The 72,089-nt window shown below is 34.3% G+C and overlaps 3 protein-coding genes and 1 long non-coding RNA gene across 5 annotated transcripts; all 4 read left to right on the forward strand.

The window, feature by feature from the left end:
• The first annotated feature begins 2,445 nt into the window (after positions 1 to 2,445).
• On the forward strand, positions 2,446 to 5,579 carry LOC114730888 (uncharacterized). Of its 2 annotated transcripts, none has more exons than XR_003738865.1 (5): positions 2,446 to 2,570; positions 2,649 to 2,702; positions 2,837 to 3,441; positions 5,038 to 5,218; positions 5,322 to 5,579. It is a non-coding gene; the product is annotated as an uncharacterized LOC114730888 (long non-coding RNA). The 2 variants fall into 2 exon arrangements; XR_003738864.1 differs by having other exon boundaries at positions 5,502 to 5,579.
• A 7,070-nt stretch (positions 5,580 to 12,649) lies between these two features.
• Positions 12,650 to 22,078, forward strand: LOC114730877 (TMV resistance protein N-like). The gene is made up of 5 exons (XM_028917979.1): positions 12,650 to 12,743; positions 13,736 to 13,991; positions 18,584 to 19,108; positions 19,859 to 20,645; positions 21,440 to 22,078. Exons 1-5 carry the CDS (start codon positions 12,650 to 12,652, stop codon positions 22,076 to 22,078), a joined length of 2,301 nt encoding a protein of 766 aa, XP_028773812.1.
• Positions 22,079 to 32,092: 10,014 nt separating this feature from the next.
• Positions 32,093 to 54,131, forward strand: LOC114730878 (TMV resistance protein N-like). Its single transcript, XM_028917980.1, has 6 exons — positions 32,093 to 32,415; positions 45,952 to 46,171; positions 46,267 to 46,466; positions 51,850 to 52,968; positions 53,055 to 53,352; positions 53,466 to 54,131. Exons 1-6 carry the CDS (start codon positions 32,093 to 32,095, stop codon positions 54,129 to 54,131), a joined length of 2,826 nt encoding a protein of 941 aa, XP_028773813.1.
• A 13,761-nt stretch (positions 54,132 to 67,892) lies between these two features.
• LOC114730879 (uncharacterized) lies at positions 67,893 to 68,267 on the forward strand. Its single transcript, XM_028917982.1, has one exon. It carries the CDS (start codon positions 67,893 to 67,895, stop codon positions 68,265 to 68,267), a length of 375 nt encoding a protein of 124 aa, XP_028773815.1.
• Positions 68,268 to 72,089: the final 3,822 nt, after the last annotated feature.

Consider the following 72,089-nt stretch of genomic DNA (forward strand, 5'->3'; position numbering starts at 1 on the left):
GTGATGCTTTTCTATCTGCAGTGTTTCTGTTAAATAGATTGCCGACAGCTACCCTCCAAGGTGCTACTCCCTTTCAAACCCTCTATGGTGTGCTACCAGATTACTCAATTCTACGGGTTTTTGGGTGTGAATGTTTCCCACTGCTACGCCCTTATAACAAGCACAAGCTTGAATTCAGATCTGCTTCATGTATTTTTCTAGGGTATTGTGTGATGCAAAAATGATACAAGTGTTTAGATCGGGCCACAGGAAGACTGTACATTACTCGGCATGTTCAATTCCATGAACACATTTTTCCTGGGAAAGCACAGCTCAATATTCGCACTGCTGTTACCAATAATCCTACTATCAGTTTTCAGCCTCCTACATCACCAGTGTCCCCTACTGTACCATCATCTCCTCCTCCCTCAGATGGCCCACACCCACTGGTCTCACCAAATCCATCACTGTCTATCCCTTCCCCTCCATCCCACACACCCACTCCTTCTCTTCCTTCTTCCAATATACACTCCATGGTCACCAGGAGCAAAGCTGGAATTTTCAAACCAAAAATCTTCACTGTTGCAGAGGATGTTTCAGTTCCCAGGACAATTACTGAAGCCTTAGCAGATCCTAACTGGAAACAAGCGGTCCAGGAAGAATATGATGCTTTGGTCCGTTTCCAAACTTGGGATTTAGTTCCCATGCCCTATGACAGAAAGATTGTTGGTTGTAAATGGCTGTGTAAACTCAAAACCCGTGCTGATGGCTCTATTGCCAAATACAAAGGTCGCCTTGTGGCGAAAGGTTATTCTCAGGAGGCAGGCGCAGACTATCAAGACATTTTCAGTCCAGTGGTTAAGGCCACAACAGTGAGGGTACTGCTCACCTTGGCAGTAACAAAGGGCTGGACTCTGCATCAGATTGACTTCAACAATGCCTTCCTAAATGGTGATTTGTCTGAGGAAGTGTTTATGGAGCAACCACCAGGTTTTGTCCAGTATGATTCCACTGGCAAGCCATTAGTGTGTCGCCTGAAAAAGGCTATCTATGGGCTAAAACAAGCTCCACGTGCCTGGTTTACAAAACTTAGTACTTATCTCTGCTCTCTTGGTTTTACTGCATCAAAGGCTGACACGTGTTTATTCATTAGAGATGATCATTTGGGGCTTGTATACTTACTGGTTTATGTTGATGATTTGATTATTGCCGGTACTAACAAACTTGTTATTCAGCGTCTCATTACAGAAATGAGTAATGCTTTCTCCTTAAAGGATCTTGGTGACTTGTCTGCCTTCCTTGGGATTGAATTTCATAAGACATCAACTGGTCTTCAATTAACCCAAATGAAGTACATCCATAACCTGTTAGTCAAGGCGCAAATGCTCAACTCTCATTCAGTTGCCACTCCTATGGCGACCAACATTGAACTTCATGCTACTGACAGCCCATTGCTTCCTGATGCAAAACTCTATCGTAGCATTGTTGGTTCATTACAGTATGTGTGCTACACTCGCCCTGACATAACCTTCACTGTTAACAGGTTAAGTCAGTTCATGCACGCCCCAACTGAAAAACAATGGCAATGTGTTAAGCGTCTCCTTCGCTATCTCAACGGCACTAGTAGCTATGGGTTACTCATCAAGCCTACCACTCGGTTTGTAGTGCAAGCATATGCTGACTCTGACTGGGGGGGAAGCACAGAGAAGAAACATCCAGAAGAAGTAATCAAAGTCATACCTGAAAACAAAAGGTCCACTAGTGGATACTGTGTATTCCTGGGTGTTACACCAATCTCGTGGGTTTCAAGGAAACAACAAGTAGTCTCAAGGTCATCCACAGAAGCAGAATACAGAAGTGTTGCAGACTGTATTACTGAACTACTCTGGATAAGGTCACTGCTAAAAGAAATGAAAGTGGTGATTAATGATGCTCCTACTATATGGTGTGACAATTCAGGAACTGTTGCACTTGCAGCAAATCCTGTGCTCCATTCAAAAACAAAGCACGTTGAATTGGATGTGCACTTCATCAGAGAAAAGATTTCTGCAGGACTTTTCAGTGTTAGATATGTGCCAGCTTCACATCAAATAGCAGACATACTGACCAAACCATTATCTCATGCGATGTTTGCCTACTGCCGTGATAAGCTGAATATAGTTTCTCGAGAGGAAGTTCAGGGATCAGACCTGAGCAAGATTAACTCCAATCTCTGAAGTCATATAGCTCGTTTCATTACAGAAGGGGGAATATTAGTTGTCATCTATACTGATTAATACTTTTAGTTAAAACTGATTAGAAAGTTGTTTTAGAAGTCGTTCAGCTTACAGCTGTCGTTATGTGCACACGTGTCCATTATGCTGATGCCCACCGCTCACTATATATGATGTACTCTGCTATTGATCTAAATAAGATGACTTGATAATTCATTTTCTATCTCTGAACCATATCCTTTAATAGTGCCCAAGGCTTCAGTCTTGGCCACAATTTCCTTCAAATTTGTCATTTATAATTGCAAATGGTTGTTCATCAATGAAATATTGCAGAAGTTCACGGCATGATGGGATTTCATTGGATCATTTCAACCCCAGGTTTATTTTATTTGTCTTTATTTTCTTCTTACACCTTAGTCGTTTTACCTCTTTAACATGGAAAATTGTTTCTCACAGGTTCGCAACCATTTGAATATCAAGCCTGCAATTATACAATGGGACTCAAAAGTTGTAAGTTTTTAGAATCACTTGATTGTTTTTCCTTAAACTTGTACATACTACATACATATTACAATTTCTTACGTGTTAATTATCATACTTCTAACACAAACTATCTGTTTTTTTTTTTTTTTTTTGGGTCCCAGCGTGAGTTCTTCTTGGAACGTACTCGCGTATTGATGATTCATGGTACCGAAGTGCCATCATGGTTTTATAACCAAAACTACTTTTGTGAGAAAGAATTCAATCATCCAAATGTGTCATTTATAATAAGCTTGCCCACTGGTTACTGTGGTTCAAGTGAATGGCGGGGCATAGCCATATGCTTAATGTTAGAACATAATTTTGCAACTGGAGCAGAGGTGGATGCAGTTTGGTGGACGTTAAGATTTCCTATTGATGAATTTCCGAAGACGTATTGTCGCACTAAGGTTTATATAGATTCGTATGGTGGTCCTCAACTTTGTATGATATATATTCGTTGTTCCTCTTTGGTTGTAAACGGACTTCAAATGGTATTCTTTGCTAAGAATGCAATTGAAAACAAGTCACCAATGTTTAGAATAAGGAAGTGTGGGTGGCGAGCAGTGTGTAAAGAAGATGTTGAAGCTTGACCAAGAGCCCGTGGGACGAAGGTTGTAGTAGCATCAATAATTACATCATCGGTGACGTTAAGAAAAATGGAGGTTATAATCACTCCCTGAGACATTATGATCGATTCATTGTTGAAGAAGACGAGTCAACTTCCAAGGTAAATAGATCAACCCTTGTTTTGGATTAAATTTTATATTTTATATTAATGCATGCTTGATGGGTGTTTGGATTTCTCTTTGATACATTGACTTAATATAATCTTTCAATTCATTAAATATTATATTTCCCTAATTATTTCATTTCCATAGGCATTGATCAATTCATAGTATTGGGTTTGCTTTCTTGGGATTCTTTTTTTTTTTTTTTGACTTTTACTTGTATGACATAATTTAATTGCAACTGTCTGTCAAAGATCAAACTAGATCTTATGTATTCCCTAAATTTTTTTTTTAATATTTCCATTGATTTGTGGCAGATAGTCATGAGTTGAAGGAGGTTTTACATCATTTTTATGTTTTAGCACATAATTATGCGTGATAGTTAGTTTTTTTTTTACGCATTTATAAGAGAGAATTCCGATGTGAAGACATACATTATTACTTTTTTAGTATATACCCTTGTTCAAAAGAATGACTGGGCATAGCTGTGCTTAGTATTAGAAACTAATTTGGTATCACTTCGATGAAATTAATTTGCTGGACTAACATATCTCCTTAAGATGCATATTTTGTTGCATATTGTGACAATATGACTCTCTACGGTCTTTACTATAAAGACTTATGAACAATTTCATATAAATTTAAGAATTTAGTTAATATTAATTATTAATATTTTAAAAAAAATTTAAGATTATCCTCAATGACCAAGTTCATTATTGGAGGAGGTTGGTAGGTAAAGAAACATCAAGTTCATTAAGATAAGAAACTAACACTTAAAAGACAAGATTTTAAGATATAGATGATTTAATTGCCATCGGTATCCAAATATATATAAATATATATTATGCATATTATATTCGTTGTTCTTGTTTTGTTTCTAATCGAACCAACTTGAAATCTCATTTAACACTATGTATTAAGTCAGTACTGTTTAAGATAAGTGTGAGTGGTGCGTCTTGCGCAGAAATGTTGAAAGATGGCAAAAATCTAGAGATGAAGTTGATATTGATTCAACGTTCCCAGTGACATTGAGAATACAGAAGGCAGCTTTGGTCACCAAAAAAAAAAAAAAAAAGCAGAATACAAAAGGCTGCAGCTGTTGGGAGTGGATGTCAAAACTCTTGGCATTCTCTTGAGCATCTATTTTAGATTTGGTACTAAAGTGCATTTCAAGTTTCTTGTTTTTTTTTTTTATATCGAGCTGTATCTGTACTAGTTATAAAACTCTTATAGAAAACATTTTTTTCATCGCTGTAAGCAGTTTGTTTTTGCATTGTCGAGTCAGTTCTAGGTACATGCTTTGTTTCTTTTAGTCAGGATTTCTTGTCACTTAAACATGTGAATATGACCCTCCATACGAAAGGGGTGATTTGTCAATTTCTTTTGGGAAAACCCAATTTCCGGTCCTTAGAGTTGAGGTCAGCTTTGGTCAAGGTTCCTGGAGTTTGTTTTTAAAGGAATTGGTCCTTCAAATTTAAAACTGTTAAGCCGTTAGTCCTGCTTCTTGAGGGTGCTGATGTGCACTAACAGTGTTAATAGTGATCATGTGGCAAAAAATAATGAGTTGACAACTTGGCATTTTAATTTTAACTCAGACAACAATGTGATAAAGAAAAGAACGAAAGAAACGCAATCATGGAACGCAGAGTGGACGAGGGCCTGCAAGCAGAGGGGGTGGCTGGCAAAGAGAGGGTACAGATCGCGAAGGGCTTGGGATCGACAAAGGAGGTCGCGAGAAGGGTATAGATCTTCAAAGGAAAAGAAGGGTTGGCGATGGTAAAGAGATCCAGTACTCTTAACCTTCACCTCCTCCTCATTCATTTGTTCTCTATTCTCTCTTTTTCCATGTCAATTTTTTTTTTGTTATTTGTTTTTTCAGATTGTGTATTGCGTTTTTGTTCTCTCTCTCGTTGGGGAATTGGTTGTTGGGCATCATAGACTATGATTTTCTTGTTGATTTTAATTTCTGGGCATCATAGAGTACGATGTTGTTGGAATCAATTTTGCCTCTGGCTGTGAATAACTTTACCCATTCTGCTTATGGTTCTGCATACGACAGGAGGTCTTATTATCTGGCTTAAAAAATGGCTCGCTCACCCAGGTGTCAGGGATGAGTTGCAGGTCGATGCTTGTATATCATGTGGGAGAAGAGGAATAATGTTCTGTATGGTAAATGTCTATTAACTAATGAGGGCGTGTTGCATTGACGACTGAGACAGATGAATTGTTTGATTATATGGATTTTGATGGTAGAAGAATTAGGAACTATAAGAATGCAAGGTTGGTTCACAACAAGCAAGAATGGTTACGTCCAGTGAGGGAGGAAGACAATCTTTGCTTTCAAACCAGTTGGGTTATGAAGTAGCAGTGAAGATTTCACGTGACAAATGATCACGGGAGGATGATGCTTTGCATGAGAATATCAGGGAATTAATGACCATGTTAATTTTTTGATGCAGTTGGAGTTTTAATTTTTTTGATTGGTATGATATCCTTGTAATATAGAGGAGGGGCTAGTCTGAATTAGTGGGTTTTTTCAGTAGGCTATGATGTATGGCATTGGATATTAGTTTACCATTTGTTGTACTGCATTTGCCAATGCACCGATATTATTTTAATGGTAGAAATGCTATGATATGTCAGATCAGCATCAACTTTGATATATTGGTAAACATGGATTTTAATTTTCAATGCACTATCATCTAAGTCTGGATCATAATTTTTTTAAAAAAATAAAGGCAAAATAATATTAATGATAATAATAAGGTTCAAAGTACAATAATATAAGAACAAAAAAGCCGAATTATTAGGGCTAATAATAATATAGAGTTAAGCTATAAATTTGTTTAAAAAGTTTGCAATTTAAAGTGCTAAGTCTCTGGAAGTAGTTTTTGGTTTAATGTCATTCTAAAAGTTTTCAAATTGTAGTAATGTTATCCTGATCGTTATTTGGGTTAAGTTTGACCATTAGTTAACTAATTATATTGAGTTGGCATGTTCACGTGCTGTCCACATTATTTTTCTTTCTCGGTTAAGTGCAAATTTGCCCAGAAAGGTTTTACTTAGGAGCGCTTGGTATTCTAAAGTTTTCAAATTATAGTAATGTTACCCCGATTGTTATCCATGATAAATTTGATCATTAATTAATCAAATATGTTGAACTGGTAGATCCACGTGTGATCTATTTTATTTTTTCTTCAAGGTGAGGATTTAGCACTAACTTTGAAAAAATCAATGCTTCTGTGCTTTTTAAGCCTGTGGCTATTTTCGAAGTCGTCCTCATTATTTATATCTTTTAAGAATTCTTGTGAGCTTCTTCTTATATATGTTCTTGTAAAACGTATTAAACTAATAGCGAATGACAAAATAACAGATGTGGAAAGAGTTGTTTTTGTGTGGGAGAAATAGCATTAATGTATGATCTAGGAACGATGTGGATCACATGTAAACATACCAACTCAATATATTTGGTTAGTTAGTGATCAAATTTAACATTGATAACAGTTAGGACAATATTGCTACAATTTGAAATTTTAGAATACTCAGCGCTTATGAGTGAAAACTTTTGGGGTAAATTTGCACTTAACCTAAAAAAGAAAATGACATGGACACACATGGATCTGCTAGGTCAGCATAGTTGGTCAATTAACGGTCAAACTTAACCCTCAAGAAGTAGAAGGACTAACGGCTTAACAGTTTTAAATTTGAGGGACCAATAGCTTAAAAAACAAACTTTAGGGACCTTGACCAAAGTTGACCCAAACTACAAGGACTAGAAACTGGGTTTGCCCTTTTCTTTTTGAATTTTCCCACCACTATAGAAATGATATTTTACGTTGGTTACATAGGACTTTTCATGTCGGCCAATGGAGGGACGAAAATGTGAACGTTTTAGCTTGTGTTCAAAATTTACATCGGTTAAACAATGTGAAATTTTTTTAAAAAATGTAAGTCAAAATATAACCAATGTGAATGCTGTTTTTCTAAAAAACAAATCACAACTATTCAGTCTCTTATCTTCCATTATTATAAACACACACAAAAAAAAAAAGAATAACTCAATCATTAGAATTACAGAAGCACTATATATTTCATACTCATCAAAAAAGAGACTATAATTCCAATAAAGTATACTACATTTGATCCTTAATATAGAACTAGTCAACTAATTTGAGTAGATTGATGAAGTTTGTTAAATTAGTTATTTGTAATAAATATGTTATTTTTTCTAGAATACTCTTAATAATCATATGTATTAGCTAAAATTATCGTTTGATAGAACTTTTAACATACGCAACTATTACAATGACTACTCCGAAAAAAATAGATAAATATGAAAGATAAAATTGATAAGAAATCTTATATTTAAGACGAAATTAAATGTCAAACTAGTTTTTATATTAAAAATCAGAGACAGTAGTACCTATTAGTTCTTTCTTAAAGTCGTAGGTGCCTAGACAATCTAAGATATGAATCTTCAAAAGCATTTTTGATGGAGAAGATGGAAAAGGTATAGGAGTGTCGAACCTTGGAGCGAACCAGATTTGATGAAGAAACTCGTGAGGCATGAATATTTTGGGTCACTTTGATTTTTGTTAAGATTTAGGAGTGTCGCACCTCAAATTTGAAGCAAGAGTCAAACTTTGGGAATCTTTTAGCTTGACGACGGCAGTAACACTGGCGTAAGCTGAAAAGGATGATCTTGTATCCTAAGTGTGTGAGGCGGGACTGGTGATGCATGCAATGTTATTCTGGGTTCAGGGAACGAAGAAGAAAGGAAAGAAAATAGAATTGAGGCTGAGGTGGGAGAGTGAAGGGAGAAAATAAAACGTTAGATTAAAAATAACCAAGGATCGTGATAAAGGTCTGTACATATTAATGGTTTCATTTCTTTATTTTTTTTAAAAAAATTTCAAATAATTTTGTCCTCCTTTTCGTGTTCAGTTCCAGTGGCTCCATTCTTCTTCATGGTCAATGTCACTGTACCATTATCCGGTTTTTGAATTAGCTAATCTTATATTCTTCGACTCTTGATATAAAACCTAATTAATTATTTTGAGTAAATTAAATATATTAGTTAAATTAGTTAATATGATATGGTTTTTTTAAAATACTTTAATTATCTTCTTTAATTTATTTCCTCCATCTCTCATTTGATTATTATTGAAGGAATATTATTATGGTTAATTTAAAAAGCATTGATAAATATGTGAATGGGTCTTACATATAGGACCAATATTAACTCTCAAATTATATTCTATATTAAGGACTGGAGGAATATTATATTATTTGCTACTACCTCTGATCCTTAATATAAGATTTTGTTTGACTTTTATTTGGTCCTAAATATAAGATCTCAATCTATTTTGTCTTTCATATTTACATAATTTTTTAAAGATAGTCTTTCTAACAAAAGTAGTTCTAACCAATAAATTTGATTAGCAAATAGCAAAGATAATATCTATTTATTATAAATTACTAATTTATTATTATTTTTTTAATCTACTCAAATTCTTGTATATGTTTATGATCGGAGATGGTGTTTGTTAGTGTAGAGTTTAAAATGCGTGTTGGGAAGACTTGGCCAAGTAGAGAACCCCGCCGCGCAGTAGCAGCCACCTTTGTTTGTGGAGATTGTTCATCTTCACCACAAATGTCAGCATCCCTCCATTGATTCGACTGAAAAGGGTCGTCGCGTGAGAAGATTATCTTTCTTTTTGTTTTCATTTTTGATTCTCTGGTTTATTGTTTGTGGTTTTGTAGAGTAATTCGGAGCAGGACCAAAACACTGTAATTTGTTTGCAACGTTCGACCTTCGAAGTTACAAAAGGAAAAGTGCAAACTCTTGTAATGCTGCCACTGCCATCAGGAAAAGAAAACTTCAAAGCACTAACCACGAAGTTAAAATCGTAAAATGGTGAAGGGAACCCAACAAGATATCAGGTTATTCTTCATGAAATTAATAGAGGTTACGCTTCTAAAATTTAATTTAACAGTTAAAAATTATTTTGAACAAGTTTTAATCATGTAAATCACATGTCTTAATATACATACAGAATTGAGGGAAAAGCGCTGCGCCAAAATCAGCTTAATAGTAACAAATGAAGCCGCGTGGCCTAAATTAGGGCTTTTCGATTTTGAGCATAATATATATTGCCAAGCCTATAAACTTTTTTTTTTGCCCTAGGAAAATAAAATTATGGAAAATTACCGTTCTCTACAGGTGTTGCTGTCAACAGGGTTTGCCTAGCATTATAGAGGAGGTGGAAGATCTGCTAGATCTTGGAGAATTTTGGTGTTGCCGCCAACAATCTTAAGAGCTACTTGCATCAATCGTTTTCGCATTCATTGGCGGCAAAGTTACCGAAGAGGGAGGCGTCTGAGCTTTGTCCTATTTTAGTACTCCTATTTCTATTTTCTCTTGAATAAGAGGAATATTGAGTTGGTCTCACATTATTTGTGCCTTCTTTCAGGACATTTTTGAGACTGCATAACAGAGAAATTGGCTGAAATAAGCTGCTACTCTTCTTCTCTAATGAAGAATTGAGATGACAAGGGATGAACCTTTGGTAAATGTAGAGGCCAGGGATGATCTGTGGTTTGAGTTCTAACTCACATTAGTACCCGGGCACGGTTGCCTAGTGTGGTGATTTGTGAACCCGATGAAAGCATGTGTTGAGGCAGTGGGTCTGATCATATATTGATATTTATGAGTAGAGTTGGTTGATGAGGCATATGTTATATGCTCAGTTGGGTCATGGTGGTTATGAACACCAAGTGCCAATTTAGCCTTTTTGACCAGACTCACTTAGGACCTTGTAGACACTGTAGTCTGGATAGAAAGTCTTGGTATAAACGTTGTGATAATGGTGAAGGTGCTTGGAGAAAACTATATGGGATTGATCAGAACCTAAAAGGAAGTCTTGCTTCACATCGCACCGATCAGGTACTACTCCTCTTTAAGCAAGAACAACTTTTGTGAGTGTGATGTTGTTTCTTGTGTTCTATGAACTAGGAAAAACCTTAATAATTTTGTACCCGGCTTAACGTCTATGTGCAAATGTGCGTCTATATGCTAATGTGTGTTTCTTTCCTGATCCTAGTCAGTGATTATAGACAAGTAGGATGTTTATATTTTAATGGATTTTCCCTCTTCCAAAAGGGAAAGGAGATTTTACATGAATTGATGAAAATTCATTGCGTTGTGTGGAAACATTTATTTGAGGCTTATATACAAAATTCAATGTAGGACTAATTTGTAGAAGCTGCAATTTTGAATGGTGTTTGTATTTAGTATGTATCAATTGACTGATTGATGGAGTTCACGGGCTGTTTTCGTGAATTAGACAAGTGAATGACTTTCGGTTACATAGACATTCATAAAGAATGAATTTTGAAGTAATCACATAATAAGTTTCCATTTATAAATACTGAGGGTGGAATCAATGTGGAAACGGAAAACATTAACATGTGTGAACCAGTTGCATGAGTGCAATATGATTAGATTTTATGGGTTTTGAATATATATTATATTCCCTTGATCCGTTACTGCCTTTATTGGGTTCATTACTGTTATGCTTAGAATTAAAAAAAAGTTAAATATTCATTAATGTGAACAATGGCGTTCATGGCGTGATTTCATATATGGTCATCTTGTTGGAAATTCTGGAAGTTAATTGTTATATTAAGTTTCGTAACCTCCATATATATATATATATATATACTCTTAATGTTGGGGGTTTTATTGGGTTTAGTTAATGAGTATTCCGGTGAATTTAATTCCTTCCATTTGCTGAGGTTTTATTGCTTTCGGTTGATGAGCATATTAAATTGGTTTGAATAGCTGCTAACCTCCTATTGTTCCATCAACGTCTTCTCTCTTTAAATAATTATTTTAGTGTGCTGTTGGCTTTGTATATAAAAATGTATTGTAACATCAATGTGATGAGTTTCATAACCCCCTATATATAAATGCCATGTGAGTGATTTTTTGTGGGTCTTAATATATTGCCGTTATGTGTACAATTAAACCTGTTGGTGGAATTTAAAACACATTACGTAATGACAATTTTGATGAAAATATTTGATTATATGAATGGAACATTTTATATCCTATGTATTCATATTTTTATGTGGTGATTTTAATAGCTTGGCATTGGGAACAAACTTTAAATCTAATCTGTTGTGACTCCTTATGAAATCAGAATGGGGGGAGATATTGGTGTGAAATTCTAATTTAATTAGAATTATTATTGATAAGATATGTAAATAATTTTTCTATATTTGAAAGTGTGGGGGTGCCTAAAATATGAGGTACCTTACAGAAATAATATTGGTGGATAAAAATATGTTTTAGTTTATTTCAAATTGTGTTAGTCTCATCTTGGAAATTTCAATATGTGTGTTGAGATTAGGGGGGAGGAAAAAATAATTAGGAACCTTGTTATTTGCTATTGAGAGCAAATTTTGTGAATTATCAAATTTTTTGTGTTTCTTAAAACAAGCATTATCTGGATATGAAAATCTAGTAATTTATCTAGCACAAAGACAAATTTGCATTAATTTTTATAATATCATTATTTGTGGTTTTAAGTGTTGAAATCATAAAGGAATGAGATTATGAGAAAAGTGTTTTAAATTGGTTTTGAGAACCAGTATGTGAATATTCCTTATGATGCTAATACTTCATTTGAGATAGCTATGCAGCTTAATTTGTGTATACACAAATTTTTGAGAATTTGTTGTATTAAATTAATTATTGTGATGTAACTTTTGTTGTAAGGATGAATACATATTTAAATATGGAGTCCTATGAGGGAAATGAAATATTCAAGGGGTACCATAAATTTTGGTATCAAGTACAGTGGATTCCCATGATATAGAGATACACGGATGTTAACTGAATTTCAGTTTATATGAGAGAAATTCACTAGTGATCATTCACCTTTAGTGGTGATTAGAGGCTAAGATGCTGAAAATTTCTTAGCAGATGTTTTGGTGTAAAACTGACACTTGTTGATGAGTTGTGATTGCTAAATGGCAACAACCATTGTAGAGAGAACAATGGTGCAAATGGAAATCACTTGAGATACAATGTGAATAAGCATGCTTAAAAATTGTGGAGGTATCTCAATCAACTTTATGAGGTCAAAGTGGACCTAGCGAATCTGTTAATAACCCTATGAAGAAACAAATCAGTCGAGGGGAATGGGACTAAAGCCACTTGAAGTTGACAGCGATGGCAACCCAACCTTTGTGATTGGTGATCCCATGAAGAAGGTTCAATGGGTAAAAACAAGTCGTTTGTCAGTTTTGCTAGCACTAAAATAAATTATTAGTCCCTTCCTATGGCACGAGAAAGTGCTAGAATGCATTTTGGTGAGGCTGAGTGAAAGCTCTTAATGATTTCATAATCCTACGGGATGATGTGCTCATTGCAGGTACATTTAATGAAATCACCTCTACGAATGTGGAGTGAGGCCGCTCCTATGAGATCGTGGCAAAATCTCTAAAGCATTCATTCACCAGGCACGAGCATGGCCGTCTTAATGCGCAAAAACGCCGTTAACAGCGGAAATGTGGGGGTATAATCTGACTAATAATGCCTCTAGTAGTGTTGGTTTTAAGTTCATAGGACCACCAACATCTCTGTGTACTAAGTGTTATTGGTCTAGGTCTGGTTTTAAGTCCAAAGGACCACCAGATACAATGGTTATACTCATGTGTGTAACTCAACTAAAGGTACTTCCTTTGACACATGTGGGGGATTGTTGTAAATAATATGTGTGGGTGTGTCAAAGGAAGAGTCCCAGATTGCTTGGGATTGTGAGGGTCCAAGTAATAAGTGGTTTTGGGCTGCCAAATGAGCCAAGAGGAGGAGTGGACTTATGCGCACAATGGGCCACCGGAGACAAATCCGGCCATTTCCCCTCACCCCCTTGTGCATGAGTCAAATGCAGTACTGGGCACTTTATTGGAAATATCTATCTAAATTTTAATTATAATTATGCCTCTTTAATATTCGTAACCGAAGACTTTATTCTTCTTAAATAGTCATTAAACAAGTTAATTACTACTTGAAACCGCTCATTTAATTATGAGTTAATTATCATTAAACGCGTTTAAATGTGCCCAATGGTGTTGTGATCCGTAGCCTATAAAAGGGGCATGAGACGGAAGTTCAAAGTGGAACCGCCGTGCTCTGAGCTTTCTGGCAACTCTCTTCCCTCCTCTGGTGTTCTGCCTTACTGAGTTCTTTTATCTTTTGCTGTTCTGCTCACCCTGTTCTTACAGGAAGAATCCGTTTAATCCTGGGGAGTGCCGCTTCTTGCTTTGCCGGTAGTTGCAGAATAGCTCTTAAGGACAGTGTCTGTAAGACACGACTCGAATTTACCGTTCTCTACAGGTGTTACTGTCAACAGGGTTTGCCTAGCATTATAGAGGAGGTGGAAGATCTGCTAGATCTTGGAGAATTTTGGTGCTGCCGCCAACAATTCTGGGTTGAGGGAACCATGAAGAAAAAAGGAAAGAAAATAGAATTGAGGCTGAGGTGGGAGAGTGAAGGGAGAAAATAAAACGTTAGATTAAAAATAACCAAGGATCGTGACAAAGGTCTGTACATATTAATGGTTTCATTTCTTTATTTTTTTTTAAAAAAAATTCAAATAATTTTGTCCTCCTCTTCGTGTTCAGTTCCAATGGCTCCATTCTTCTTCATGGTCAATGTCACTGTACCATTATCCTGTTTTTGAATTAGCTAATCTTACATTTTTCGATTCTTAATATAAAACTTAATTAATTATTTTGAGTAAATTAAATATATTAGTTAAATTAGTTAATATGATATGTTTTTACAAAATACCTTAATCATCTTCTTTAATTTATTTCCTCCCTCTTTCATTTGATTATTATTGAAGGAATATTATTATGGTTAATTTAAAAAGCATTGATAAATATGTGAATGGGTCTTACATATAGGACCAATATTAACTCTCAAATTATATTCTATATGAAGGACTGGAGGAATATTATATTATTTGCTACTACCTCTGATCCTTAATATAAGATTTTGTTTGACTTTTATTTGGTCCTAAATATAAGATCTCAATTTATTTTGTCTTTCATATTTACATAATTTTTTAAAGATAGTCCTTCTAACGATAGTAATTCTAACCAATAAATTTAATTAGTAAATAGCAAAGATAATATCTATTTATTATAAATTACTAGTTTATTTATTTACTTTTAATCAACTCAAATTCTTGTACATGTTTATGATCGAAGATAGTGTTTGTTAGTGTAGAGTTTAAAATGCGTGTTGGGAAGACTTGGCCAAGCAGAGAACCCCGCCGCGCAGTAGCAGCCACCTTTGTTTGTGGAGATTGTTCATCTTCACCACAAATCTCGGCATCCCTCCATTGATTCGACTGAAAAGGGTCGTCGCGTGAGAAGATTATCTTTCTTTTTGTTTTCATTTTTGATTCTCTGGTTTATTGTTTGTGGTTTTGTAATTCGGAGCAGGACCAAAACACTGTAATTTGTTTGTAATGTTCGACCTTCGAAGTTACAAAAGGAAAAGTGCAAACTCTTGTAATGCTGCAACTGCCATCAGGAAAAGAAAACTTCAAAGCACTAACCACGAAGTTAAAATCGTAAAATGGTGAAGGGAACCCAACAAGATATCAGGTTATTCTTCATGAAATTAATAGAGGTTACGCTTCTGAAACTTAATTTAACAGTTAAAAATTATTTTGAACAAGTTTAATCATGTAAATCACATGTCTTGATATACATACAGAATTGAGGGAAAAGCGCTGCGCTAAAATGAGCTTAATAGTAACAAATGAAGCCGCGTGGCCTAAATTAGGGCTTTTCAATTTTGAGCATAATATATATTGCCAAGCCTATGAACTTTTTTTTTCCCCCTAAGAAAATAAAATTATGGAAAATTAAAATTTTATTCTTTATAATTTCATTCAATATATAACTAGGGCCGATACTCTTCAAGGCTTGACACTGATTTCTCCTGAGCTTAACTTTTGCTTTTTTCTTTTCAATATTCACAGAGGATTTAGCTTATGTCTGAACAACAAAATTTCGACAAGGTAATATATGTACATGCACGATTGGAACAAGCAGAAGGCAAAGGATCCTCTGTTTACCTCTGTTTTCGGACCCCAAAAACAGAGGCCATGGAAACAATATGATAATAGCATGGGATGATATCCAAACACTCCTAAAACAGAGTCAATTTCGACTATTGTTCTTCATACGGCGTATATTCTTTATCGATTCAGATCTCAAACACTCCACTGACATGAAGATGATATCTATTGTTTGATCGTTGATTTTTTTGTCTACTTATTCAACATTTGCATGCTTGCAATTTACTTTCTGATCAAAATATTAAAATATGACAGCAAAAAAATTTATGGAAGGCCACCACAGTCAAATAATCTTTAACTCATTTATAGACATACAAGGAGTCTCGTTTTTCTTTTCTTTTCTTTGTTTTTTTAAATTTCGGGGGTAGAAAGTGAGATAATGAAATGGCTAAATCATAACAGCTACTTAATTAATGGTGAGAAGGAACGCCATTCGCGGTGCAAGGAGTCAATCAAAAGGATATAAACTGCGGGACCTAATTATACATTCAATGAGATTATAAAGATTAAAATTTTAATTTTCCATAATTTTTATTTTCTAAAATACATGGACTAATTTGTAAATGAAAAAACTATAGGAATTGAGCTGCATCAAATTAAAGTTTAGAAATTAAGTTACAATTCAGTTAAAATTATAGGATTGAATTGCACCGAGTTATAATCTAAAGATTGAGTTATTATTATTATTAAAAACAAAAAGCAGCTAGATTACTATTACCTCTAATATTTAATATATATATATATGACCTAGTTGATTAATTTGAAAAAAATTTACTAAATTGCTTAATTATAGCATATGAGTAGATCATTAGATCATGTATCCAGTTATAAATGAGACAAGTTAGTTTAAACCAAAAGATAAATATAACTAATTTATAGTGATGTAGTATTATATTCTTAGCCAAAAAAAAAAAAAGACAAAGAAATCTGGATCACTGTGATATTACGGAAGAGTAAAACCTGAGACCACTTGAAATGAATATCTAAAACAAGAACTTGAATATCACTCGGAAGTTGCACAGCACCTTCCAAAATCTTCTTGTGTTGCCTTTCTAACTCAGTAGGCAAAAGATGATAAACATCCTTTGTGAAGCTGAACTGAGAAAGATAGAGTTTTAATACTTTAGAGTTGTTTCTCATTTTTTGGGAGAATTCTATGGAAATGGTAATACAGGAATTTGCTGTTTTCTGTCATTTCCCATATTGAAATACCGCAGGAAGTATAGTTTATAACTTCAAGATAATCTCCTACCTAAAATCTATTTATAAGCATTTATAAACATGTTTTATATAAACTAAGATAAAACTTTTGTTATATATTTATCTCATGTTTCCCAAAGCTACTTATAGGCCGTTACTAATAAGCTAGCATTTTGAAATTAAGTTCTCTAATAAATGCATCATCATGAATCTCTCACACTGTGGAGCTATTTCATCTAATGAATTAATTAGTCTTTTAAAATTAAATTCTGTCTTAATTTCCAGTAATTACATTATGCAAATGTCTGAAAAGTGAAAAGGAAAACTCAATAAAGCATTGACTAGGGGTGTTCATGGAGCCCAATGCCTGCTATGCCCGCCCAAGCCCATAAAAAAATGTCCAGCCCATCTTTAAAAAAATGGCCCAAAAGATATATTGGACATGTTCGGGCTGGGCAAATTGTTAGGTAGGGCTGGGCATCGAGCACGGTATGCTGCCCTGCCCATTTAGCCTTGCCCGCAAAAATATATATAATTTTATTTATATATATTTTATTTGTCTCATATTTATCTCCTGAATCAAACACATTGTTGCATCAATATTCAATAGTCATTATACTTATTTATTTTCAAATGATTTTGAGAGTAAACGTGTTATCATTTACTGCGATTTGTATAACCATTTTCTTTTTTAATACAAACATTATGACCATTAGCAATTTGTATAATTGATCCAAGCTCTTATGAGTATTTGGGAGTTATGGGAAAAAATATTTACATTTGGTTAAGAAATTTTAGAAACTAGAAAAGCAATTAAATTTAATAAAGTATACTAACAACATTTTTGTTTGTCATAATTTACTCCTCTTAGCTACTATAAAATGTTGTTTCATAATATATTAACTAGAAATAACTAAATTAAGGTCAAGTTGCCATTTTAATATAAAGTTACATTAGATTATCTAGAGGAACATAAATAACTAGTTAAGTAATATAGTATATTGATTTGCTGGACATGGAAGCCCGCCCTGCCTAGCCCACATTTGTCCAGCCTGAACTTACTAGGACTTTTCATGGGCAGGGCCGGGCAATGGGCTGCATTTTCAAGCCCGTTCATTTTTCGGGCTGGGCATCGGGCAAGGGTCTTGCCTTGCCCAACCCTACTCACGTGCAACCCTAACATTGACGTACGGTCACATGGTTCTGTCCTTCAGCAAAAGAGAACAGTGTCTCGTCCGTAACGCGGTTTGAAATGTCAACGACCAGAGACTGGAAGACTTGAGGGAAGTGGGCTCACTCCCGCCATTTTCACTTCTCATTTTTCCTTCATTTTTCTTTCTGTAAAATTTGTAGCTGGCTGCTGGACTTCATCTTATATCAGGGCGGTGGGAATCGAACAAATCTTTCGATATTATTCGTATTTCAGGTTTCTACTTTCTTCCTTTCTCCTTTCTACATTTTTTATCACTGAAATGACTTGGTTAGATCTGTGAAATTTTGCTTTCAAATTATGCGCGAAGAGTGGAAATCTTGCGGTGGGAAGAACCTTGTCTGCTGATGTTTCTATTATATGTTGTTTTCTTCAGTGAAATGGATTGTTTCTGTTATAGATCTTCGAGCATTTTGTGATTTTGAATTTTTACTTTATTTGTTGTAATATGCCCAATGCCTCTCTAGAGGCTTCGCATTGGACTGATTGCTGCACTCTTTGTTGAAGCTCCTATTATATATGTATTCTTCTTTCTGTTTTTGTGTTTTTATTTTTGTTTGGATTCAGATTCCAGATCCTTGCGATGGCGTGTGATGTCGATGGAGTTGGGTGTTCTTCAAGTTCTTCTGCCTCAACTAAGAGATGGAAGTATGATGTGTTTTTGAGCTTTCGAGGGGAAGATAGTCGGAAAAATTTTACTGATCATTTGTATGTTGCTTTAAAACGCAAAGGATTGAGAACTTTTCGGGATGAGGAAGAACTTGAAAGGGGAGAATATATTAATCCAGGTTTAGTACAAGCAATTGATGAATCTCGTTCTGCAATTGTGGTGCTCTCCCCAAATTATGCTTCTTCAACTTGGTGTTTGGATGAGCTTCAAAAGATCCTGCAGTTAAAGGAAGAGTTGAGTCTTCAAGTATTTCCAATATTTTACCGTGTAGATCCCTCCGATGTTAGGAAACAAAAGGGATGTTTTGCAGAGGCATTCATAAAGTATGAAGAAAGATTTGTACAAGACAAAATGAAAGTGCGAAAATGGAGGGATGCTTTAGAAAAAGTTGCTACTATATCTGGTTGGGACTCACAAAATTGGTAATTACTTTTCTCTCAATAACAATCTTTTATTTTTATTTTGTTGAAAATAAGGGTGTTGATATTCAACTAAACTTAGAGTTCATTTATTTGCTAGCAAAATTAATAGACTTGTAGTGCTATTGTTTATATTTATTGTTGACGAAATAGGTTTCTCAATTGAATTCAATCAATGATAGCATTTTGAAATGGTCATTTTTCTTTAGCGTATCAAGCAGGTCTGTTGACTTTTAGTAAAATTACATAATATAATTATTATGTAATTCAATAGTTAAAAAATTAATATTAATAATTTCTCTGTATTTTGAAGTTTCATTGTTTATTTTTGTCCAAAAGAAAACTTTCGTTGTTTATTTATTAATAATTAATAATATCTATTATTTTTTGATGGTTGGAAATGTTACCATACAGCGTTACATATTGAACTTTTAATCTGACGTTGTTCCTTAAATAAAACAAAGAAAAACTACTCAAGGGTCAACTATAAAACATGTTACCAAAAAAAAGTGAACTCCAACAATCATATGTTTACGTTAATATAATTAAATGGCTTCAGTATTTAGGAGTTCGCAAAGTGTGTGTACACACACACAATGGTAGCAATCTTCTTTCTTAATCTCTTTTCCATCAAGACTAGACTATACCGTAGCTTCTCACCCCCTGTGTCTGTCTGTAAATACTAGAAGCTCTGCGCAACTCTTCAATAATGAAATTATTTTCATGTCGGTATAATTATATTTTCCTATGCAGGCATGAAACGGAATTCATTGAAAGCATTGCTGAAGAAATCATGTCAAAGTTACGTGATGATGAATTGCCATCTGACCTTGGTATGTTAATTGGAATTCAACCAAAATTAGATGAATTAGAGTCAATCGTCGCAAGGGAATTGGGAGGAGTTGGGTTTATAGGAATATGGGGTACAGGAGGCATAGGCAAAACAACTCTTGCTAGAGCTTTTTATGAGCGAAAGCTCAAAAACTTTGAGATTCACTGCTTTCTTCATAATATTAGAGAGGCATATGAAAAAGAAGGTTTGATTTCATTGCAAAAAAGACTTCTTTTTTCTTTAGAGAAAAGAAGTATGGAAGTGTGTGATTGTTATGAAGGAATGAAGTTGATAAAAAACATGTTGCGCAATAGAAAAGTTCTACTTGTCCTTGATGATGTGAGTGACATTAGCCAACTTGAAAATTTGGCTCCAAAGCAAGGATGGTTCAGCAAAGGGAGTATAATAATAATAACAACCAGGGACAAGCATTTGCTATCCTCGCATGGTGTATCTACTAAGTATGATGTGAAATTCTTGAGTGATAATGAGTCCCTTGAACTTTTCCTTCAAAAAGCCTTTAAAGGAGATAAACCTAATGAAGATTATTTGAACCTTGCTAGAACCGTCATTGAATATGCTAGAGGCCTTCCTTTAGCGCTCAAAGTGTTAGGTTCATTTCTTTGCAAAAGAACTATAGTGCAATGGAAGCATGCACTAGCTAAGTTCAAGAAAGTTCCTCCAAATGACATTTTAAAGATACTTCAAGTAAGTTTTGATGGATTAGACATTACACAAAAGACTATATTATTGGATATTGCTTGCTTTTTCAATGGAATGGTCCAAGATCATGTCATACAAATTTTAGAAATTTTGGACAATGATCTTCACCCAAAAATTGGAATAAATGTTCTTATTGAGCAATCCTTAGTAATTAATTATGAAGGGCATTTGTGGGTGCATGAAATTCTTCAAAATATGGGTAAATATATTGTCTACGAAAAATCACCTGATGATGCCGGCAAGCGTTCTAGGTTATTGTTCTTGGAGGATGCCAATCATGTATTAGAAAACAATAAGGTGACATTCCAGAGTTCTTGTGTTTTTGCACTATTTTTATAACAGTTTATTCCATGACTTTTATATATTTTTACCTGAACTTGTTTTGTAGGGGACAGAAGCTATTCGGGGAATAATTCTCACATTAGAAAAGTCATGTGATGCATTTTGGGATCCTGAAGCCTTCTCAAAAATGAGTAATCTCAAGTTACTTATCATTTCAAATTGCTCACATGTTTTACGTTTTCAATTGAATCTTCCTTATGGACTCAAGGCCCTTTCCAAAGAGTTGAAAGTGATAATATGGGAGGGGTATCCATTATTTTACTTGCCAAGTCAGCCTCAACTCCATCAACTTGTTGGACTAATAATGCGACATAGCAAGTTAAAAGAAGTAATTATAGCCCTTCCATTTAAATTATTTGTGCATAATTTAATAATTTATAATTATAATTAGTTTTTGGTTTTTGAGGCCTTAATTTTTCCCTTTTTGTTGTTGTTAGTCTCTCCAAAGCCTCAAGTCCATTGATCTTTCTTATTTAGAGTACCTCATCAAAACTCCAAATTTTGATAGAATTCCTCATCTTGAAAAATTGATTCTTGAAGGGTGTTCTAACTTGATTGAAATTCACCGATCCCTTGGACAACACAAGAAACTCGTCATTGTTAACTTGAAAGATTGCAGAGAAGTTAAAAACCTTCCAAGGAAATTTGAGATGAATTGCTTAGAGACTTTTGTTCTATCTGGTTGTTCAAGAGTTATAAAACTTCCTGAGTTTGGAAAAGATATGGAACGTCTGTCTAAACTTGATTTAGAGGGGACTGCTATAACAAAACTGTCTCAATCACTGGGCAATTTGATTGGTCTTGTGGAGTTAAATTTGAAGAATTGTAAAAAGCTGGTTTGTCTTCCATGTGATGTTTGTAAATTGAAATCTCTAAAAATGATCAAAATTGCTGGCTGCTCAAAGTTTTCAAGCCTAACAAAGAATTTGAACGAAAAAGAGGCTGTGGAAGTGCTTGATTTGAGAAAAATTGCTATAAAAAGGCTTTCACTTTGTGAATACAATGGTCAAGCACAATCTTCATCATCATGGAGTTGCTTCTCCCTTATTCAAAGGCCTTTGAGCTGTAGGAAATAGAATAATATGGAAAATAATTCTCTTGTATTTCATTGATCAGAGTATACACATATATATACAAGTGAGAGGAGCCTCTGCATTAATGGCTCATTATGATAATATCATATCCTATCAAATCCTAATCATAATTATATAATATTTACATATCAAATCATATCAAATCATATCAGATTTCTACACTCCCCCTCAAGTTGGAGCATAAATGTTAAGCATGCCCAACTTGTCACACAGATAGTCAACACGAGTCCCATTTAGAGCTTTAGTGAGAAGGTCGCCTAATTGATCACTAGAACGCACATATCCAGTGGAGATGAAGTTCTCCTTAAGCTTGTCTCTGATAAAATGACAATCAATCTCAATATGTTTGGTACGTTCATGGAACACAGAATTGGAGGCTATATGTAGGGCAGCTTTATTGTCACACCACAACTTTGCTGGCAAAGTGGTTTTGAGGCCAACTTCCTTTAATAGCTTATATATCCAGATTATCTCACATACAGACTGTGCCATAGCTCGGTATTCTGCCTCTGCGCTCGATCTGGACACCACATTTTGTTTCTTGCTTTTCCAGGACACCAGATTCCCGCCCACAAAGACACAGTATCCTGTAGTAGACCGTCTCGTGGCCTTTGATCCACCATGATCCGCATCACAGAAGCACTCAATGTCTGTATGGCCATGATTTTTGTATAATATCCCACGACCTGGACATCCCTTCAAATAATGTAACACGTGCTCCAAGGCTTCCCACTGTCTGACAGTCGGGGATGCCATGAACTGGCTTAGTACACTGACTGGATAAGTAATATCCGGACGAGTTACAGTGAGATAGTTTAACTTGCCAATCATTCTCCTGTACCTCTCAGGATTCTCAAATGGTTTGCTCTTCTGAGCCTCAAGCATCCGTTTCTCATCATCAAGAGAATCATCTAGTGGTATGCTCCCATCAGCGTCAAGGAGTGGGTTGTGAACCATAGGAAACTTAGTCGGTGCTGCTCCCAACTTTCCAGTTTCCTTCAGGAGGTCAAGAACATATTTGCGCTGTGTCAGTAATATGCCCTTCTTGCTTCGCATAACTTCAATACCTAGAAAGTATGTCAGAGAGCCCAGATCCTTCGTCTGAAAGTGGGAATTAAGAAAGGACTTGAGGGACGAGATGCCCGAACCATTACTGCCTGTGATCACAATGTCATCTACATATACCACCAAGAGAATCATGCCAGCCGCTGTTCTTTGATAAAATACAGAATGATCGCACTTGCTTTGGCTCATGCCAAATTTCTGTACGACAGTACTGAACCGGTCAAACCATGCACGAGGGCTTTGCTTCAAACCATACAAGGACCTCTTAAGGCGACATACTTTCCCATGCTCCCCCTGAGCAACGAACCCAGGTGGTTGCTCCATATAGACCTCTTCATGAAGATCACCATGTAAGAATGCATTTTTAATGTCTAATTGATGTAGATCCCAATCATAAGTAGCAGCCAGAGAGATGAACAGACGGACAGATGAGAGCTTAGCAACAGGAGAAAAGGTTTCGGAATAGTCAATGCCATAGGTTTGTGCATAACCTTTAGCCACAAGGCGAGCCTTAAGGCGGTCAAGTGTGCCGTCAGCCTTAGTTTTCGGAGTTAACACCCATTTACATCCAATGGCCTTTTTACCCGCCGGTAAATCGACCAGGGTCCATGTACCAGCTCGATCAAGGGCCGCCATCTCCTCTTCCATTGCAGCACGCCAACCTGAGTGGGCCAAGGCTTCACGAATAGTTCTGGGCACAGAGATAGTATCTAGGGAGGCAACAAAGGAACTGGACACAGGAGACAAGCGGTCATATGAAACAAAGGACGAAATAGGATGGGCACAAGTACGTTTACCTTTGCGAAGGGCAATGGGTAGATCAAGAGAGGCATCCGGGTCTGGAACAGGAGGTGTCTCGGGATTAGGGTCAGAACGAGGTTCAGTGTTGCTCAACTCAGGATCTGAGGGCGAGGCGGACCAGGGAGGAATAGAAGCTGGCGTGGCGGTAGTAATCTCCGTTGACCGTCGTGTATACACACGATCAAAGGGTTGAACGAGTGCGGGAGCGGGTGCTTGCGACGACAGTGATGGTGAGGTGACAGAGTATATTAGAAGGTCATCCTCCTCCGCAGGTGGAGCAGGTGGGGAAGAATGCGAGAAATATGGTGTGGACTCCTGAAAGGTGACATCTGCAGATACTAAATAACGATTGAGAGTAGGTGAGAAACAACGATAACCTTTTTGGACCCGAGAGTATCCAAGGAAGACACATTTAAGAGACTTGGGGTCTAACTTTGAAATAGATGGACGTACATCCCGCACAAAACAGACACACCCAAATATCTTAGGAGCAATAGGGAACAAAGGCTTAGAAGGAAAGAGGGTAGAAAAAGGAGAGTTACCATCAAGAACAGAGGAAGGCATTCGATTAATAAGGAAGCAGGCAGTGGAGACCGCGTCAGCCCAAAATGGTTTAGGAACCTGCATTTGAAACAAAAGTGCACGGGCCACCTCAAGTAGGTGGCGATTTTTTCTTTCTGCAACACCATTTTGAGCTGGTGTATCGACACAAGACGACTGATGAAGTATACCATTTTGAAGCATGTAAGATTGGAACGAAGCAGAGAGATATTCTTTAGCATTATCACTTCGTAAGGTGCGAATAGAAACATTAAATTGAGTTTTAATCTCAGCACAAAAGGCACAAAAATGGGAAAACAATTCAGAACGATGTTTCATTAAATATAACCAAGTTGTCCGGGAATAATCATCAACAAATGTAACAAAGTATTTAAACCCTGCTTTGGACTCTACAGGACAAGGACCCCAAACATCAGAATGGACTAACTCAAAAGGGGATGAAACCCGTTTATTGACACGAGACACTAAAGGAAGACGATGATGCTTGGCAAACTGACATGACTCACAATCTAAAGACGACAAATGCTGAAATTGAGGATAAACTTTCTTAAGAGAAGATAGAGACAAATGACCCAATCGACAATGAACTTCAAAGGGAGAATGACTGCTAGCGCAAGCTACCGCATGAGACACCCGATCATCCAGTATATAGTGCCCGCCAGATTCATAACCTCTACCAATAATCCGCCTCGTCAAAAGATCCTGTATCAAGCAATGAGAAGGAAAAAGTGAGACCCAACAGTTTAGTTGACGGGTGAGTTTACTGGGAGATAGGAGATTAAAAGCAAGTTTAGGAACATTTAGCACAGATGACAAACGGATAGAGGGTGTGGGATTAACAGTGCCAGAACCGAGAACTTGAGACTGGGAACCATCAGCGATGGAAACACTTGACGGATTGGCAAAAGCATTATAAGAGGAGAAGAGATGGCTGTTACCTGTCATATGATCAGTAGCCCCGGAATCTATGATCCACTTTGAGGAAGAAGAAGCAAGGGCAGTAGCATTATTACCTGTTGTAGCTGCGGCACTCACAGACGGTGTAGTAGATTTTAACTGGGCATACTCAGCAGCAGAAATCGTGACTGTGTCACTGGCTTGTGTAGCCACGTGGGCAGAGTTATTCCGTTGCTGTTTATTCTGAAGTTTTCGACATGTGCGTTTTGTATGCCCCGGTTCTTTGCAGTAATAACACACTACCCCACTGGAGTCAGAAGGGGCTCCCCCTTGCTTCGAACCACCACGGGTAGGCCCCCCGCGGTTATCAATAGGACTACGAGTCTCATAGGTGCCCTTACTGAGCAAGGCACTTGTAGGAATACTAGCAGCTGGTGGCAAGAGATTCTCAGCTCTCATTACTCTGGAAAACACATCTTGAAGGTCAGAAATTTCAGATCCGGATAAGATTTGAGACCGAACTGTGTCGTACTCAGGTGGGAGACCAGTAAGAAAGCTCATAATAGCCATTTGCTCCCGTTGCTTATGCTGAACCTTCAAATCAGCAGTAAGAGGCATTAACACATTCAGTTCTTCATACATCCTTTTAAAGTCCATAAAGTAGGCTTTGAGAGGACGATCCTGTTTTTCAGAACGATAGAAAGCTTTGCAGACCTCGTAAACACGAGAGATATTTCCTTTTCCTGAATACAAAAAATCTAAATAATCCATTAGTTCCTTAACCAATTCACAGTGATTAATAGAGGGAATAATCTCACTGTCAATGGAATTACGGATCTGGAAAAATAGCCGTGCATCATCCCGCAACCAGGTCTTTTTGGAATCAGTTGTTGGAGGATCATCAGTCAGATGGTCTTCCTTCTCAATGCTCCGCAGATAGAGGCGAATGGTTTTACTCCAATCCAAATAATTTACCCAAGTCAACTTGTGATCAGTAATTTTAGTAATAGTTGGGACAAGCTCCGAGACAGATTTAATTTCCGCCATAGATGAAGTGCACTAACCAAAGGGAATGCGAAAGAGTGTTACACAGGAACACAAAGCACGATACCTGGATTACCTAATGAATACCAAGGCAGTGAAAAGGCCAACAGCTACACAGGGAGCTGCAAACAGAACTGAATTGCACAAACAGCGTGCCGGAGATGCGCCAGAAACGAAACAGAACGCCAAAAAGTAATAAACCGTACGGACTGTACGGACGCCGAGTGAACAGTGCAGTGCGCCGGAAAAGTCGATGAACAGCGCAGGCGTACGGACTGTACGGACGCCGAGTGAACAGTGCGGCGGCGGTACTGTAGCAACCGAAAATTAACACCCAGAAAGAAAATTCCCACGCTCTGATACCATGTAGGAAATAGAATAATATGGAAAATAATTCTCTTGTATTTCATTGATCAGAGTATACACATATATATACAAGTGAGAGGAGCCTCTGCATTAATGGCTCATTATGATAATATCATATCCTATCAAATCCTAATCATAATTATATAATATTTACATATCAAATCATATCAAATCATATCATATTTCTACAGAGCTCAACAAATTTTATGTTATCGCGATCTTTGTCATACTTGAGCCAACTAGAATTAGGTTTTTGCAACCTCCACGATGGATCACTTCCTGATCACATCAATGGGTTATCATCGTTGGAATATTTAGATCTAAGTGGAAACAATTTCATTGACTTACCATCTTCCCTCATTTCCAATCTTTCCAAGCTTACTGTTCTTGGTCTCGGTTATTGCCCCTGGCTTCGGTCTTTGCCACAACTTCCGTCAAATCTATCAGCTATATTCGCAAACGGTTGCCCGTCAATGGAACATCACAGAAGTTCACAACAGTTATGGGATCTCATTGGATCATTTCAACCTCAGGCTTATTTTATTTGTCTTTGCTTGTTCTTTCATCTTGGTCATTTTACTTCTTTAACATGGAAAATTGTTTCTTATAAGTTCACAACTATTTAAATATCAAGTCTTCAATTATAAGAAGGGATTCAGAAATTGTGAGTTTTTAGAATTACTTGAATCTTTTCTTAAATTCTTTGATAATAAATATCTAGTTTATTTGACTTTTACATGTATATTAACATTTCTTCTGATTAATTATCATACTTACAACAAAAGAATTTTTTTTTTTGTCCCAGCGTGACTTCTTCATGCAACCTACTCGCCTATTAATAATTCCGGGTAGCCAAGTGCCGTCATGGTTTTATAATCAGAACTACTTTTGTGAAAAAGAATTCAATCATCCAAATGTGTCATTCATAATAAGCATATCCCCTGATTATTGTGATTCACGTGAATGGTGGGGCATAGCCATATCTTTAATGATAGAAAATGATTTTGCATTTGGATCAGGGGTGGATGCAATTTGTTGGACTTACAGATTTCCTAATGATAAATTTCCAATTACATATCACAGCCATGATATTTATTTAGATTCAAGTTGTGGTCATCAACTTTGTATTATATATATTCGGTGTTCCTCTTTGATTGTGAACGGACTTCAAATGGTATTTTTGGCTAAGAATGCAATTGTAAAAAAGTTCCCAACATTTAAAATAAGAAAGTGTGGGTGGCGAGCGGTGTGTAAAGAGGATGTTGAAGCTTGGCAAAGAACGAGGAACGAAGATTGTAGTAGCATCAATAATTACAATATCAGTGAAGTTGAGAAAAATGGAAGTTATGGTCACTGCCCGAGACATCATGATCCATTCATCGTTGAAAAAGATGACTACATACTCCCAAGGTACGTAGATCAACCCTTCTTGTTTTAGATTAAATATATGATGGCTATTTAAAATTTTCTTTGATGCACTAATGTAATATAATCTTTCAATTCATATAAGTATTATATTCCCTTAATTATCTCATTTTCATAGGCGCTGTTCGGTTAATGGTTTTGGCCGGATTTGTCTCCATATCTTGGATAATTTTTCTTATTTTTCACCTTTTACTTGTATGACATAATTTATTTTCAACAGTCCATCAAAGGTCAAACTAGATTTTATATATTCCCTTAATTTTTTTCCCATTGATTTGTGGCAGAAGTCATAAGTTGAAGAAGATTTTACCTCATTTTTATGTTTTAACACATCATATAATTATGTCCTATAATAGTCTTTTTTTGCACAACTATAAAAGAGAATCCCAATGTAAGGATACACATGATTGTACTAAGGGCATACCCTTGCAAGTGAATGGTAGGGCATACCCTTGCATACCATGATGAGGTTAATTGTTGGACTGACTTCAACTTCAACATTAGCCACAATGACTAAGTTCATTATTACTGGAGGAGGTTGTTTGGTTAAGAAATATCAAAATAAAAGATAATTAAGATAAGAAACTAATGCTTTAGACAAAAGGCTTTATATTAAGGATCTTAGGAAACGGTTATATATGTAATAAGGACAGGAGAAAGTATTAATAGATATAAGATCCAATTGTTGTAGGTCATCAACTATATATCTTGCATAATCATTGGTCTTGTTTTGTTGTAATTGAACCAACTTGAAATATCATTTTACACCATATATTAAGTCAGTACCATTTAAAATAAGCTCGTGTGAGTGGTGTTTGTTGTGTAGAAATGTTGGAAGATGGCAAAAATCCAGAGATGAAGTTGATAGTGATTCACGTGGCTTCAGCAATCCTAATGAAGTTGACAATAAAGAAGGCTGTAACTGTTGGGAGTGGATGTCAAACTTTTGGCATTCCATTGAGCATATATTTCAAACTTGGTGTTAAGGTATATTCATACTTTCTAGTTCACTTTCAGACTTTCTAGTTCAACTATATCTACGCCAATCACAAAACCGGTCCAGAAAGCTTTGTTTTGTCCCCCTTTACTATCTAGTGTCAATTCTAGGTACGTGTTTTGTTTCTTTCAGTAAGAATTTCTTGTTATGAATGAGACCCTCCCTAGAAATGGGGTGATTGTCCTCCTCCTTTTTTATTCATTTTCCTTTTAACTTTGTAATTTTCTTTCAAATAAAAATACATCTACTCTGATGACATTTATGTCTTCTTGAGTCATAAGCTGAAGAGTGGTCCTGACAGGGTTTCTTTTTTAATGGAAAAGGAATTTTATTACTCGAGATATTTACAATGGGAATACAGCAGCTAAAGAGGAAGAAAGAAAACAATCAGTAGCGCTAAGTTACATTCAGAAAGAAATCTTTAGCTTTAATAACATGGTTAGTCCAAGAAAGGGCTTCATTTATGAGCTTGTGCGCTTCTGTATTGTCTTGGCAGAAGAGGAACCTACTTCGGGCACTCCAGAGCTTCCAGCAGATGATACCAAACAAGATGCTCCAGTGGGCTCCTTCTCTCTTAGCGTTCAGGTGTTGCTTAAACCAAGCATTAAAAGGCTGGGCGAAGAAAGTGATGATCTGATCTGCCGGGAGAGCAAGATTCCAGCACGCAGGGGCAAGGTTGCATCTTCGAACTATATGGTTTAAGTCTTCTGTCTTCTTCCACAGATTTCGCAGTCATCCATATGGGACACATGACAGCGTACTCTTAGTTTGTGAGAATGCGGTCATTTAAGGCTAGCCAAATGAACGTCCTAATTCTTTGTGGGCCATGCCATGTCCATGCAATCTCCCATTGGGTGTCGATTTCATACCATTTGTCCATCATTAGGAGCTGATAAGCTGAGCTCACTGTGAAGCCTTTGTTTCCATTCAGATACCAATGGCATGTATCGAATACAGCACCGTTAGTCCGGGCTTTATTCTGCTCAATCATTCCCAGAATTTCCATCGGCGACGGGTCCTTAAACTCATTCCACTTCCATTGACCGTCATCTGTTACGTAGTGTGATATTGACTTGTGTAGTTCAGCCTCTGCTATGGGGGCGAAAGCCAGGTTCCTTAAGGGGTCTAGGTCTCCAATCCAGTGGTCCGACCAGAACCGTACCCCTTTCCCATCACCGAGGTTCCATTTTACTCCCAAAATAATTTCTGCCCTGATGCTTACTAAGCTTTTCCAGAGGTGAGACGCATTGCGAGCTTTCTCTTGTTACCCAACCTTATCATCGCTGCCATATTTTGCCCTCAAGACTCTGACCCAAAGCTGGTCTGCTTCTGTTTGAGAAACTCAAGAAAATAGTACCAGATGATGAAGATTATCTTAATGATACTTCCTGCTTCTTGTTACTATATTTTGCCCTGGCCCAATCATGAATCCATGATATGATTGCAAGGCAGTATCGTGCATCAAAGGAAATAATCCATCAACAAATCTTATGTTCCTTCAATATGGGTGCTTAAATCTCTCAAGTTTACTCAATTATTTTACAAAACCAAAGCAAGAAGTAGGCTTCCAAAACTCATTATTTTGCACGTTTCTGTTAGGTCTGTGAGTATTAGGCTTATTTAAGTATAAAACAACTTATGATAGAAAATATATACTCCCTCCGTTACTAAATATAAGGCTTATTTTGTACTTTAATATGAAGCATAAATAAGTTTTATTGGGAAAACTAATCCAACAATACTTGTAGTTTTAATATGATTTTGAATTCCTTCAGTGAGCAGTTTAGCAACACACTCTTCAATTCCCCAACCTCTCTCCCTCCACCAGTCCTTTAGAATTCAGCAGAGTTGGGCGACACCATGTTGGAGGAGATTTTTGGGCTTAATAATGGCTTTGTATAATGGAAACAAGCAAACGTACGTAGATGGTTACTTTCATTGCCTCTGTCCCCCCCCCCCCCCAAAAAAAAAAAAAAAAAGAGGTGAAGAATAATATGGCAGCAGCAATAATTTCTTATTTGGCATATTCTTTATCGAGTTGATTATTAACTCTTCAGTAAGCTGCGGGAGGTTGACTGTAAGAACTAACGATGCAAAGGGTGATATATAAGCCTTTAAAGTGTAAGGACCGCACTAAAAAAATAGATAAATTATAAGCACTTTCAAATTATTTTTTTCTAAAAAGTACTCTATCCATAATTTATTATAAGGTTCAAGCAATCGAATTGCATGACTTAATAAAACTATTAAAATTAGTCAAAAGTAGGAAATATATTTTTTATTTCAAATATATCCTTGCGTAAAAGTGGCTAGGTGAGAGTTAGAGAGAGAGAGAGAGATGTTTTGGGAAAAAATAATGAGAGAATATATTAATGAAGGGAAAAATGATAAAAATGTATTTAATATTTAAAAGGTTATTTTGTAACAAGAAATGAATTAATGCAAAAATTTGAATCTTATAATAAAAGGCGGATGTAGTATAATCCACTCGCACGTTCTAAATATTTCAATTACTCCAAAGCCCAAATAGGATGTTTTGGCCATTTTCTCATCCTTTGTATTAGTCTCCAAATGGCTTTTCTGATCCATATGGTTATTGGGCCTTTTTCGTGATAGTAAACCACAATGAGCTTTAAGATCCAGTACAACTCTGTTAAAGAGTACTACTTTGCTTTCACTTTTTAGAGATAGCAAACAGTCTTTTGTAAAATATTTGAGAGTTTTGGAATACTTTAAAGTTTCTTCGCATTCTCAAAGGCAAAAACCACCTACATCTTCCAAAGCATCCCTTTTTCTAAAGCATCCCTCCATCTTTGCAAATCTTTCTTCATGCTTCATGAATGCTTCTGCAAAACTTCCCTTTGTTTCCTGAGACGCACAAGGATATTGCTGTGATCATGGAAATCAAAGGGATGTTAGAGTGGGATTGGTCAGTGGATATGCAGGTCTTTCACAGAGACGGCAATGGCATTGCTGATTTACTAGCCAAAAGAGCACTTAATGGAGCAATGGGTCTGGAAATACTGGGCCCTGAGACAATGATGGAAATATTGCAGGCCACTGATGTTATACTCACTGAAGATAGGAAAGATGGAGGTTATATTCAATGCTCGAGATCTCATGACCAGTTCGTTGCTGAAGAAGATGAGTCTATACTTCCAAGGTACGTGGATCAACCCTTCTGGTTTTAGATTAAACTTTATATTTTATATTAATGCATGCTTGATGGATATTTGAATTTTTCATTGATATGTTAATTCAATATAGTCTTTCAATTCATCTAAATATTATATTTCGTTAATTATTTCATTTCCATAGCAGTTGCTCAATTCAGAGTATTGGCTGGGTTTGTTTTCATATCTTGGAAATTTGTTTTTATTTTGTTGCCTTTTACTTGTAGGACATAATTTAGTTTCAACAGTCTATCAAAGGTCAAACCATATCTTATGTATTCCCTTTGATTTGTGGCACAAGTCATAAGCTGAAGAAAATTTTACCTAGTCATTTGTACGTGTTAAGGACCATACATAGGAAAGGGTCTAGGAGGAAATAATATATATATATATATATATATATATATAGGATCCAATTGCCATGGGCCCACTATATATTATACATATTCAATGTTCTTGTTTTGATGTGAGTGAACCAACTTGAAATATCATTTTACACTATATATTATAATTCAGTACTGTTTAAAATAAGCAAGTATGAGTGGCACGTTTTGTGCAGAAAAGTTGAAAGACGGCAAAAATCAAGAGATGAATCTAATATTGATTTAGGAGGCTGTAGCTATTGGTAGTGGGTGTAACTTCTGGCATCCCCTTGATCGTCTATTTCAGAATTGGGGCCAAGGTATGTTTTAGATTTTTTAAATCGAGGTGTATCTATACTAGTTATAAAATCGTTATAGAAAGCCCTTTTTTTCCATCATTGTAAAAAGTTTGTTTTTGCTGTCAGCTCTAGGTAAATGTTTTCGATCCTTAACGAAATCATTTTACAAAATCAAAGCAAGCAGACTTCCAAAACCCTTCCAAAATCTCTCCAGTTTCGATTAGATTTGTCATTATTAGACTTATTGAAATATAAAGGAACTTAGGATAGACGATATATACATGCTTAACTGCATGATTTTTACCTGGCCGAAAAATTGATCTTTCTTTGACTTCATTATAGGTTGTGTATACAAGTTGGGTAAATCTCACCTTAGAGGAATTCAAGAAGCAAGAGCTAGATACAAAAGCAATTCTTCAAAAACCATCTCCTTACTGAAGGACGGATGTAATTTCAATGAAGCCCATGCAGATATAGCTAATTAGTATAAGGAGGTCTTGCATGTTTCTCTATGAACGCTTCAGTTAGTTTAGGCTTTTTGCTTTTGGGAGAATTTCATTTATGTCAAACTTTTGGCATTGCCTCAGGCATCTATTTCAAACTTGATGCTAAGGCGTATTTCTGATTGTTTACATTGTGCTATATGATGAAGATCATCTAGATGATACTGCTGCTCCTTGATACTATTTTTTGCCTTGGTCAGTCATTATTGCATTGTTCTACAAAGTCACATTTTATGCTTCAATGATGCTAAATCTCTCAAGTGTACGCGAAATCATTTTACAAAATCAAATCAAGAAGTAGACTTCCAAAACTCTTATTATTTTGCACATGTTTTATAATAAATTTGTCATTATTAAGCTTATTTAAGTGTAAAATAATTTAGGATACAAATGTTGTATGCATAACTGCTATACATAACTCTATAGACAAGTTGATACTAATAGATGACTAATTTCTGCATAATATTTACTCGGCTAAAAGGTCGATCTTTCTTTGACTTCATTTGTACGTTGTGTATACAAGTTAGGTGAAATCTCGTCTTAGAAGCATTCAAGAAGCAAGAGTTAGATACAAGAGCAATCTTCAAAAAACATCTCCTTGCAGGATGGATGTAGTATCAATGAGACGGAGGGAGATATAGCTAATTAGTATGTAAAAATCTTGCGTATTTCTATGAAAACATAGTTTAGGCTTTTCACTTTTGTTCTGTTTTTAATGTTGTTTTGTTTTCCTCGTGTATCCAAAAATGAGGGGGGGGGGAGAACAAAACAAAAGTGGTACTTAAAAGCTTCTCATTATGGCTTAATATATCTAAAATCATTGTGACAAGAATTCTTTACTCTAAAAAACCCCAACCAAACAAAGGGTTACGAGAGGATGTATTTCAATCTCTTTTCTGTAGAAATTGGGCTGAAATAATTTTTGCGTCCACGAGCGAAACAAAACAACAGAAAAAACAGAACAAAAGTTTGGAACTGCCCTTCAAGTTTGTTGAGGAAAAGTACTGAGGTCAAGTTAGTAATACCTGTGTAAGTGTGTCCCCAGTAAGCTTCTTCAAAAGTCCCTGACTTGGATCCTACTTTTCACAATTTTCCATGAACCAAGGCCATAAAAGGACACGTCTCAAATGTAATGTGAACTCTCAGTCTAAGTCATTGTTAGTGTGCAGGATAACTTAGTAAACATAAAAATAAAATTCACCTCCTATCCTAAGGTTTAGTATCAATAAAATCCTGTTTTAAATTCTGGAAAATAGCTTTTATGAGCTCCAGTATCACTTAACCAATTCTTCTAAAGCTTTGATGAATACACGAAATTCGTAGCAAGACCAACACATATTGGGAAAATTATCAGTCTAAACTCATATTTAAGAAATGCAAAATCTACAATGAAGTTTCTAAGCTTAATTAAAATGTCCTTGGGGACCATTATATCCTCATCTATCACTGAAATTGATGACAATATTAACACTTAGAGAATGCATCACTGAAATGCTCTCGCTACGTATCTAACCATGGTTTGATTAATCCGTTATTTTCTCCTTTTTCCTTAAAACATTTTGTGGGAAGATTATAAATGATACGGAGATCTGTATCCACATGCGGTGTGTGAAAGATGCTAAGTTAGAATTTCCTTAATTAATAATATGTAAAGAGTAAGATAGTCAAATGACCAATCATATGACTGTATGAGTAATATAGCGCAAGTACCTTTTCTGCTCTCAACGTTATATTTTTGAAAAGGAATTAAAACTCTGACCATGGTATTAACACCTTGTGGTAATCCTGAAACGCAGAATACAGAATACTCCTCCAGTCCTAAATATATGACATTTACACTAATAAAAATTATATTTAGGACCGGAGGAGTATCATATTTTTCTGGGCTTGAAGGAAACTAGATCCATGTGACACGCTTGTGAGCTTCCCTTCCCATGGTAAAAGCTGCAAGAAATTTGTGTTCTGTTGAGAAACCTAGATCATTATAGAAAGAAGTCAAAGAATTGCTAAGTTAAACAGATCCAAAGATGCACTTGATAACTTCAAAGCGGCAAACTAATATGTTTGTAGTTACCTCAGCTTGTTTTGGGCCAAGAGGAATTATGCTCCCAATGTACTTTTCCTTGCAACCCTGCTGATGAATAATATCATGCAATGGGTTAAGGTCCCTGAAATTTTTAGTGCTATGCTCCAGAGTTAGTGATCCACATAAAACACTGTAATTTGTTTGCAATGTTTGAGCTTAGAAGTTAAGAAAGGGAAAGTGCAAAACTCTTGTAATATTGCCAGTGGCGTCAGAAATAAAGGGAAGGCAGAGTGTTATAAACGTAAAAAATTGTGAAGCGAACCGAACAAGGTATCAGGCTATTCTTCATGTTTAACAGTTAAACCATTTTGACCAAGTTTTAATATATTACTGCACCAAAATGAACTTAAGTAAAACAAACGACGCCATATTGCCCAAATTAAGCCCCGCCTGTGAATTTGATATGCTTGGAAGTTAGCACATTCAACTTTGAAAATGCATCAACCACTCCATACAGTACACTATTTTGAAGTAACATAAAGAAGTTTCATAGGGAAAACTAATCCAACAATACTTGTAGTTTTAATATGATTTTGAATTCCTCAATCTCTCTCCTTCACTGAGCAGTTTGGCAACAAACTCTTCAACTCCCCAACCTCTCTCCCTCCTCCAGTCTTTCAGGAGAGTTGGGTGATACCTTCTTGGAGAAGTTTTTGGGCTTCATAATGGCTTTGTATAATGGAAACAAGCAAAAGTATATGGTTACTTTGTTTGCCCCCGTTTTTGTTCATCAAGGGGAAAAAAAAAGAGGTAAAGAATAATATGGCAGCAGCATATAATTTCTCATATGGCATATATTTCTTACACAGTTAATATTAACACTCCAGTAACCTGTGATAGGAGGAGGAGGAGGAATCTTGATTGTAGGGACTAACGGTGCAAATGGTGATTTATAAGCTTCTAAAATGTAAGGACCACACTGAAAAAACGAGATAAATTATAAGGACTTTGAAACTAGTTTTTCCTAAGAGGTACTCCCTTATAAGATTTAAATAATCAAATTGCATGACTTAAGAAAACTATTAAAAGTAGTTAATAAATTAAAGGTTAAGTTGCATTCAGCATTCAAAAATATTTTTTTGGTGTATCCAGTATATTAAAGTATTTTGTTGTGCATTCATCACCGTAAAGTTTTTAAAATATTTTGGAGTGCTGAATGCATCTGAAAAAAATATTTTAGGTTGTTGGATGCACCAAAAAATAATTCAAGATGTTGGGCGCACTTAAAAAAAATATTTTAGCATGCTGGATGCACTTTAACTCTAAATTAAATTACTCATAAACCTTGTTTTATAATTGCTTTGTGCCTGCTCATTCTTTATGAATTCGTTTATAGACATATATTTTTTTTAAAATTTTAACTTAATTATAATCACATACTAAAACTTGATAATTGCTCATCAGAATTACATACCCAGAAAATTAAAGTGGCCACTGTAACATCTTGAATTTTGGGCCTAGAAATATCAAAGTTAGTCTGAAATGGACAAGCTACCAAACTCCAATTGACCGAAATTCTAGAAAATCCCTGGAAGAATGAGACGATTTCTAAAAACCAAATCGCAAAATAAGAATTCTTTAAAACTGTGAGACAAGCAAGTTAGAGACTCCAATGAAGTCTCAAAAACTTGAGTATAGGAATTGGAGATGATTAAGAGCCAGAGATTGTGCTGAGAACCTCAGTGGAAGGATTCATGAGGTTAAACCAAAACAAAGACCTAAATATAAATTTGAAAAGTTTTTGGTTAGAAATTGAGCAGTGATGCTTGGGCTTGAATATTTCAAAAAATTCCAAGAAAATGAGAAATGAGATTTTGAGGCCCGTATAAGGTAAAAAATTACAAAAATATCCCTAGAACAAATGGATGAAATTCCCAGAGTTTTAACTAATTATCAATAATGACTGAAATTGAATTATCTAAAATACGAGGAGGCCTCAAATAATTAGAGATAAATGAGAAATAAATACTTAAAAAATTGTCATAGGTTTTAAAAATGATTCTAGCCCCGAAAAAAATAAAGAGGTTATAAGTTAAGGTGTTGTATCCACCATCCCATAACTTTGTCAGCTTGATAATTGCTACGGGACGCTTTGAGCATAGCTATGTGTAAAAGTATTAGAGCTGTACGTTACGACTTCCTTTTTATTCTTAACTGTGAGGACTAATGGTGCTAATGGTGATTATTATAGGGAGTGATTGATAAGCTTTTAAGATAAATTATAAGGACTTTCAAATTAGTTTTTCCTAAAGAGTACTCTATCTGTGCCTTATTATAAGATTCAAATAATCAAATCGCATGACTTAGGGCCTGTTTGGTACTATGGAATTGATTTTGATGGAAACTGAAATGGAGATGGAGATGGATATGAGGTTTGAAAACATGTTTGGTATAAGTATGGAAATCTAATTTAAATTTCAATTAAAATATATATTAAAATGTGTAAATACTAAAACACCCTCAAGAATTCAAAAAGAAAAAGCACCTCCTTCGCCACCTGAATCTAACATCGAGGAGTCTTTGCCCAACATCATCAACAATGTGGCGTAAATAATCAATCTACAAGCATCGATTATCACCAGGAAAAAGAAACGCACATGTAGAAGCAAAAATCATGGTTTTTCTGATATGCAAAAATTGATGGAACTTCAACCGAAGAAGTAAAAATCATTTTTCTTCACAGATTCAAAAATTGATCGAGCTTCAGAACAAACGATTTCTTTAGAACTGACGACCCATGTTTTCAAAGGTTAATTTTTCAATGGTTTTGTCCATTTTGTCAGATTTGAAACTATAAAATCAGAGCTTAGTTTGAAGATTAGGCGAACAGAGTTTGGGTCAAAGGATAAAGACTTCTAAGAGGTAGTCGTCGCTATTGCCTTCAGGCTGTCGGAACAAAGGTCGATAGTCGCCGGTGATGAGCTTGAAGGTCGTTGGAGCAAAGGTGGGTACTCGCTGGCGATAAGCTTGAAGGCCTTCGGACTTTCGCTTGCATCTAGTTAAGGAGGGTAAAAACAAAAGTAGGGAGATGGAATTACAAATCTTGGGGTGTGAGGGTGGAGGCCAATTCCACCACTTTTGGTGGAAATGGAATTGGAAAATTTTCCAATTCCATCATACCAAACAAACATCTTGATGGAAATCAATTCCATTTCCATTTCCATACCTCCCAATTCCATCATACCAAACGTGGCATTAAGAAAACTATTAAAATTAGTTAAAAATGAAAAAATGTAATTTTTTTTTAAATATGTCCTTATTTATAAGTGATGAGAGTAAAAAAAAAAAACAGAGAGCATATTAACGAAAGGTAAAATGGTAAAAATACATTTATATTCAGCCAAATCCAAAGAATATTTTATGAAAAACAACCAACCAAGACAAAAATTTAAATTTTATAACAAGGGATGGATGGACTATAATGCCCTCGCACCCTCTAAATATTTCTCATTACTCCGAAGCTCAAATAGTCTGTTTGTTGCCCCTTTCTCATCTTTTGTATTAGTCTCTAAATGGCTTTTCTGACCCATATGATTATTGGGCTCTTGGATTCAGTATGGCGCTATAAAGGAAAGACGAAAATGTGCTCAGTTGATTCCCTTCCTACTACTTCCACTTTCAGTTTCCTTTGCCTGAGACTTCTCATGGCCATTAAATTAAATAAAAGGGAAAAAAGGTCTTTCAGCTCTGCACTTACGTGGCATACCAACTTGGCTATAATAACCACAATGAGCCAATTGTTGAGCGGATTAAGAAAACTTCACTGCTTTGCTTTTACTTTTTAGAGATGACAAACTGGCTTTACAAAACATTTGAGAGTTCTGGAATATTTTAGAGTTTCTTCTCATTCTCAAAGGGAAAAACCACCTGCATCTTACAAAGACCGGTTTTCTGTCTTATTTCTTTCCCCAAAAAAGGGGGGGCCATAAGTTTGCAGTGTCACAAGGAAAATACTACCTCCGGTATTTAATGTAGAAGCTGAAAATTAATTTACAAATATTAAGAAAATTAGTTTAGTTAATTATTTGTGGTAAATAAGTGTTATTTTTTTCTAAAATATCTTTAATGGGGGCAAAATAGATAAATATAGAAGAAAAAGTATATTAAAATCTTATGTTTAGGATCAAATTGAATCCCAACTAACTCTTATGTTAAAAATAGTTTATAAGTTCAAGAGGTTTTCCTATCTAGTAAAGTTAGTGTTTAGAAATTAGACTCTTAAAAAGAGTGTATTGTTACGCGTCTTGTATAGGTGAGTTCTCCCACCTCACTAGCTAATTTGCTGGGATTGATTTTTTTTTTTTTTAAGCTTGCACTTTGTGCTCTTTCTTTGAATGTGAATCCGAGGAATAAATTGGAAATTAAGAGAGGAATGCTCTGGTCTTCGCCTCCTTCCCTTGGATTCCAAAACGAAGCAACATATAGTAGGGGACTCGTAAGTCGTGCAGCCTAGAACACGATGATAAAATAAAAGCAAGTCTTTCCAAAGTCTTTTTGGTCGTTTTCTCACACATACATGCCACAAAAGGTATCGAGTCTACTGAGGTAGGGTCACATGGTTCTGTCCTTCAGCAAATTAAAATGGAAAACAGTAGTTCCGTCCGTCACACGGTTTGAAATTTGAACGCGCAAAGACTGAAGAAAAGAGAAGACTTGAGCTCACACCCACCATTTTTGCTTCTCATTGTTTCTCCATTTTTCTTTCTATAAAATTTGTAACAGGCTGGTAGATCAGAGGTGTTTGGTTTAGCTTTTCAAAAGTAATTTTATGGTATTTTAGTTTTCTGGGCTTGAAGGAAACTTGGTCCATGTGACTCGCTTGTGAGCTTCCCTCCCCATGGTAAAAGCTGCAAGAAATTTGTGTTCTGTTAAGAAACCTATATCATTATAGAAAGAAATCAAAGAATTGCTAAGTTGAACAGATCCAAAGTTGCACTTGATAACTTTAAAGTTGCAAACTAATATGTTTGCAGTTACCTCAGCTTATTTTAGGCCACGAGGAATTATGCTCCCAAAGTACTTTTCCTTGCAACCCTGCTGATGAATAATATCATGCAATGGGTTAAGGTCCCTGAAATTTTTAATTCCATGGTCCAGAGTTAGTGATCCACATAAAACACTGTAATTTGTTTGCAATGTTTGAGCTTAGAAGTTACGAAAGGAAAAGCGCAAAACTCTTGTAATATTGCCAGTGGCGTCAGAAATAAAGGCGAGGCACAGTGTTATAATCGTAAAAAATGGTGAAGCGAACCGAACAAGGTATCAGGCTATTCTTCATGTTTAACAGTTAAACCATTTTGACCAAGTTTTAATATATTACTGCACCAAAATGAACTTAAGTAAAACAAAAGAAGCCATATTGCCCAAATTAGGCCCCGCCTGTGAATTTGATATGCTTGGAAGTTAGCACATTCAACTTTGAAAATGTATCAACCACTCCATACAGTACACTATTTTGAAGTAACATAAAGAAGTTTCATAGGGAAAACTAATCCAACAATACTTGTAGTTTTAATATGATTTTGAATTCCTCAACCTCTGTCCTTCAGTGAGCAGTGTGGCAACAAACTCTTCAATTCCCCAACCTCTCTCCCTCCTCCAGTCTTTCAGGAGAGTTGGGTGATATCTTCTTGTAGGAGTTTTTGGGCTAAATAATAGTTTTGTACTTTTCAGTCCTAAATGTAAGACCCTTATGCTAGTGTATATAAAGGTCTTATATTTAGAATCGGAAAAGTATAATGGAAACAAGCAAAAATATATGGTTACTTTGTTTGCCCCCGTTTTTGTTCATCAAGGGGGAAAAAAAAGAGGTAAAGAATAATATGGCAGCAGCAAATAATTTCTCATATGGCATATATTCCTTATCCAGTTAATATTAACACTACAGTAACCTGTGATAGGAGGAGGAGGAAGAGTGCCGATTGTAGGGACTAACTGTGCAAATGGTGATTTATAAGCGTCTAAACTGTAAGGACCACACTGAAAAAAGAGATAAATTATAAGGACTTTCAAATTAGTTTTTCTTAAAAAGTACTCTATCCGCCCTTATTATAAGATTTAAATAATCAAATTGCATAACTTAAGAAAACCATAAAAGTAGTTAATAAATTAAAGGTTAAGCTGCATTCAGCATTCAAATTTTTTTTTTTGTGTATCCAGTACATTAAAGTATTTTGTGGTTCATTCATCATCCTAGAATTTTTTTTCTCTTGGTTTGGATACACCAAAAAGTATTTTGGAGTGCTAAACGCCTATGAAAAAAATTCTTTAAGATGCTGCATGCATTAAAAAATAATTTAAGGTGCTGGGCACACTTGAAAAAATATTTTAGCATGCTGGATATACCTTAACTCTAAATTAAATTATTCATAAACCTTTTTTTATAATTGCTTTGTGCCTGCTCATTCTTTATGAATTCGTTTATAGACATATATATATATATATATATATATCTTTTTTTAAGTTCTAGCTTAATTATTATCACATACTAAAGCTTGATAATTGCTCATCAAAATTAAAGTGGCCATTGTAACATCCCGAATTTTGGGCCTAAAGGTACCAGAGTTAGCCTAAAATGAACGGGCTATTAGACCCTCATTAGCAGGAGTTCTAAAAATTCCTTGGAAGGACAAGACGATTTCTAGAGACCAAATCGCAAAGTAAGAATTTTCTAAAACTGCGAAACGGGAGCAGGTTAGAGACTCCGATGAAATCTTAAGGACTTAAGTATGGGAATTGGAGATGATTAAGAGTCAGAGGTTGTGCTGGGAATCTTAGTGGAAGGATTCCTGAGGTTAAACCTAAACAAGGACCTAAATGTAAATTTGAAAAGTTTCGATTGAAAATTGAGCAATGATGCTTGGGCCCAAATATTTCAAAAAATTCCAAAAAAAAAAGAGAAATGAGGTTTTGAGACCCGTATGAGGTAAAAAATAATGAAAATATCCCTAGAACAAATTGATGAAATTCCTAGAGTTTTGGCTAATTATCAATAATGGCGGAAATTGAATTATTTAAAATATAAGAAGGTGTCAAAAAATTAGAGATAAATGAGAAATAGGTACTTAAAAAAATTATTACAGGTTTTAAAATGATTCTATCCCTAAAAATTAAAGAGGTTACAAGTTAAGGTGCTATATCGACCATCCCATAACTTTGTCAGCTTTATAATTGCTACGGGAAGCTTTGTGCATAGATATGTGTAAAAGTATTAAAGCAGTACGTTATGACTTCCTTTTATTCTTAACTGTGAGGACAATGGTGCTACTGGTGGTTATTATAGGGAGTGATTTATAAGCTTTTAAAATGTAAGGACCACATTAAAAAAAAGAGATAAATTATAAGGACTTTCAAATTAGTTTGTCCTAAAAAGTATTCTATCTGTCTCTTATTATAAGATTCAAATAATCAAATTGCATGACTTAAGAAAACTATTAAAATTAGTTAAAAGTAAAAAAAAAAATGTACTTTTTACATTTAATATTCAGCCAAATCCAAAGAATATTTTATAAAAACAACCAACCAAGGCAAAAATTTAAATTTTATAATAAGGGATGGATGGACTATAATGCCCTCGCACCCTCTAAATATTTCTCATTACTCCGAAGCTCAAATAGTCCGTTTGTTGCCCTTTTCTCATCTTTTGTATTAGTCTCTAAATGGCTTTTTTTATCCATATGATTATTGGGCTTTTAGATTTCAGTATGGCGCTATAAAGGGAAAGAGGAAAATGTGCTCAGCTGATTCACTTTCTACTACTTCCACTTTCAATTTCCTTTGCCTAAGACTTCTCGTGGCCATTAAATAAAAGGGAAAAAAGGTTAATCTTTCAACTCTGCATTTACCTGGCATACCAACTTGGCTATAATAACCACAATGAGCCAATTGTTGAGCGGATTAAGAAAATTTCACTCCTCTGCTTTTACTTTATAGAGATGACAAACTGGCTTTACAAAATATTTGAGTTTTAGAATATTTTAGAGTTTCTCTGTCTTATTTCCTTATCCAAAAAGAGGGGGGCCATAAGTTTGCAGCCTCAAAAGGAAAATACTACCTCTGGTATTTAATGTAGGAGCTGAAAACTAATTTACAAACATAAAAAAAATTAGTTTAGTTAATTATTTGTAGTAAATAGATGCTATTTTTTCTAAAATATCTTTAATAATTATATGTATTGAAACAATTATTGTATCATCAGAGATTACTTGGGGGCAAAATAAATAAATATAAAAAAATATAGATTAGAGTAGTATATTTAAAATAAAATTGAATCCCCAACTAGCTCTTATATTAAAAACAAGAAGTATTACAGTTTATAAGTTTAAGAGGTTTTCCTATCTAGTAAAACCAGTATTTAGAAATTAGACTCTTGAAGAGGGTGCATTGTTACGAGTCCTGTATAGGTTAGTTCTCCCACCTCACTGGCTAATTTGCTGGGATTGAATTTTTTTTTTTTAAGCTTGCACTTTGGTGCTCTTTCTTTGAATGTGAATCCGAGGAATAAATTGGAAATTAAGAGAGGAATGCTCTGGTCTTCGCCTTCTTCCCTTGGATTCCAAAACGAAGCAACATATAGTAGGGGACTCGTAAGTCGTGCAGCCTAGAACACGATGATAAAATAAAAGCAAGTCTTTCCTAAGTCTTTTTGGTCGTTTTCTCACACATACATGCCTGCAAAAGGTAAAATCGAGTCTAACAAAGCACTGAGGTAGGGTCACATGGTTCTGTCCTTCAGCAAATTAAAATGGAAAACAGTAGCTCCGTCCGTCACACGGTTTGAAATTTGAACGCGCAAAGACTGAAGAAAAGAGAAGACTTGAGCTCACACCCACCATTTTTGCTTCTCATTGTTTCTCCATTTTTCTTTCTATAAAATTTGTAACAGGCTGGTAGATCAGAGGTGTTTGGTTTAGCTTTTCAAAAGTAATTTTATGATATTTAAGATAAATATGTGAGAAAAATTTTGACTTATGTGAAAGTACTTTTTTTAGAGTGCTTCTACGATATTCCGGATGCCGGCTATAGCCATGCGCTTAATCATAGATAATGATTTCGCATGGTGGGATGCAATTTGATGGATTTCCTAATGAAAATTCTCTTGTATAGGATTATTAGTGAAAGTACCCTTTAATATTTTGCCCAAATTAGGCATTGATCTTCTCATACTTCAGAGAACTAGCTGAACAAATAAATTTGATTTAAATGGGCAAAGTATCACGAATTAGTCTTCATATTCATATAAACAGTTATCCTCCCTCATTTGTAAACATTTTTATGCTTGACATTCCTCGCCATTATTTTGCATGTTTGATAATATTAAGTGGCATGAGCGGCAAGCTAGAGATATATATGATTTACCAATATAAATAAGTAAAGAAATAAATAAAGACATTAATTAATTAGTGATAAAGTATACATTTGATTCTTTAACTTTATATAAGGTTTTAGTTTGGTCTTTTAATTTTAAAAAGTATATTTTTATTTCTATAATCATATAATCATTAATCATAAATGATGATTTTTTACAATAATCATGTTTGTGTTGAAAATCATACTAGTCATTTTAGAATCGCACTATCTCTTGAAAATCATTATACGTTTCTCTATCTTTGAATGTGTGGAAATTAAAAGAGGAATGCTCTGGTTTTCCCTTGCTCCTATTAAGTCTTGTGACAAAAAAGTAAAAAGGAAAACCTAATAACTGACATAGGGACCCATGGTTCTGCCCTTCAGCAAAATGGAACACTGTATTTTCGTGCGTAACACGCTTTCAAATTTGAGGTCCCAAAGACTGAAGAGAGGACAAAGATATGAGCTCATTGCCACCACTTTCCTTCTCACTGTTTCTCCATTTTTCATTCTATAAAATTATACCAGGCCGCTGGGCCTCATCTTATATCAGGCCGGTGGGAGTCGAACAAATCTTTTGATATTATTTCCTCTTTCAGGTTTCTACTTTCTCCCCTTCTCCTTTCTTCAATTATGATCACCGAAATGACTTGTTTAGATCTGTGAAATGTTGCTTTCAAATTATTCGTGAAGAGTAGATGACTCTTGCGGTGAGAAGAACCTTGTCTGTTGATGTTTCTATTATATCTTGTTTTAATATACCCAACGCCTATCTCAAGGCTTCGCATTGGATTGATTGCTGCACTCTTTGTTGAAGCTCCTATTATATATGTATTATTCTTTCTTTCTTCTTTCTTTTTTTTTTGTTTTGCCTTTATATATGTATTATTCTTTCTGGTTTTGTGTTTTTACTTTTGTTTGGGTTCAGATTCCAAATCCTTGCGATGGTGCGTCATGCTGATGGAGTTGGGGGTTCTTCAAGTTCTTCCGCTTCAACTAAGAGAAGGAAGTATGATGTGTTTTTGAGCTTTAGAGGGGAAGATACTCGGAAAAATTTTACTGATCATTTGTATGCTGCTTTAAAACGCAAAGGATTGAGAACTTTCCGAGATGACGAAGAACTTGAAAGGGGAGAATCTATTAATCAGGTTTAGTAGAAGCAATTGATGAATCTCATGGTGCAATTGTTGTGCTCTCCCCAAACTATGCTTCTTCAACTTGGTGTTTGGATGAGCTTCAAAAGATAAAGGAAGAGACAAGTCTTCAAGTATTTCCGATATTTCACGGTGTAGATCCTTCTAATGTTAGGAAACAAAAAGGAAGTTTTGCAGAAGCATTCACAAAGCATGAAGAAAGATTTGCTGAAGACAAAATAAAAGTGCAAAAGTGGAGAGATGCTTTAAAAAAAGTTGCTGCTTTATCTGGCTGGGACTCAAAAAATCGGTAACTTCCACTCTCTCATTAATTATCATCTCCTTCTTTTTTTGTTAAAAAAATAAGGGTGTAGATAACTAAATATTCAAATATATCCTAAATTATAGTTTAATCAAGGTCCCCCCCCAAAAAAAAAAAACAAAATGGCAACCCACATCCCCTCTTATTGAGGAGATTGTGGGATCTATTCTACTAAGGATAAGGTGCGTCTTATGCAGGGGGCCTGAGCCCCTAAAATAGGTGGGGGTGCCCTGCATGAAGATTTGACTAAAAAATATTATAAATATCATTTACTTAAATATAAAATACTTTAGTTTATTTTATCTTAATTATATAAACTTTTTATTTATTTTGAAAAAATACATTTAAGTTTAAATTATTAACTTTATTAAAAATATCTTTTAAAAATATTTTTAATTAAAATTTGTACTAAAATAATATTTATTTTCTAATTTAACTTTTATACTCAATTTCTAATTTTGATTAAAATTATTTTCAAAATTTTAAGTGTTTTCTTTTTTTCCTTAATTTTTTCTTGTAAATAATTATTTTTTTACTGTTTTTATCATAATGGGATAAAAGCTTAACATATATATAAAAACATTAAGAATTACAGTAATTTTTTTAATAAATATATATTTGACTAAATGCGTTTATAAATTCAGCCCAACAAATATATTTTTAAATTTATAAATTTTTATTACAAAAATATGTTTAAAAATTTTAAATTACAACTTTAGTTTATTTATATAATCTCTTAAAATGTATTTAAGTATATTTCAATACATGCAATGAAAAAGATAAAATTATACAATTTCGTTAAATAATCATAATTAATAATTAATAAATTTTATAACAATTTAGAAATTTTGAAAATATATGAATTAACATTATTTTCTATTATATGAAAAATTATGTTTTTGACAAATATAAATATTTGAATAATTTTTTATGTCAAATAGAGGTATTTTTGGTAAAACAAAAGTTTAAAAGTTAAATTTAATGGTTAATTAACAATTGACAGGATAAAAATAATGTATAAGATGCATTACAATTTTGAGGGGGTTTTATTTATGTTTTCAAAATAGAAATGATGTTTATGTACGTAATTGAGGTAAAACCAAGGTATTAAAAAGTAGAACGGTCAATAAGTCTATTTAATCAGTGGTTTGGATTTGGGCTCGGTTAGGATATATAAGTGGTAGGGAAAACCATTTTTTCTGGTCGCCCTTTGCTAAGCTAATATTAAAGTATAACCTATTGAAGCTCAGACAATTCTCCACTCACTAACCTAACGCTCACAAGAAACAAATCAAACCTGAAACTTAAACGCTCCTCATGAAACTTCCGTAATTGGATTAAAATCTACATAAATATCAAGATTTAGTGATAAAAATAATATTTAAATAAAAGATGTAATATGTTTCCAATTGAACTCTATCTAAAAAATAAAAAAAAACAATTAATATTAGCAGTAAAATACACATAAGAATTAAAAGAATAAATAAACAATTATATAGTTGGGAAAATAACAAAAAAACAAGTTAGAAATTGTAGTATTTCAATTTTGGCATCTAAAAGTTTAAAATCTCAAGAAAAAAAATAACGCATGATCTGATATTTTACAAATATAGTAACTGATTAAAATATTCTTGTGTCCGATTTTTTACAAAAAAAATCAAATTTGTCGTTGTTAGTATATTTCTTGTTATTGGTTATTCAATATTTATCATTATTAATTTACAACTTATTAATAAATAACTTGTTATTATCAGTATATCTTTTCTCATTTATTATTTAATACTTGTTATTACTAATTCACAATTTGTTAATAAATGTTTCGATATAAGGACATTTTGTCATTTAACTATATCTACACAATATCAAATCAAGTATCACTTTTTTGTTTTTGAAATTTTAATCTCCTAAGTACTTGAATCGAAATGTAATAATTTTTTACTTCTTTTTTTTGTCGTTTTCTCTATATAATTTGCATAACTTTATATTAGGGGTGAAAAAAAAAAATCTTTCCCCTGCTTCTCCACTGGGCGCCAACAGAGTATATTACATAATAATAATATGAGTTTTCAATTTCCAAATGACTTGGGACCTAAAAAGCAAAAATGAGTTTATATAGAAAAGTGTGAGAGAAGGATGTGACATATCACTGTTGAATCAATAAAAAGGCAATAAATCGTGACCATCCGTTTGAAATGAAGGGCGGCGATACAAACACTCCTCTTCCTTAGCACAGCCCTTTCAGTTCCAAATTCCAAGTTCCAGCGAAAAGGTGTTTTTGAAAAAACTATTTTTTAAGTAAAACGAGATAAATTTTTTTATATATTTTTATTTTGTACATTATAAAAATATTTTTACCCCTAAATCGAAAACCTCGTGCTCTTGCAACCTGGCTTTACGTTTTAGAAAGTCGAAGAAATGTGCGAGGGACTCGGCGTTTACCCAGAAAGAAGACCGGCTCAATAAGATGACGAGGCCAAGGGTCCGAATGGTTTTTTCTCTCTCTGTTTTTTTTTTCTTCTCAATTCTTCATCTTTTTTTTATCTTCATCTTTCTTTCATTTCTCCGGTTGTGTTCTTTTTTCCGCTGACGTTTGGGACTAAAACAGAAGGGTGATTAACGTTTTTATCTTTTTATTTAAATCCAAAATATAAATAAGTATCCTTAATTTTTATTGTTTGATATTTAACCCCTAAAAATATTTAGTAGATGACATGCAATTTTTACTAATTTATTTAAATTTAAAACTCATAATTACATCAAGAAATATTATGGAATTCTGCCAATAATAACTCTAGTCCCAATCTCACCCAATCGTATGGTTCTTTTAGCCTACCCTAGCTAGCAAGTCCTCCCATTTTGCAACGTCTTTATTCATCTTTTTGTCATTTTGTATATATAAAAAAAATCCATCATTCAAGCTTGCTTGTTTAGAGTCTGTTAATATCAATCTAGATTCTTTATTTTTATATGAGAAATGCATCACCTAATGTCATTGGCTTCCCAGAATGCAAATACTCCATATCCCAGAAGCTGCGTTTTGGCACTTGAGATTAATTTTTAATTAGGGTGTGTTTGGTATGAGGGATTTGGGAGGAAAGGAAAGGAAGGGAAGGGGAAGGATTTTAATCATTTTTCTTTGTTCAGCAACACACAAATTTTAAGAGGGGAGGGAAAATTTTTTAAAAAAATTTCTTCTCTCCCCTTTTCAACCTCTCCTCCAAAATTGGGAGGATTTGGAGGAAAAAGGCAATATTTTACCATGTTGTGACTATTATATCCATATTTTGCCATGTTGTAACTATTATGCCCATATCTTAAATGAAATAAGGTCAAAATTGTCCATGTTAAAATATTTTTCTCTCCCCTCCCATCATAAACCAAACAAGGTAATATTAAAACTCTTCCCCTCCTCTCTTTTTTTATAAATCCAAACAAGCTCATATTAAAATCCTTCCACTTTCCTTCCCTCCCCTTCATTCCATTAAAATCCCTCCCTTATCTTCTTTTTATTGAGCCAAACAACCCTTAGAGTCTTCAAAATCAGTTTGCTCGCTTAGGCCTATTTGGTTTGAGGGGACGGTGGGATAGGGAAAGGAAGGGGAGGTTTTATCCTCACCTTGTTTGATTTGATTAAAAAAGAAGAGAGGAAAGGATATTTAATTAATCCCTTGTTTGGTTCAAGGAGGGAGGAGATGGGAGGGATAGTAATAATCAATTTACCATTTTACCCTTACATATTAGTTTATATTTTTTATTGATATATTAATATTATACAAATTAATTTACATTTTACTTTAAATTATATAATTTAATGAAAACTCAGTCTTATCATGTTAATATATGCATTAAAAATTGGTACAGTAATTTTTTATTCTAATTAATATAATAATATATTTGAAATAATCAAATTAACAAATTTTATATGCTCTAAGAAAAATGAAATTTTATTCTCTTTAGGCTATCCTTTTTTCAGTTTTAAAATATTTTTAATAAATAATATATTTATAAAAAACAATTAATTTTATAATTTTATAATTTCTTATTTAAATAATTTTTTATTTTTAATTAATTTTTGTAATAATATATTTTTATTTATAATAATTTATATTTTTTATTTTTTACTTAAGATAATATATTTTTATTTGAAATAAATATTATACGAATATATTTTATGAGTAGTAGTGGAATATTAAAAAAACTATAACGATATAATGACCCAAAAATTTAACTTCCCTCTAAAAACCCCCAATTTGAGGGGAGCTAAAATGGAAGGGGAGAGGAGGGGGAGGGGACATTTTGGCTTCCCTCCCCTCCCCTCCAACCAAACAAACCCGCGAAGGAGAGCGAATAAGGCGATGTGTAGGATTAATCAATTCTCAATTGAGTTTTCTTTCATGTCCTAGAATTTCAGAACCTTGCTAGCCAGCTAAACCAAGACAAGGTGGGAATGCCCGAAAGAGCAAAATGATTAGGCAAGAGTAGAATTAGGAATAATTATTAGTAGAATTACAAAAATGCTCTTTAGTGTAATTATGAGTTTAAAATTAGGATAAATTAGTAAAATAATAAAATTATATGCACATCTATTCTATGAGATTTAACCGTCTTTTTAATGGTAAAGGGTTAAATGTCAGACAATGAAAGTTGAGGGCGTGATTTTTAAACTTGCAAAGGTAAGAGATGTTGTATGTAAGAGAATTAAAATTAGGAGGAGTTATTTATATTTCGGCCTTTATTTAATTGTAGACCTGTGTTTATACTTCTTGGTGAAATAGATTTCTAGTACAACTGTAGTACTTTATTGGTCGTAAATGATTTAGGTTTTGCAATTAAACTCAATTAATGATGGAATTCTGAAATGGTCATTTTCTTGAATATATATATATATATATATATATAAACACATACATACAATATATAGTAAAATTACAACACAATAATTATTATGTTTTTGACGGTCGAAAACGTTAATGGCGTTAAATTTGAACTTTTAATCTGACAATGTGTTCTGTGAAAAGTTGCTTAAATAAAATTAAGGAAAAAAATACTCAAATATAAATAAAACGGATTACCAGAAAAGAGGAGCTCAAACTATGATGTGTTAATTAAATGATTTGAATATCTAGGAGTTATTAATGTGTGGACAAATAAACATAATCGTCTGTGTCTGTAAATACTAGAGGCAATGTACAAACTCTTCTATAAATGAAATTATCGCCTGTTCCCAACTAATTTAAACTACGTTTCATGGTAAACTTAAAACTGCTAAATTTGTGGTCATGTTTTCTTCACATCTCACATTACCTAGTTTTTTTTTTGGGATTGTTTATGCAAAAAAATTTACACTTTATAATTTTATTTTCATATGCAGGTATGAAACAGAATTCATTGAAAGCATTGCTGATGAAATCGGGTCAAAGTTACTTGATAAATCAGCATCTGATCTTGGCAAGTTAATTGGAATTGAACCAAAATTAGATGAATTGAATTCAATCATAGCAAGGGAATCAGAAGAAGTTGGGTTTATAGGAATATGGGGTGCAGGAGGCGTAGGCAAAACAACTCTTGCTAGAGCCTTTTATGAGCGAGAACGAAAGCGAAAGAGCAAAAACTTTGAGATTCACTGCTTCCTTGATAATATTAGAGAGGTATGTGAAAAAGATGGTTTGATTTCGTTGCAAAGAAAACTTCTTTTATCTTTGTACAAAAGGAGTATAGAAGTGGCTGATTTTTATGAAGCAATGGAGTTAATAAAAAGGAAGTTAACCGACAGAGAAATTCTACTTGTCCTTGATGATGTGAGTCATGTTAGCCAACTTGAGAAGTTGGCTCCAAGGCAAGGATGGTTCAGCAAAGGGAGCATAATAGTGATAACAACAAGGGATAAGCATTTGCTATCATCATATGGTGTATCTGATAGTGCTATATATCACATTGAATTCTTGAGTGATAGCGAGTCCCTTGAACTTCTCATTCAAAATGCCTTTAAAGAAGGGCAACCTAATGAAGATTATTTGAACCTTGCTAGAACCGTCATTGAATATGCTGGAGGCCTTCCTTTAGCACTCGAAGTGTTAGGTTCATTTCTTTGCAAAAGAACGATAGAGGAATGGGAAGATGCACTAGCTAAGTTCGAGAAATGTCTTCCAGAGGACATTTCCAAGATACTTGAAGTGAGTCTTCACGGATTAGAGCTTAATGAGAAGACTATATTCTTGGATATTGCTTGCTTTTTCAATGGGATGGACGAAGATCATATCATACAAATTTTAGAAACATTGGATAAGGATCTTCACCCAAAAATTGGAATAAGGGTTCTTATTGACAAATCACTAGTAATTAATTATGAAGGGCATTTGCGGGTGCATGAAATTCTGCAAAATATGGCTAAACATGTTGTCTATCAAGAATCATCTGGTGATGCCAGCAAGCTTTCTAGGATATTGTCCTTGGATGATGCCAATCATGTATTAGGAGGAAATAAGGTGACGTTCCAAAGTTCTTGTGTTTGTGCACTCTTATAATAATTTATTGCATGGCTTTTATACATTTTTACCTTGACTTGTTGTTTTATAGGGAAGAAGCAACCCGGGGAATAATGCTAACATTAGAAAAGTCATGTGATGCATTTTGGGATCCTGAAGCCTTCTCAAAACTGAGTAATCTCAAGTTACTTATCATTTCAAGTCACTCATATGTTTCACATTGCCAACTGAATCTTCCGCTTGGACTCAAGTCTCTTTCCAAAGAGTTGAAAATCATAGAATGGGAGGGGTATCCATTATTTTATTTGCCAAGTCAACCTCAACTCAATCAACTTGTTGTGCTAAAAATGCGACATAGCAAGTTAAAAGAACTATGGAGAGGAAAACAGGTAACTATAGTCCTTTTATTTAAATTGTTTATCCACAATTTAGTAAATTATAATTATAATTAGTCTCTGGTTTGTGATCTATTCTTTCTTTTTCTTTTTTCCCTTATTGTTAGTCTCTTCGAAGCTTGAAGTCCATTGATCTATCTCATTCAGAATACCTCATCAAAACCCCGAATTTTGATGGAATTCCTCATCTTGAAAAGTTGATTCTTCAAGGGTGTTCTAACTTGGTTAAAATTCACCAGTCTCTTGGGCAACACAAGAAACTTGTCACTGTTGACTTGAAAGATTGCAAAGAAGTTAAAACGCTTCCAGAAAAATTTGAGATGAATAGCTTGGAGACTTTTATTCTATCAGGTTGTTCAAAAGTTAGAAAACTTCCTGAGTTTGGAAAAGATATGACATGTCTATCGAAGCTTGATTTAGAGAAGACTGCTCTAGCCAAACTACCTCAATCGTTGGGTAATTTGATTGGTCTCGTTGAATTAAATTTGACAAACTGCAAAAAGCTGGTCTGTCTTCCATGTAGTGTTAGTAAGTTGAAAGCTCTGAAAGTTATCAAATTGTCTCAATGCTCGAAGTTTTCAAGGCTGCCAGAGAATTTGAATGAAAATGAAGCTTTGGAAGAGCTGGATTTGAGTGGGATTGCTATACAGGGTTATCATTTAGTGACTACAATAGCGAAACACAATCTTCATCATCATGGAGTTGCTTATCCCTTCTTCAAAGGCCTTCAAGCTCCAAAAAGTTTTTGTTGCCGCCGTCTTTGTCGTTCTTGAAAGGATTAAACTTAAGTTTTTGCAATCTCCATGATGGATCACTTCCTGATGACATCAGCATGTTATCATCATTGGAAATTTTAGATCTAAATGGAAACAATTTCATTGACTTACCATCTGGTCTCATTTCCAGTCTTTCGAAGCTTAAAGGTATTGCTCTTTGGAGTTGCCCAAGGCTTCGGTCTTTGCCGCAACTTCCGTCAAATCTATCACGTATAGGGGCTGAAGGTTGTTCATCACTAAAACATTACGGATGTGCAGATCAATTATGGGATTTCATTGAATCATTTCAACCTCAGGTTTATTTTATTTGTCTTTAATTGTTCTTTCACCTCTATCATTTTACTTCTTTAACACGCAAAATTGTTTCTTATAGGTTCACAACCATTTAAATATGAAGTCAGCAATTATAAGAGGGGATTCAGAAATTGTGAGTTTTTAGAATCACCTGTTTTTTTCTTAATTTCTTTGACAATAAATATATAGTTTATTTTACTTGTACGTATATATTGCCATTTCTTACGTGTTAATCAACATACTTCTGATACAAACAATCTGTTTTTTTTTTTTTGCTTTTTTTTGCCCCAGTTTTTTTCCCTCCGTCCACGTTGGCGCTCATTAACAATTCCAGGCAGCAGAGTACCATCATGGTTTTATAATCAAAACTACTTTTGCGCGAAAGAATTCTGGAGGTGTCCAAATAATGTGTCGTTCATAATAAATATATCCCCTGATTATTGTGGTTCACGTGAATGGTGGGGCATAGCCATATGCTTAGTCATAGAACACGATCTCGCATTTGGAAGGGGTGGGATGGAATTTTTTGGAGTTGCAGATTTCCTAATGATGAATTTCCAAACTCGTATTGTTGGCATAGTCTTTATCTACATCCGGCTGAGAGTCCTCTGCTTTATATAAAATATATTCCTTATTCCTCTTTGGTTGTCAATGGACTTCAAATGGTATTTTTCTCTAAGAATACAATGGAAAACAAGTCACCAAGGATGAAAATAAGCAAGTGTGGGTGGCGAGCGGTGTGTAAAGAAGATGTTGAAGCATGGCGAAGAACAGGGGACGAAGGTTGTAGTATCATCAATAACTACGTGAAGATTGATCCAGACATCAACAGTGGAGGTTATAGTCCCCGGCCGAGACCTGATGATTGTATTGTAGAAGTGGATAGCGCCTATTCTCATTCAGATGACAAAGCAGCTTGTGGAGGCATTCTTAAAGATGGCAACAATTGTATGAAGGAGGCTTTTCTTCTGAAATTAAGCGGCGGAGATACCCTCACAGCCAAACTATGGGGTTGCTTGATGGGTCTCAAAAGAGCTTAGGACGCTGGTATTAGAGGTGTTGTCTTGAGAAGCGACTCCGCTGAGGCTGTTCGATTGATCAAATTTGAAGTCCCTGAGACGCACAAGGATATTGCTCTCATCATGGAAATCAAAGGGATGTTAGAGTGGGATTGGTTTGTGGATATCCAGGTCTTTCACAGAGACGGCAATGGCATTGCTGAATTACTTGCTAAAAGAGCACTTAATGGAGCAATGGGTCTGCAAATACTGGGCCCCAGGACAATTATGAAAATATTACAGGCCACTGATGTTAAACAACCCGAAGTTGAGAAAGATGGAGGTTATACTCAATGCTCCAGACATCATGATCAGTCCGTTGTTGAAGAAGATGAGTCTATACTTCCAAGGTACGTAGATCAAGCCTTCTGGTTTTAGATTAAAATTTATATTTTATATTAATGCATGCTTGATGGATATTTAAAATTTTCCTGGATACATTAATTTAATATAATCTATGAAGAAGGTTTTTACGTCATTTGTATGCATTAAAGACTATAGAAAAGGATTCAGGAGGAAGTGTTAATATATATACGATCCAATGGCCGTTGGTCAACTATCCATTATGCATATTCACTGTTCTTGTTTTGTTTTAAGCAAGTGCGAATGGCCTGTGTTGTGTAGAAATGTTCAAAGATGGCAAAAATCCTGTAATGGCCTTAAAAGTAATGTAAAAGACCGATTCTTAATATAAGAGTTAGTTGAAGATTGAATTTGGTCTTACATGTGAGACTGCAATTCACTTTGTCTCCCAAATTTATTATTTTTTCCCCCTAGAAGATCCCTATTGGTCATAAGGCGTCGTTTCCATCAAAGGATAGTTCCAGTGCATATGATTAAAAAAAGTAATTTAAGAAAGTCAATACATATTTGTTATAATTAAGCAACTTAACTAATTTTTTTAATCTCTTCAAATTAGTTATTTAGGTCTCATACTAAAAATCAGAGGTATTAATTATTTAATATTTTGAGTATGTGTTGTAAATTTTTAATAAGGTCGATTGACAGTCTAGGACAAACAATTTTCATGGTTTGCTGTGAGCCCTACCGATGTATGAGAGAAATTTTTATCATTTCAATTACCATGTCTTTACACACACACACTTTGCAATCACCATATTGTCCTTTTTTGCGTGTATATATATGCTTTCATGATATTTTTCTCGGCTTGTTACGTTGAAGGGAGAGGAGAAAAAGAGCGAAGCAACCTATGGAGAATTAGAGAAAGGGGATCTCAGTCGCACTTCCTATCAACCTCCATCCTTCTTATTCACCGCCGTCGGCCTCTTCTTTGCTTGCTATTCTTGAGAAATCATCGTCATTTTTCTCCTCCTGCTGTTGCTGTCTATCACCTTGGTGGTGTGGGGTGAGCAGTTCGCCTCTTGTTTCTTCTTTCCAAGTAAGGAATATAATCATCAAGAGCTGCTTCTTGATGATTCGTTTGAAGCTGGCATTGCTCTGTGTGCGCTCCTCTGTTCCTCCGCATCTCTGTTTTGCTCATTAGGTGTGCCCTCTTTTTATTCTTCTTTAATTGTTTCTGTAAGTGTTAATGTTTGAAATAGGAGAAACGAATTGAATTTGGGTGTCTCAACAAGGAAGGCAAAGCTTTTTCTCCATTTAATGCATTTTTTTTCATTTGGACTTCACTTAATCTATTCTCCTCCTTTTGTCACTTTCTCTATTTTTCTATATATTCTCTTTTATCGTTTTTATTGTTTATTATAAGGAAAAGCAAAAATATATTTCTTAGCTATATATTATTTTTTATTGGCAAAAAAAAAGCTATATATTATTTTTAATTAATTTTAACTAATTTCTAGTTGTACAAAAATTAATTATTTAAATCTTAGAATAAAACAAGACAGAGTACCGATTAAAACAAGGAAGAAGTTCTTTCCGTAAGAATTTATTGTTGCATCGTGTGAATGTGACCCTCCTCCAAATGCCATGTTAAGAATTCCTCTTTTTTTTTTTTAATTTTCTTTTAGGGGGGAATTACTATGAAATTCTAAGTAAGGAATATAATCATTAAAAAGTCCTAATAATAATATAAGTAGCTTGTAACGACAGATAGTAAATGATAATTGCTTACTTGTTATTAAAACTAACTGATAATTTTTTTTTTTTTTAGACCTCATTGTAATTCTTCCTTTCTTCTAATTTTACAGTTTTCTTTCAAATAAAAATGCATCGTATACACTGGTGACATTTATATCTTCTTGAGTCATAAGCTGAGGAGTGATGTTGATCAAAATTTGGATATCAGTTTACGAAACTCAAGGAAACAGTACGAGATGATCGAGATCGTAATTACTATTTTCCCCTAGTCCAATCATGATTCGATGGCAAAGCCTTATTGTGCATCAAGGGAAATAATCCATCAATAAATTTTACATTATTACTTCAACATGGATGCTTAAATCTCTCAAGTTTACGGAATATGATCATTTCGCAAACTCAAAACAAGAAGCAGAGTTTCAAAACTCTTGCTATTTTGCACATAATGTTTCTAATAAATTTGTGATTATTAACGTAGGATAGAAAATATGCATGCCTGCCTGCTATTTTTTTTTATATTCTGAGTAGAGAGGTTTCAAATAGTAAAAGTATAATTATGTGAAAATATATAATAAATTTAATATAATTTCCACACAAAACTACTCGGCACCATTTTTTGCCAATAAAATATCTTTTTTTGCTTGAGTCAGAATCGTGATCACTTTCACAACAAATTAAGGTTAATGACTCAAAATTTGATGTTTTAAATATAATTTCCACAGCACAAAGGCTAGATATTATTAGAGGGTGCAATGATTTTAGCTTGAAGCGTGTCTTTAATAATGATTGATGTGGTGCTTTGTCTTCAAAACCGCAGCTACATGAAGCTGCCATATAAAACGCTCTCATAAGTTTTTAAAAATAAATAAATAAAAGGATCAATTATATATGCTTTAAACAACACAGGGAGTCAGAAACAAGGACACAAACATAAAAGGCAATATTGCTTCATATATCAAGCCCAATACCACCGCAGAAAAAAACCTGATGAACAACAAACACCCACTAAAGAACAGAGTAAAAGTGTAAAAAAAAAAAAAAATTCATCCAATCTGATATAGGTTCTAAGCTAAATCAGGCTCTTGCATGCGAACCTGTTCAATATCTAAGACAAAGGAAAACTAACCACAATCATCCCAATAATGTAGTCTTAAAAATTTTCTAATCCTAGAGTCCCTATGTACACTGTTTAGCTTGTTAAAGCCCTCAAGCCTCAGTCTTTCAGAACAGTTGGGTGACACCTTCTTGGAGGAGTTTTTGGGCTTAATAATGGCTTTGTATAATGGAACCAAGCAAAAGTATATGGTTACTTTGTTTGCCCCTATTTTTTCACCAAAAAAAAAAAGAGGCAAAGAATAATATGGCGAAAGCAAATAATTTCTCATATAGCATATATTCTTTATTCAGTTGAATATTAACACTCCAGTACCCTGTGACAGGAGGAGGAGGAGGAATCTTGATTGTAAGGACCACCGGTGCAAATGGTGATTTATAAGCTTTTAAATTAGTTTTTCTTATGCCGAACAATGTGAGAACCACACTGAAAAAAGAGATAAACTACAAAGACTTTTAAATTAGTTTTTTTTCCCAAAAAGTATTCTATCCGTACCTATTATAAGATTTAAATAATCAAATTGCATAACTTAAAAAAAAACTGTTAAAATTAGTTAAAAGTAAGAGATATACTTTTTATTTAAAAAATATCTTTATTTGTAAGTAGTGAGAGTAGGGAAAAAAAGATGAGAGAGAATGTATGAAAAAAATAATGAAAGAGCACATTAACGAAGGGTGAAATCGTAAAAATATATTTAATATTCAGACAAGTCTAAAAGATACTTTATAAAAAAAAAAATGAACCAATGCAAAATTTAAATCTTATAATAAAAAATGGATGGAGTATAACGTCCTCGCATCCTCTGAATATTTCTCATTACTCCAACGCCCAAACTACAGTCTGTTTATCGGCCATTCTCTCATCCTTTTTGTTAGTCTCTAGATGGCTTTTTTGATTATTGGGCTTTTATATTCAGTGTGGCGCTGTAAAGGGAAAGAGGAAAATGTGTTTAATTGATTCACTTTCTAGTTTCTACTACTTCCACTTTCAGTTTCCTTTGCCCGAGACTTCTCATTGCCTTGTCCAAAGCCTCCAGGATGATGCTACGATTTGCTTCCCATGCCATTAAATAAAAGGACCAAAAAAAGAAAAGGAAAAAAATGTTAATCTTTCAACTTGGCAATAATAACCAAAATGAGCCGATTGTTTGAGCGGATTAAAAAAATTTCACTGCTTCGCTTTTATTTTTTAGAGATGACGGACTGTCTTTGTAAAATATTTGAGAGTTTTGGAATAGTTTAGAGTTTCTTCTCATTGTCAAAGGGAAAAACCACATACATCTTCCAAAGACTAGTTTCTCTATCTTATTTCCTTACCCAAAAACAGGGGGCCATAAGTTTGCAGCCCCACAAAGAAAAAACTACTACCGGTTTTTAAGATAGAAGCTAGAAAACTAATTTGTGAATATTAACAAAATTAGTTTAGTTAGCTATTTGTAGTAAATATATGTTATTTTTTCTAAAATATTCTTAATAATCATGTGTATTGAAACAATTATTGTAATCATCATAGAGATTACTTGGAGACAAAATAGATAAATATAAAAGACAAAGTAAATTAGAGTCTTATATTTAAGACCAAATTGAATTCTCAACCAGTTCTTATATTAAGAACAGGAGGTACTATATGGTTTATAAGTTCTAAGAGGTTTTTTTATCCAATAAAGCTAGGGTTTTGAAATTTGACTTTTTATGAGTCTCATATAGGTGAATTCTCTCACCGCATAGGCTAATTTGTTGGGATTGAACCTTTTTTTTGAAACTTGCGTTTTGTTCCTCTCTCTTTGAATGTGAACCCGAGGAGTAAATTGGAAATTAAGAGAGGAATGCTCTGGTCTTCGCTTCTTCCGTTGGATTCCAAAACAAAGCAACGTATATTAGGGGACTCATAAGTCGTGCAGCCTAAAACACGATGCTAAAATAAAAGCAAGTCTTTCCAGAGTCTTTTTGGGCTATTTCTCACATATCCATACTTGTAAAATCGAAGCTAATAAAGCACAGAGGTAGGGTCACTTGGTTCTGTCCCTCGGCAAATTAAAATGGAAAGCAGTAGTTCCGTCCGTAACGGGGTTTGAAATTTGAACGCGCAGAGACTGAAGAAAAGAGAAGACTTGAGCTCATTCCCACCACTTTCCTTCTCACTGTTCCTCCATTTTTCTTTCTATAAAATTTGTACCAGGCTGCTGGGCTTCATCTTATATCAGGTCGGTCGGAATCGAACAAATCTTTCGATATTATTTCCTCTTCCAGGTTTCCACTTTCTCCCTCTCTCCTTTCTACATTTATGATCACCGAAATGACCTGTTTAGATCTGTGAAATTTTGCTTTGAAATTATGCGTGAAGAGTGAATGAATCTTGCGTTAAGAAGAACCTTGTCTGTTGATGTTTCTATTATATCTTGTTTTCTTCAGTGAAATGGATTGTTTCTGTTATAGGTCTTCGAGCATTTTGTGATTTTGAATTTTTACTTTATTTGTTTTAATATGCCCAATGCCTATCTCAAGGCTTTGCATTGGACTGATTGCTGCACTCTTTGCTGAAGTCCCTATTATATATGTACTCGTCCGGTCCTTAATATAAGACCTATTTAACTAATTTGATTAGATTAAAGAAGTTAGGTAAGTTAGTTAATTATAAGAAATGTGACCCGTTTTTTCTAAAATACCATAATCATCTTTTTTAATATCCCCTCTTCTTCTTCTACTTGATTATAATTGAGGGAGTATTCATAGGGGTAATTTAGAGCAAATTGATAAATATAAGAAATGAGTCTTATATTTAGGATCAAAACTAACTCAACAATTAGATCATATATTAAGGACCGGAGGAGTATTATTCTTTCTTTGTTTTTTTTGGCCTTTATATATGTGTTATCCTTTCAGTTTCTTGTGTTTTTACTTTTGTTTGGGTTCAGATTCCAAACCCTTGCGATGGTGCGTGACGTTGCCGGAGTTGGCTGTTCTTCAAGCTCTTCTGGTTCAACTAAGAGATGGAAGTATCATGTGTTTTTGAGCTTTCGAGGGGAAGATACTTGGAAAAATTTTACGGATCATTTATATGCTGCTTTAGAACGCAAAGGATTAAGAACTTCCCGGGATGAGGAAGAACTTGAAAGGGGAGAATCTATTAATCCAAGTTTAGTACAAGCAATCGAAAACTCTCGTTCTGTAATTATTGTGTTCTCTCCAAATTATGCTTCTTCAAGTTGGTGTTTGGATGAGCTTCAAAAGATCCTGCAGTTAAAGGAAGAGACAAGTCTTCAAGTGTTTCTGATATTTTACGGTGTAGATCCTTCTGATGTTAGGAAACAAGAGGGAAGTTTTGCAGATGCCTTCATAAGGCATGAAGAAAGATTTGCTGAAGACAAAATAAAGGTGCAAAAGTGGAGAGATGCTTTAGAAAAAGTTGCTGCTTTCTCTGACTGGGACTCCAAAGATTGGTAATTTTCACTTCTCTCAATAATTATCATTTCTCTTTTGTGGTTGAAAAATAAGGGTGTTGATATTCAAGTGTACTCTATATTATTATTTCATTGAGGTTTTTTCTTATGGCAACCCACATCTTCTCTTATTGAGGAGATTGTGGGATCTATTCCCCGAAGGATAGGTGTGTCTTGTGTCGGGCGAGTGAGTAGGTCCCTCCCTAAAATGGGTAGGGGGTGAAAGTAGACTGTTTGAAGCTTTAACCGACAAATATTATAAATGCCATTTGCTTAAAACTAGAATACTTTAATCCATTTTACCTTGATTACATTTGCTTTTTTACCTATTTTGAAAACATACACTTTAATTTAAATGGTTAATTTTGTAAAGAATAATTTAAAAAGATATTTTTAATTAAAATTTATACTAAAATAATATTTATTTACTAATTTATCCTTCATCATATTAAATTCTTAATTTTGGATAAAATTATTTTGAAGAATTTAAATGTTTTCTCTTTCTTTATCTTAATTATCTCTTACCAATAAATATTTTTCTAATGTTTTTATCATATTGGGATAAAAGCTTAAGTAATTTAATTATTATGGATATTAAAAAGTTTATTAAGAATTTCAATAATTCCTTTAATAAATATACACTTCACTAAATGTTTTTATAAATTCACTCCAAAAAAATGTGTTTATAAATGTTTATCACAAAAATAGTTTAGAAATTTTAAATTACAAATTTAAGTTATTAATATAATCTCTTAAACTCAAATTATTTATTATATGTATTATGAATAAAATAAGCTTTTGAAATATGATCTTAGACATTTTAAAAAAAATCTAAATAAATATATATCAATACATGTAATAAAAAAAATTATACAATTTCATTATATAATCAAAATTAATAATTAACTAATCTGATGACATATTAGAATGTTTGAAAACATATGCAGTGGAATTATTTCCCATTATAAAAAATTATGCTTTTGACAAATATAAATATTTAAATAATTTTTATGCTAAATAAAAATATTTTAGTCTCAACAAATGCTTAAAAGTTAAACTTAACCATCAACTAACTATTAATAGATGAAACAAAATCTCAAATATAGAAGAGAGATTTATGCAAGATACATTGCAATTTGAATGGAGGCTTAAGTATTGTTTAAAAAATATGTGATATTTTTTTAATTAAGATAAAACAGAAGAGGTGATTAGTAATCGGGGAGACTAATGTGATGGTTCTTATAGTTTTATCTGATTTGGAGTTAGGTCCTACTTTTTTTTTTTCTTTTTTTTGAAATCTTTATAATTTATTATATTAAATGAGCAGTCAAAAATACTCTCACCGCTATTAGTGTAGCGTGACATGACATTAAAAAGGCTTGCTTTCTCTTTCTTTCCAATGCCAATAATGAGCTTTTCTTTCTCTTCGTTCCACGTGAAAGCTTGTGGCTCTCTCTCTCTCGTTAATCAAGGGCCAACCACACCAGTCGATAAGGAGAAGAAAAGCTCCTTCTTAAACTACATTCACACACTGGAAGCCAGCTCATTGAAAAAGTTGAAAACATCTCCATATTTGACGTTCTACTGCTCGGCTTCGTATCTACGCGGTTAAAATGCCTTTAATATCATTGACGTGTATGAATTTGTTTACATATATATCCCCAACGGCATAGAAGCAGTGCGTTGATGCTAATGGAGAGGTGAATACAAGTTAGGCCTTTCTTATCCTTGTCGACGGGAGACTGGTGTGGTTGGCCCTTGAGGGATGAGAGAGAGAGAGAGAGAGAGAGCCTCAAGCTTTTACTAGGAAGAAGAGAAAACAAGTCCATGCAGCCTTTTCAATGCCATGTCACCACTGAAATGGTCATTTTCTTGAATATATATTAGTAAAATTAGATAATAATAATTATTATTATGTAATTCAACAATTAAAAAATTAATATTAATAATTTATAATTTCTCTAAAGTTTGAAATTTCATTGTTTATTAACAAATAATTAATAGTTGTTATTATTTTTTGATAGTTGAAGACGTTACCGTACAGCATTAGATTTTAACTCTTGTGAAATGTTGCTTGAATAAAATTCAGAAAAACTATTCAAATAATAAAATGTAATGCCAAAAAAAAAAAAAGAAACTCAACCTATAATGTATTAATTAAGTAACTTCAATATCTAGGAGTCAAAGTGCGTGGACACACACGCATAATCGTGTATATCTGCAAATAATTATCTCCTATCCCCACTAAGTCAAACTAAGGTTCACGGAAAACTTAAGATTGCTACATTTGTAGTCATGTTTTTATTGTTTATGCAAGAACTTTAAAATTCAATTGACTTAAAACCATCACGCTATTTTCATGTTAAAAAAATCATTTTATAATTTTATTTTCTTATGCAGGTATGAAAGCGAATTCATTGAAAGCATTGCTGAAGAAATGGGGTCAAAGTTACTTGATAAATCAGCATCTGGTCATGGCAAGTTAATTGGAATTGGGCCAAAATTAGACAAATTGAAGTCAATTGTAGCAAGGGAATCATAAGGAGTTGGGTTTATAGGAATATGGGGCACAGGAGGTGTAGGCAAAACAATTCTTGCTAGAGCCTTTTATGAGCGGGAGCGAGAGCACAAAAACTTTGAGATTCACTGCTTCCTTGATAATACTAGAGAGGCATGGGAAAAAGAAGGCTTGATTTCATTGCGAAGAAAACTTCTTTCTTCTCTAGATAAAAAGAGTATGGAAGTAGCTGACTTTTATGAAGGAATGGAGTTAATAAAAAGCAAGTTGACTGACAGAAAAATTCTACTTGTCCTTGACGATGTGAGTGATATTAGGCAACTTGAAAATTTGGCGCCAAAGAAAGGGTGGTTCAGCGAAGGGAGCATAATAATAATAACAACTAGGGATAAGCATTTGTAATCATCACACAGTATATCTGCTGTGTATGAATTCAAATTATTGAGTGATAAAGAGTCTGTTGATCTTTTCCTTGAAAAAGCTTTTAAAGAAGAGCATCCTAATGAAGATTATTTGAAACTTGCTAGAACCGTCATTAAGTTTGCTGGAGGCCTTCCTTTAGTGTTCACAGTGTTAGGTTCATCTCTTTGCAAAAGACCAATAGTGGAATGGAAGGATGAACTAGCTAAGGTCAAGCAAATTCCTCTAAAGGACATTTTGAAGATACTTCAAGTGAGTTTTGATGGACTGGACGATCAGCAGAAAACCATATTCTTGGATATTGCTTGCTTTTTCAATGGGATGGACAAAGATCATGTCATACGAATTTTAGAAATTTTGGATAAGGATCTTTACCCAGGAACTGTGATAAATGTTCTCATAAAGAAATCACTAATAATTAGTTATGAAGGGCATTGGTGGGTGCATGAAATTCTCCGAGATATGTGTAAATATATTGTCTATCAAGAATCACCTTATGATGCCGGCAAGCGTTCCCGGATATTGTCTTTGGAGGATGCCAATCACGTACTAAAAGGAAATAAGGTGACATTATTCCAACGTTCTTGTGTTTATGTGCTTTTTAATATCAATATATTCCATAACTTTAAAATACATTTTGACCGTGGCTTGTTGTTTTACAGGGGACAGAAGCAATCCGAGGAATAGCGCTAACATTGGAAAAGTCATGTGATGCATTTTGGGATCCTAAATCCTTCTCAAAGATGAGTAATCTTAGGTTACTTATCATTTCCAGTCATTCACATGTTTCACATTATCAATTAAATCTTCTGCACGGGCTCAAGTCCCTTTCCAGTGACTTGAAAGTCATAGAATGGGTGAGGTATCCTTTGTTTTATTTGCCCAGTCAGCATCAACTCTATGAACTTGTGGTACTAAAAATGCAACATAGCAAATTAAAAAAACTTTGGAGAGGAACACAGGTAATTACAATCTTTTCATTTAAATTCTTTATCCATAATTTGATAAATTATAATTATAATTAGTGTTTGGTTTTGAGGGCTTATTGTTTCCTCTTTTTCTATTGTTAGTCTCTCCCATGCTTGAAGTCCCTTGATTTATCTCATTCAGAATACCTCATCGAAACCTCAAATTTTGATAGAATTCCTCATCTTGAAAAATTGGTTCTTGAAGGGTGTTCTAACTTAGTTGAAATTCATCAGTCTCTTGGGAAACATAAGTATCTTGTCACTGTTGACTTGAAAGATTGCAAAAAAGTTAAAACCCTTCCAAAAAAATTTGAGATCAATGGCTTGGAGACTGTTATTCTATCGGGTTGTTCAAAAGTTAGAAAACTTCCTGAGTTTGGATGACGCATCTATCTAAGCTTGATTTAGAGAAGACTGCTATAATGAAACTACCTCAATCACTAGGTAATTTGATTGGTCTCGTTGAATTAAATTTGACAAAGTGCAAGGAACTGGTCTGTCTTCCATGTAGTGTTTGTAAGTTGAAAGCTCTGAAAAATTATCAAAATTTCTCACTGCTCAAAGGTTTCAAGGCTGCCAAAGAATTTGAATGAAAATGAAGCTTTGGAAGAGCTTCATTTGAGTGGAATTGCTATAAAAGGGTTATCATTTAGTGACTACAATAGTGAAGGGCAATCTTCATCATCATGGAGTTGTTTATCCCTTCTCCAAAGGCCTTCAAGGTCAACAAATTTTATGATGTTGCCGTCTTTGTCATCATTGAAACATTTACTTTTAACAAACTGCAGTCTCCTTGATGCATCACTTCCCGATGATATCAGCATGTTATCATCGTTGGAATTTTTAGATCTAAGTAGAAACAATTTCATTGACTTACCATCTGACCTCATTTCCAATCTTTCGAAGCACGAAGGTATTGGTCTCCTTGATTGCCCAAGGCTTCGATCTTTGCCGCAACTTCCGTCAAATCTATTAGTCATAGCGGTTGAAGGTTCTTCATTAATGAAACATTACGGATGTGGAGATCAATTATGGGATTTCATTGAATCATTTCAACCTCAGGTTTATTTTATTTGTCTTTAATTGTTCTTTCACCTCAATCATTTTACTTCTTTAACATGGAAAATTGTTTCTTACAGGTTCACAACCATTTGAATATGAACTCAGCAATTATAAGAGGGGATTCAGAACTTGCGAGTTCTTAGAATTACTTGTTTTTCTCTTAATTTCTTTGACAATAAATATATAGTTTATTTGACTTGTACATATATATTTCCATTTCTTACGTGTTAATCAACATACTTCTGATACAAACAATCTGTTTTTTCTTTTTCTTTGTTTTTTTTCCCAGCTTGTTCCCCTCCGTCCACATTCTCGCATATTGGCAATTCCAGGTAGCAAAGTACCATCATGGTTTTATAATCAAAACTACTTTTGTGAGAAAGAATTCAGGTGCTGTCCAAATGTGTCGTTCATAATAAATATATCCCCTGATTATTATGGTTCACGTGAATCGTGGGGCATAGCCATATGTTTAGCCATAGAATAGGATCTCGCAATTAGAGAAGGGCCGGATGTGCTTTGTTGGGGTTGCAGATTTGCTAATGATGAATTTTCAACTTGGCATTATATTCGTCAAGCTTATTTATATACGGCTGGGAGTCCTCAGCTTTTTATGTTGCATATTCATTGTTCCTCTTTGGTTACAAGCGGATTCCAAATGGTATTTTGCTTTCAGAATGAAATAAAAAATAAGTCACCAAGGATGAAAATAAGGTAGTGTGGGTGGCGAGCGGTATGTAAAGAAGATGTTGAAGTATGGCGAAGAACAAGGGACGAAGGTTGTAGTATCATCAATAACTACATGAAGATTGATCCAGACATCAACAATGGAGGTTATAGTCCCTGATGATGTTATTGTAGAAGTAGATGGCGCCTATTCTCATTTAGATGACAACGCAGCTTGTGGAGGCGTTCTTAAAGATGGCAACAATTGTATGAAGGAGGCTTTTTTTCTGAAATTAAGTGGCGGAGATACCCTCACAGGAAAACTATGGGGTTGCTTGATGGGTCTCAAAGGCGCTTGGGACGCTGGTACTGGAGATGTTATCTTGAGAAGCGACTCCGCTGAGGCTGTTCGATTGATCAAATTTGAAGTCCCTGAGATGCACAAGGATATTGCTCTCATCATGGAAATCAAAGGGATGCTAGAGGGGATTGGTTTGTGGATATCCAAGTCTTTCAGATGGGAATGGCATCGCTGATTCGCTTGCTAAAAGAGCACTTAATGGAGCAATGGGTCTGTAAATCCTGGGCCCTAAGACAATGATGAAAATATTGCAGGCTGCTGATGTTACAAGAACTGAAGTTGCGAAAGGTGGAGGTTATACTCAATGCTCCAGACATCAAGGTCAGTTCGTTGTTGAAGAAGATGAGTCCATACTTCCAAGGTACGTAGATCAATCGTTCTGGTTTTAGATTAAAAATTATATTTTATATTAATGCATGCTTGATGGATTTTTAAAATTGTCCTGGATACATTAATTTAATATAATCTATGAAGAAGGCTTTTACGTCATTTGTATGTATTAAGGACTATAGAAAAGGATTTAGGAGGAAGTACCAATATATATACGATCCAATGGCCGGAGGTCAACTATGTATTATGCATATTCACCGTTCTTGTTTTGTTGTAAGCAAGTGCGAATGGCCTGTGTTGTGTAGAAATGTTCAAAGATGGCAAAAATCCTGTAATGTAAAATATCACCTTCCATTCTTAATATAAGAGTTAGTTAGAGATTAAATTTGATCCTAAATGTAATACCGTAGTTCACTTTGTCTTTCAAATTTATTATTTTTCCCCCATAAAAGATCCTTATTGGTCATAAGACATTGTTTCCATCAAAAAATAGTTCTAGTACACATGATTAAAAAGAGTAATTCAGGAAAGTCAACACATATTGGTTACGATTAACCAACTTAATTAATTTTCTTATTCTCTTCAAATTAGTTATTTAGCTCTCATATTAAAAATCAGAAGTATTAATTATTTAATATTTTGATTATGTGTTGTAAATTTTTAATAAGGTCGATTGGCAGTCTAGGACAAACATTTTTTCTGGTTTGCTGTGAATCCTATCGATGTATGAGAGAAACTTTACACACACGCACTTTGCAGTCACCATATTGTCCTTTTGTGCTTGTATATATATGCTTTCATGATATTTTTCTCAGCTTGTTACGTTCAAGGGAGAGGAGAAAAAGAGGGAAGCAACCTATGGAGAATCAGAAAAGGGGTCTCAGTCGCACTTCCTATCAACCTCCATTCCTCTTATTCACCGCCGTCGGCCTCTTCTTTGCTTGCTATTCTTGAGAAATCATCGTCATTTTCCTCGTCCTGCTGTTGCTGTCTGTGACCTTAGTGGTGTGGGGTGAGCAGTTCGCCTCTTGTTTCTTCTTTCCTTGCTGCTTCTTGATGATTCGTTTGAAGCTGGCATTGCTCTGTGTGTGCTCCTCTGTTCCTCCGCATCTCTGTTTTGCTCATTAGGTGTGCCCTCTTTTTATCCTCTTTTAATTGTTTCTGTATTTTAGTTAGGTTAATCTTGAGATTTAAAATTCTGTTTCTCATCTCCCTTTCAAAAAGAACCCCATTTTTAAAGAGGAGGCTACAAAGAAAAAAGAGGGAAAGAGAGCCCCTCCCTTTTTTAAAAATATCTTAACCAAACAAAGATAGAGAAGCAACTCCTCTTCCTTCCTAAAAAATTGCACCAACAAAATAAGGGGAGGAGAGCAACTTTTCTCCCCTCCCCTTCACAAATCCCGTACCAAACATAGTGTAAGTGTCAGTGTTTGAAATAGGAGAAACGAATTGAATTTGGGTGTCTCAAGAAGGAAGGCAAAGCTTTGTCTCCATTTACCGCATTTTTTTTTTCATTTGGATTTTAATTGATCTATTCTCCTCCTTTTGTATCTTTCTCTATTTTCCTATATATTCTCTTTTATCTTTTTTAATCGTTTATTATAAAGAAAAAAATGGATTTCTTAGCTATATATTACTTTTAACTAATTTTAACTAATTTTTAGTTGTATAAAAATTAATTATTTAAATCTTATAATAAAAACAAGACAAAGTACCGATTAAAACAAGGAAGAATTTCTTTCAGTAAGAATTTAGTGTTGCATATCGTGTGAATGTGACCCTCCTACAAATGCCATTTTAAGACCTAGTATAGTGCCCATGCAATTCACCGGTATGAATGGGTGGTTTCTTTTATATAAGATAAAAAATTGAATTATCACAAAATAGTTAGTTGAATATTATATTACTATTTCAAGTCATGATTTCAACTTAATTTAAAATAAAATATCATTAAGCTTTTGCAATCTGCAGTACAGGTAGATCCATTATCAACATTTTGAGAAATATGCTATATATGTAGGTATATAAATTGATGTTCCTTTAAAAAGATTGAATTAATGGAGATAAAAGGGTTAATGGATTGAAACTCAAATATTTGATTATATTTAATAATTACACAGATAATGTCATAGTCAATAATATTATATTGGACAAATATAACATCTGATTCTATATCATAAAAGTAGGTTATTTGATATAAGAAAAATTAATGGAGACAAAATGGTTAGTGAGTTAAAATATTTTGAAAACCACACAAAAATATACTCCTATAAGTTGAAAGTAGTTGCCATGGTCAATAACTTTAGGAATTGACAATATAAACTTAAAATAATATAAAACCACCAAAACAATATCAAAATATCCATATTCAATGTAAAAATGGAGCCCCGTGGCCACCGTCATAAACAATAATCAAATAAGACTTCCAATATAATCTTATGAGAGTGATAGCCCTATCATCTTAGTTATCCATGTGGAAAAAGAAAAGGAGGAGTAACTATTTAGATGACTGTGATAATTGAGTAACTATCTTAGCCCCCATAACCCTATTCCACCATATACAAACATCGGACGCACACTGGTTGTTTCCTCCCGAAATCCGCATACCCCATGGAGTTAAGATTGAATTAGGTATTTAATATAAAACATAAAATATGTTGATTATCATAATGATAATTAGGAAATTCACTGTTTGAGATCATTAATAATATGCAAATGTCAAATAAAATATAAAATAGTTTCACAATTCAATATATTAGGAAATTGAGTAGTTCGTATTATTAAAATTACTTACTAGTATTAAGGAAGTTAGGTAGTACTCCTCTGGTCTTTAATATAAGACCTATTTAACTAATTTAATTAGGTTAAGAAAGTTAGTTAATTATAAGAAAAGTGACACATTTTTCCTAAAACATCATAATCATCTTTTTTAATACCCCCTCTCCTTCTTCTATTTGATTATGGTTGAGAGAGTATCCATAGGAGTAATTTAGAGAAAATTAATAAATATGAGAAATGGATCTTATATTTAAGACCAAAACCAACTCAAGAATTAGGTGCTATATTAAGGACCGGAGGAGTATTAAAATTTTTCTAATCCTAGAGTCCCTATGTACATTGTTTAGCCTGTTAAAGCCCTCAAACTGAGACTTCAAAATACACTGTATTTTTTAAGTCCCAAGTTAAAATTTGTAACAGCTGATCAGATCACAAGTATCAACTTAACTTTGATTATCATCAAACAAGATTTTCATAACTTCCATGTCTATATTGATTCATGTTTGGGACTCGAAGAGAATCTCCTTTATTGGTTTTCATAATTCCACTAAAATCACCTTTACTTTTGATGCCATTGGATGCTGGCCTCAACAAATCTTCTACTTACTATTAAAAAAAAAACTATTAAAATGTGCTGAGGTGTTGCTGTTTAGTTATGTAGAGTTCATGTGAGGTGATACGTTATATTGAGAGTACACAAGAATTCCTCCACAAGAATAAATAAGCTTTGCAAAGTGTCAGACAGCAACGCGGCTTATGAACACGTTAAGAATAGGCTTGGGCTGACCCCAAAAGCTCCATCGTCAAAACTACTCAGATGTGTGCCTAGCAGCTTCATGGGGAAGTGGGAAAACAGGCTGGCCCGCCCAGTTAAAGGCTCGGGTTTAAA

This window comes from Neltuma alba, unplaced genomic scaffold (genome assembly GCF_004799145.2).
Source record: "Neltuma alba isolate B1F8T4 unplaced genomic scaffold, ASM479914v2 tig00012772_pilon, whole genome shotgun sequence".
Classification (NCBI taxonomy): Eukaryota; Viridiplantae; Streptophyta; class Magnoliopsida; order Fabales; family Fabaceae; genus Neltuma; species Neltuma alba.

Excerpts from the sequence above, each read along its gene's own strand:
- LOC114730877 (XM_028917979.1), top strand. The coding sequence starts at position 12,650 with ATGGGACTAAAGCCACTTGAAGTTGACAGCGATGGCAACCCAACCTTT. Across the intron at positions 12,744-13,735 it reads TCAATGGGTAAAAACAAGTC|GAAGAATCCGTTTAATCCTG; the intron begins GTTTGTCAGTTT and ends CTGTTCTTACAG. Across the intron at positions 13,992-18,583 it reads AAAATAGAATTGAGGCTGAG|ATTCCAGATCCTTGCGATGG; the intron begins GTGGGAGAGTGA and ends GTTTGGATTCAG.
- LOC114730878 (XM_028917980.1), top strand. The coding sequence starts at position 32,093 with ATGCTTCTGCAAAACTTCCCTTTGTTTCCTGAGACGCACAAGGATATT. Across the intron at positions 46,172-46,266 it reads GGGGAGAATCTATTAATCAG|ATAAAGGAAGAGACAAGTCT; the intron begins GTTTAGTAGAAG and ends GAGCTTCAAAAG. Across the intron at positions 46,467-51,849 it reads GGCTGGGACTCAAAAAATCG|GTATGAAACAGAATTCATTG; the intron begins GTAACTTCCACT and ends TTTCATATGCAG.
- LOC114730879 (XM_028917982.1), top strand. The coding sequence starts at position 67,893 with ATGGAGGTTATAGTCCCTGATGATGTTATTGTAGAAGTAGATGGCGCC.